This window comes from Frieseomelitta varia, unplaced genomic scaffold, assembly GCF_011392965.1.
Source record: "Frieseomelitta varia isolate USP_RPSP 00005682 unplaced genomic scaffold, Fvar_1.2 scaffold_40, whole genome shotgun sequence".
NCBI classification, from domain to species: Eukaryota; Metazoa; Arthropoda; class Insecta; order Hymenoptera; family Apidae; genus Frieseomelitta; species Frieseomelitta varia.
Genome location: NW_025110146.1, coordinates 2,016 through 74,104, shown reverse-complemented (window position 1 = coordinate 74,104; position 72,089 = coordinate 2,016). Strand labels below are relative to the sequence as shown.

General features: G+C 44.1%; 1 protein-coding gene and 1 long non-coding RNA gene across 2 annotated transcripts; both read left to right on the top strand.

Moving 5' to 3' along the window:
* The first annotated feature begins 13,465 nt into the window (after positions 1 to 13,465).
* On the top strand, positions 13,466 to 47,365 carry LOC122531440. The gene is made up of 6 exons (XM_043659363.1): positions 13,466 to 14,205; positions 26,173 to 26,381; positions 32,777 to 32,912; positions 38,490 to 38,623; positions 41,126 to 41,432; positions 45,995 to 47,365. The coding sequence occupies exons 1-6, from the start codon at positions 14,169 to 14,171 to the stop codon at positions 46,081 to 46,083; spliced, it is 912 nt and encodes a 303-aa protein (XP_043515298.1). The 5' UTR covers positions 13,466 to 14,168; the 3' UTR covers positions 46,084 to 47,365.
* Positions 47,366 to 57,172: 9,807 nt separating this feature from the next.
* On the top strand, positions 57,173 to 66,445 carry LOC122531441. The gene is made up of 2 exons (XR_006307281.1): positions 57,173 to 57,725; positions 66,238 to 66,445. It is a non-coding gene; the product is annotated as an uncharacterized LOC122531441 (long non-coding RNA).
* The last annotated feature ends 5,644 nt before the right edge of the window (positions 66,446 to 72,089 follow it).

Here is a 72,089-nt window from a genome sequence, read left to right as displayed (position 1 = left end):
TATTATTTGGCTAAAACGGATCCGTGGTTATTCATTTGACTCTCGAAGAACGTTCGAGCCATTTGTCTGGCCGAGCACCGAATCGCAACTGCTTTTTCTCACTGCTTGGTGGCTATTACTGAATTTTGTTCAAAATTCCCGGCTCGAGTTCCGTCACGATACGTCGTACACCGCCGAAAATATCTGAAAGTATTTCTTTAACTGTACTTGTTAATTTGTAATGTTTCTCTCTATTTTTATAACAGCATTGAAATGCTTCCAATCGAGATTGGTACAATTTTCAAGGATTTCCGACAACTTTCTAAAATTCTTTGTCAACGTACTTGGAGTCTGGATCGTCCCATCGAACGAATGCAGTGTTTCTACGATGGCATTGAAATGCCCTGAAAAATTCAACGAGTATGGTACAATATTCAAGGATTTCGACGACTTTCGAAAATTCGTCCATAAACATCCCTTGACCGGCGAAGCTGTACAAAAAAAAAAAAGAAAAGTTGAAAAATCCAGGGAGATTACCGTCTCTCTTCCATCGCTTAAATATTTCCACGTTCGTTCAAACTTGAAATCGTACGTATGAAAACGAAAATGTCGCGTGTGGCAGTGCTTCTTTAAAAGTCAAAGGGGGAGGGAGGGGATGTAGTGCCAAGTGTCCAACGTTTTATTCATATACGAGAGAAAGAAAAAAAAAAAAAAAAAGAAAGAGAAAGAAAGAAGAAAATCCAAGCAATTTCTACATTCGTAAGCCTGGACGTTGCCTGAGTGGCCAATTCCGCAGGTTGCCTCGACCCGGGGAAGCGTTCTTCTGGTCGTTTCGCTTCTAACGCGGTTCTGCTTTTCGCTAAAGCAGTGCGCCACCGGTAACAGATAAAACCGGATAATGGAAAAACTAGCGGCGAGGAAAAAAAGCGCGGCGAAACGACGAAAGGAGATGGAAGGGATAAGAGTAGCAACGGCAGAGTCAGGGCTGTGAAAGTTTTGCATCGAGTTGCTCCGACTTCCTGGCCAGAAAAACTCGACGGTTTTGAAAGGAGCTGAAAGTTTCGCTTAATCAAAGCAACGTTGATCCGAAATTGCAACGCGCGCCTCTGTATAACCTACGCATATATTCGCGTTTCACCTCTGCTCAGAAATACGTGGTGGACACTTGCAGTTGTAGTTTCAGCCGAACAATTTCATTGCTCGTTAATATAGATAGGGGAGAGGTTTTGTAAAACCTTACGAGCCACGAACGAAATATCGTCATTTATACGTGAACAATTAGGTACAATAAGACAGCCATCAAAGTATTGAATATTAAACAATTAAATTACAATAATTGTTGCAAATGTTTTCACGCTCCGTTGTATTCGAAAGGTAAGTAATCGTGTATTTTATGAATCGTGTCTTTGAAATTAGAATTTCTCTTAAAGGTTCTTTGGAAGCCCTGATATTGGGCTCTTTGAACAAACTTGTACTATGGAATATTTAATTACATAAATTCAGATGACTTCGAAGAGGAAACAGTAGAATCCGGACACGATGAAGGCGGCTATAAAAAAATATTAGAAATAAGAGAATGGAAACTTACAGAGCATGTTCATTTTTAATTTAATGTTTGATTCAACGTTTAAAATAATGCTACTATATTACGCGCTACCGATTTTCACATAAGAAAGAATAAAAAAAAAAACCTTTCAACATTTAAGTAAAGAAAAAAAATACATAATTATAATTAAAATTTTTTGCCATTGTAAAACATTCCACTAATTAATTTAATTTAACAATACGCGATTACCGTGGATGGAGATACATCAGAGTACATATCATCTAACGTACATCTAAAAGTAACGAAACTCCAAGTGCAAACTTTCGAGATACTAACACTTCTTTAATTTTAACTTTTCTAGTAGGTGTTGTATCATCGGAAAGATTCTACTTACACATACTCGACTGTTTCTTCGTCAACATTTGTATCGATCAGTGAAGATCGCGTATGTTTTTCGTTAATGTAAATCGACAAAGGCGTTCACGGTCTCGTGAACACGGCGTGCACAGACACGAGGAACAGCAATAATTATTATTTTTGACGCGGACGTGCGATACGTACAAAAGCAGGCCTGGGTGCCTGGTATACGTCTGTTTAAATTAAAAAATGCCTCGTCTAAGTTAATTAAATCGGACGCGCGTGCCGCTTCCTTTAAAGCATCGCTGTCTAATCCTCTCGAGGAGAGCAAGTGGAACATGTTTGCAACTTGTTGTTGCGTTTGTTAATTAACCCCGCTATTTCGGCCGTAACGAGCGAGATTTTTCGCGTGTCAGGGACTTCCGATTGTTTGCTCTACCCTGACAGAGATACCAGGTCCCACCTTTGCCGGTTAACACGAGAAAAGAACGTATTAACGATTTAAGTACGCGTACGTATTTATACACGTACGTGTGTCCATTCGTGAGGGTGCGTTGATATATGAGAAACAATTGGGCCGTGATACGTTCAAAATTCAACGCTTATGCATGAAATAAGCACAAACACGTTGTACAGATGTGTGTACGTTTTATTTACGTGGAATATTTATTCCACGTGCATAAAATTTCAGATTACCCCGCTTGGGAAAAAGCAAACTGCAAACATACAGTGCAGTTATAATATTTGGGCCGTACTTTCCCCGCGGAAAAAGTGCCAACACGAGAAACGAACGGGAAACGATCGCCGACAGGTCAGAGTATTCGCACGTTTCTAATAAACTTTTTCCGCGAAACTTTTTTGCGTCGTTGGATTTATTAAAAAGTTCGCGAAAGATTGTCGAGAGCGTTGGTACATAATCGACACTCGAGATAGTAAAAAAAAAAAAAAAGAAACAAGAAATTCGAAAGCTACGGGAGAATTACGGAAGATGATTGAACACCAGTGGCAAGGTCGTTCAGAGATCGTAGAAACGGATGAAAGGTTGCCAAGCTCCTTTTAGTTATCAAGAGCTTATTGATAGTTGAAAAGTTTCCTACGAAAACAATAGAAACTTTTACCCTGGCGCGATGCAAACGATAAACGCAATCGATCCAGCCGTGTTAAACTACGTTTCTGAAAACTGGTCCACCCGGCGGTGGTCTTTAACTAAAAATCTCGGAACTTAGCAAGTTGTTCTAAACTCTTTCTCGTCTCTAGGACCCGGGCGACGTTTCTTTTCAACTCTTGAAAATTCCAGCTCGTTTCGTACCGAGCAGCTTTAAGTGCTTTTGTCAGCTACGTACACACGCGCGCGTGCACACACACACACACACACACACACACACACACATGTATCCCCGGGATCGCTCTCTCGTTTGAAATACGCGCGCACGTTCCTCCAAAATTTCAATTTACAAGTCTATTATACTCGGCCGGAGAAATCTCACCTCCGGAGGGTGAGCCGTGGAAAATTTAACAAATGTTTCTTCAAATTTTACTCTGCCCTTTATCGCTTTATCCGTTTGTTCTACGCGGCAGGGCATACGCGCGCGCGTACGTTTGCCGTGCAGCTTCGTAATTTCATCCCATTGTCGAATTTCAAATAAGCTGCGAGCACGGAGCGTAGAAACGAGATCAAGCGCGCCGCAAGGAGATTCGAGACTGCCTAAAATGCCAGGAAGAAAGTGACGATGATGATAACAGTGCATCTGGATCTTTTGCATCGTTCTCATCGACTGTGAAAAGTTATCTGCCAAACTGTTCACTTGGTTGCAGAAAGGTCAGTTTCAGGCAAAACTTACTTTGCCTCTTCGTTTCTTTTTCTTTTTTCTTTTTATCGACTTTCATACGTTGATACTTCAAGGTATTATTAAAAATTATTATTGTGAGATGGGCAAATTCTGGGAAAGGATGTCCCATGTGATGTATCATAAACTGTAGAGGCCTGGAACTTGGGACTGTTTATGGCTAGCCCTCCAGGTCTAACGTTTAAGATATTAAGGATATGGATGCATTATCGTGGATGTGTGTACGAATGACGAATTTTTGTGGAGATGAGGAAAAAGGGTAGTGAGTGTCGAGGAGTCAGAAAGAAGACAGTGAGCTGAGAGTTGCGAGTCTAGCGAGTTTAGCAATTAAGAAAATAGTGCAAAACGTCACTTTATAATCATTATTAAACAAATTTTCTTTATTCAACTTTCAATAAACAACCATCTTTTATCCAAATTCTTACAAATTGGGATCTCAAGCCGGGATTCCTATCTTATTTTTTTATATTTTATATTTTATTTTTTTATATTCAAAACGATCCCCTTTCAGGGATCCGTTTCACATACGACTGATGGACGAATTCGTTATGGAGATACATTTCGTCTTCGTCCGAAGAAAAATACATAGTTTCATTTGAACTTGAAATCCGGGCACGTCCCAAACTTAACCCAGACAAGAAGATTTGTGACCATGAAGATACATCTTCCTCGAGGCAAAGCAAGATATTCATTCAAAATATTTGTTTCCATGACAAATAGTTGAGAAGCTGATTTTAGAAGAACACACGTTTGCTCAATGAAGATTGAATTAAGGGCCGCATTTTAAGACGAAAGAAATAAAATAAAAATGTCGTCGGATCGCTTAAAATGTCGGAATACCTCGGACCGATCGAAATCGTCGTCGGGATCCAGGCAACTCTGGCTCGGAGAACAACGGTAAACAAACGTGGCCGCCCGTATACGTGGCAATTCCACGTGAAATCTAATTCGCGCTACACTGACGCTCGTTCCGTGTTCCGCCATCAACGCGTCAGTGGTTTCGTTCCGCGTCCGAAACGAGTTTTGTTGTTGTTGCTGCTGCTGCTGCTGCTGCTCGGTGTCTCCTTAACGGGTGTTCGCAGATGTCATGGAAATCCCAGCGCAGTTCCTTGAAGGCGAAGAAAATTCCCTGGAACATCGTGCCGGGTCGAGAGCCAGCGCGGCGACAACGCAACATCTCGCAAGAAGCGAAACAACCAGAGCCGCGCGCGCGTGTTCCACCGTAAACGTCACAGTTCATTTCACGTGACAAACGAGGTTTGCACCGTTACACACCTTTGGCAAATCTCGGCGAGCCATAACGCAATTCGCCGGATAAATTGAAAACCTAAGGGGACGAAGGAAATGTTTCGAAATGGCGAACCACGAAGGAAGGCAGCTCTTTGCCGGGTTTCTTCCCTCTTCAAACGAGTTTCGTTTACCTTAAAACGCCGAGCGACATTACCATCTTTGTTTCCACGCTCTCAGACGCAGTTTTTCCATTCATTTTGCTTTCCTCGAGGGCAGAACGCGGAATAAGACGAGTTTCGAAGCTGAATTTTTGTATCTTTGCTTTATTTTATAATAATTTTTAAACGATCGTATCGCAGAAGAAGCCTCCGTTAAAATTATTTTACATTTGTTCGTTGTAAATACTTCTCTTTCACGAAACTTTATTTGTCGTTTCATTTATATTGTTATTCTTTTAACAATTTCTCAGCTCACTTCGAGAATCTATTCTTTTCTTTTCTCTTTCGTGGATGTCTTTGGAAGCTCGTTCAGACCGAGTTAATGTCACTTTAGGCTTCCTACTACGTGAAAAATTCACTCCTTGAATAACAAGATTCATACATGTGTCACAGAGTATCAGGATTTTAGAGATGCTCAGGACAAAAGAAAAAAAAGAAAAAAAAAAAAGATAGCGCTAAAGGATCCATTGCGAAATAGGAGATCAGGCATCAAACTGAAGTTGCACAAAAATATGAAGCGTCCGTGCCTTCAAATACGTAACGCGGAAAGAATTCTTCAAACAGTCGCAGACGTGGTAACATTGTTCCGCCGGATGTATCGGAAACAGTAAGAAACGTATCTTGCGTATATCCCCTGGATGGGATGGGATACTGCTTTGTTTCACGGAGACCATCGGTGGGTTCCCTTTGCATAGTAAAAGGGAGAATATTATCGTTCGCAGCTTTGACGAATCTCGGCGGCGTTATCGCGCAGAAATCGGGAAACAATTTGTCGGATATATTGAAAATATAAGGGAGGAGATGTAGTTTCGAAGCGAATCCGCGAGTTTTATTCAGAATATCGGAACTCCGTTCTTGCACAACTTCTGTAGCTGCACGGAGGATTTTATGATACCGGTGTATTACCTACTGTGATGTCGGTTTTTCTTTTTTTATTTTTTTTTATTTTTTTTTTTTTTTTTTTCAGGTTGAAGGTATTTTTTCAAACCGGTTCGTTACAAACGTTGGCATCTCTTCTTCCTTTCTGCAAGTAAATTTCATTACTTGCCTTTCCTCTGAAACGCGTCCGTCACGGAACGAGCGATAATTCCACGCTTTGATATTTAATATTCGCGCATTTAAAAAAACACCGGGGGATCGAGAAAGTTAAGGAAGCTTTAAACTGGTTTCCATTTGAAACGCGGAAACTTCCTTCGAGAAATGTTCTCGCGTTACGAGCGAACGAATATCACCGAACAGAATGTAACTTGTAAGATATAAAAATGAGATGATACAGATGATTTGTTGACCAATGTTAAAAATATTGTCGATATTTGAGGCAATTGTCGACATTCGAACAACGCTCGTCCAACGAATAGCAAACGAACGGAATGAAAGTGGATTTTCAATTAAACTGTTCTGAAATAACTTGTTTCCGCGGGACTTTGATCGCACAGATTCGAAAATATCTGTTCGCCACGAGAAACGTCATTCAAAACTGCGACACTTCTTTCTACAAAAGTTTCACAAAAATAAATATTTTCTTTTTACAGGAAATACACAAATTTCAAGCGGGATTTTTCTTGCAAAAAAAAACGAAAACGAACCTGTTAATTTCGATCCCTGATTAAATAGCTGCTCCTAGAGAAGTCTACGTTTCTCGCGAGAGAGACAAACTAAAATTTCAGCAACGGGAGAAAATTTCATATTGCGTTATAAATACCGAGAGCTATAAATTGCGCTCAACGTTTTATACAGTTTCTAGAGTTCCGCTACCGCCGTAAAAAACGAGAAAGTCAAAACAAAAAAAAAAAAAAAAAAAAAAAAAAAAAAGGAAGAAAGAGTATTTTCTAGTATTAGAAATTCACAGTAGCAAAAGTAACCATAAGCAGGCGGAACTCGCCGTGCCGCAATAACAGTCGAACTTCATTTCGCATGAGGAACGAGTTACGTTTATACTACCTTTGCCAAAGATTGCGACCTCGTCACATAAAATCCGGCTCAGTACCCGCGGAATTGTGAAAAATGTTCGACGATAAAATTATTACGATCAAAAGAAACCCGGCGTTTTAACGTGGACATCAAAAGTTCGTTTCATACCCGGGAACCGGGCGTGTCGCGGCCCATTTTTCTCAGAACAAAACGCACTTTTCCATTCTCTCTCTCTCTCTCTCTCTCTTTTTTCCCTTTCTTATCAAATTGAGAGAATGTTTCAAACTTTTGAAATTCGACAAATAAATGTCCGAGAGGTAAGTCCGGACAAGTGAAGTTCAAACGACTAACGTCAACTCGGTATATGAATTCAAGAGGATCGAAAGGGTTCGAACGGGACACGCATCGCCCACGTTGCATTCCGTTACGTAACAACGATTCTTCGAACGGTATATATCGCGATGGAAATACACCGGGCGATAATTCTTTAAAAACGATGAGAACGTGGGGGAGAAGTGAGGCGAGTCTGGCCCCGGATACATCGGCACGTTCGTTTCGCTTTGTCTAGAGGAGCAAGTCTCGCAGCCGTATATCCGCGAATACGACGCGTGTCCCGACAAAGCAGACGCAGTCTTTCGGAAATATAAAATATAGCCCGGGAGGACAACGGCGGGTGGAAAGGTGGCCTCCTGAAAAGAACTCGGATGGCGTTCGCCGGTTCGCGGCAACCGCCGGTTTTTGTCGCCGTATCTTGTCTCTCGCGCGGGGCCAGGGCTCGTTGATGTTGCGGAAAACCTGACACAGTTTCTTCGAACCGTAAAAAAAACTTGCCCGGGGACGAGAGGAAAAATCAACGACGACACGGTGCCGTGGGAAACGGAACTCTCTCGCCGCGGTACCAACCCGCGCGCCAACTTCGGCATTCTCCCGTTCGGCCCGCGTGCAATCGAGTTTCGCTGTCGCGTCATCAGCGAGGTAGACACGGCCGCGGAAAAACTCTGACGCGGCGTTTTTTCGAAATATGGTGAATTCATTGAAACGTCGTGCAAAAAGGAAAGAAAGAAAGAGGCAGAGGGTGGAAAGAAGCGGAACATTTTTTCTTCTTCTTCTCTCCGAAGATTCTCGCTAATTTTCGAAAACGAGTCTTTATTCATTTCGTCGGCTTTACGTTACGAAGATAATCGAAGCTAACGATTAACCTTCTTGCGATAAGCTGCGAAATCGAAGTAGGTCTCATTTGTTTTTTGACAACGGGGTGAGACGACGACAGTGAGAAATTAACGAGAAACGAAGTTGACAAACACACTATGCTTGCGAGACGCGTCAGAAACGAACGTATTAATTGATGTTCTGGAACTCTGTTCGTCATTGCATCTGCTCGTTCTAACAAACATTTAAATATGTAATGGATATGTATTTAGAGCTATTTTGTTCCAGGTCAACGGTCTAAGGCAAAGTCCGACGTGATTCGCACAGCGAGAATATAACGTGGATCTATAACGTTCTAATTGCGGAATCGTTCGGATTTCGCAAACAGATTTATCGGAACACGGAACGAGAAAGAAGTTGTTTCTGCTCGGCTCGACAGAAAGCGGAAAATCAAAGCTGAGCGGCAGGTACCCCACAAAGAAAGAAATCGAAAGAAATCGAAAGAAATCGACGACTATCCGCTGCATGCTTGCAGATAAGGAGTTACCTTACGTTTCGAGTTGGCGAGGAATTTAGCGAAGCGGTAACAAAGGTAAGAAGACTCGATCCAGACCTCGTTAAAACTGTACAAACGATACAAAGTGTACAAGAGAGGCCCTATAGAAATTCAAAAAACGAGGCAGACGATCGCGATTCTATTCGAGGAAAGTCCTTCTCCCTGCGGAGTGGTCGTTTTACCAAAACTCTGTGAGAGTCTGCGCGTGGAAAAGCCCTGACGCAGCCTCTCAAAAACGCGGCAGCTTCTCGGGCAAATTGGAGGAACCGACGAGACGCGGTTCCGAAGTACGTTGCCTTCGTTCTCGAAAATACCAAGAAGCCCCAAATCTGATCTGCGTGGAAAGGACCAAAGTGAAAATTCCCAGCTAGCAAAGAGCCACGATCGAATGTCGCGGATGACGACACGTGTGAATTCGATACGATTGTTAATTGGTTTGGTGACTGACAGATTCGAGAGCGTGTTTCGATCCGCGGATCAGGTTACCAAAAAATTATTTTTCTCGCAGACACGAAACGGTGAAAATTTTATTAGCTGCCGAGACGGTCTTTTCGACGACAAATCGATCGATGGATATCGATCAACTCTTTGCAACCTCCTTGGAAACATTTTTTGTACCATCTGTCAGTAATTTATTTACGAAGTAGTGAGTGAAGTGTCACTTCGAATAAAATGGCACAGCATTGGAAATAATCATCTTGTTCAAATGGCACTTGGCATGATATTTTGTCGATATTATATTTTTCTAACACAGATGTTCGTAAACGATGCATAATTTGCAATCTTTTGCAAAATTTTCTTCGTCATTTTATAAACCCTGACGAGAAGCAGCAAGAAGTGTATACGAATCTATTAAAAATTTCTTTTTTTGAAATTTTACTATCCTTCTCTCACGTCGTTATATTCCATCATATCGTATCAAAACACCATACCTACGTTCATTCTAATTATCAACGGTTATAACAAAACTTAATAATCGTAGCCGAGCTGAGAGACGGTCGAGTGCAAAGGGTTAATACACGATCGACGAAGATCTTCCTTCCCTCCCGTGAATCACGCGCCGACGTTGCTTTATCCAACAGCGGGGATCCTAACTAGAAAACGATGAACCGTTTCCACCGAGCCAGCCTTCCGACTGAGACGTCTCGATTGAAAAGGGAAATTATTTTCGCGCTCATCACCTTACACGCTCCGCCAGTGTTTCCGCGGCTCCTCTTTTTCCTCTTTTTGCCTCTTTCCTTCTCTTTCCCTTTTTTTTTTTTTTTTTTACACAGCCAACGCCAGTCAGTCGCTTCCATTACACGTGTTCATCAGCCGACAGCAGCACGAATATATTCCACGGAAACCGATGCCGCGCGGAGAGTTCGCGTGCGCACGTGGGGGGTAAAATCTGGCCTACCGATAGATTCCGAGCAACCCCTCGGCCGTGTTCCGTGGCTAACAAAACCACCCCTGCGCCGACGAAACGATAGCACCCCCGTTTTCGCGGCGTGTCACGCGAAACTTTCACGAACTCTACCCGCCCTTTCCTTCCCACCCCCTCCCCCGACCCACCCGGTCTTCCGGTTCCTTCCTCACGATATGCATTGTCGCCTGCCTCTCCCCTAGCTAGACTCGTTTGTCGCGACCGTTTCCTTCGGTTTCTAAGACACCTGAAGTTTCCCAAACAAATTTCGCGAGACCGTTTCGTCAAGGGAGGATGAAATCGCGATGAAATTTATTCATTTACAACGCCGTTTGCCACACGTGAACGCGTTGGCAACAAGTTTTCGATCAAACGTCACCGAGTAATCACTAAATTTCTGGGATGTAGATGAAGTAGAAAAGAGTATTTGTTGAAGTTTATTCTCATTCTACTGTAAGATTTGATCATTTAAAAAACAAACCTCGTCTTAGACACTAACGGTGTCTCGAAGCTAAATTTCGCCAATAATATTCCTTCGCCCACCGTTCCCTCGTATTTTACGAGACCCTTCCGCCAAGGGAGGATGAAATCGCGATGAAATTTATTCATTTACAACGCCGTTTGCCACACGTGAGCCTTGGCAACAAGTTTTCGATCAAACGTCACTAAATTTCAGGGATGTAGATAAAGTAAAAAAGGGTATTTGTTGGAGTTTATTCTCATTCTACTGTAATCTTTGATCATTTAAAAAACAAGCCTTGCCTTAAACACAAGGTGTCTCGAAGGTAAATTTCGCCAATAATATCCCTCCACCCATCGTTCCCTCGTATTTCGCGCGAATCGATCGAAACGCTCGCGTATCTGCATAATCGCGGTGTAATGGCCGGTCATGTGGCCGGCGGTTAATTAAAGTCCCGGCCGGCGAAAAAAAGAAAAAAAACTCGCCGCTAAAATCGCGGAATGCCGAAAGACGCGGGCAACAACAACTCGATAAGCGAGCAAAACAGCCAGGCCAGGTTCGTTTCCCAGTTGTTTCGCGTTGCATAGGCGCGCTCGAAGTGTCTGCTCGAACGTACTCGACAGAGCGGTTGAAAACATCGCTCGTCGCGCGAGCAACTCGAAAGCCATTGTGTATTATTTAATGACTTCGAAACCCATTATCGCGGATCGCGAGACTTGCCGATTTTCGCTCTGCCACACGAACCGACGGAAATCCAACGTCTGTGAGAGATAGAAATAGGAGAGAGAGAGAGAGAGAGAGAGAGAGAGAGAGATTGAGGTGACCACATTACGTTACTTATGCCAACCGAATCCATCATACTCTAGGGATGGCTATTGAAAAACCCTGCAATCCAACGAAAAGAAGTTAAGTGTGATGAAGTAGCGGCACACACAAACACACACACACACACACACGCACGCGCGCGCGCGCGCGCACACACGCAGGGATATAAGCGACAGAGTGTTGTATCCAGTGGCAAATTTTCCGACAGATTATTCTGAAAAATTGCCACGGGAGAAAAGCAAGATCATGGAAATCCATCTCCTATATATTTTCTGGCCACATATTAACAGGAAATTGGATGCCTCGAGTAACGGTGTTTGGACGGTGCTCCAGATTCGCTGTTTTTTCGATCTCGCCCGCGATCCGTGCATTTTTTAAAACACCCTCTCTTTCGCCAGAAGAGGCGGGAGAGGATTTACGACGGAGGACCGTCCTCTCTTTTTTTTTCCCCCCGGCTGAATGTTGAAGCAGCTTCGCGGCTAAAGGATCGAGATACATCGAAAAATCTATTTATATCCGGTCGTTGTCGAGAAGGTACTCGATTATGCGCGAAATGTATCGACAACACCGGGCTTCTTCCTCCTTACTTGCGAGGCTTCTCCGCGAGGCAATCTATCCCGCGAAATCACCGCGAGATTGAAATTTACGACGCACCGATGTCCCCATCGCGCCATTGACGAATTTTTACCGACGCAAAGCGCGCAACACGGCCTCCCAGTTGTTGCAACGACGCGTCATAAATGGCGAATTATCGGCCAAATATTTAATAACCGCACTGCGGACGTTTGCCTATTAAATGTTGCAAAAAATGTTGCTGCAATTTGAATAATTCCTGCTCGTTTCGTGTATTTTTGCACCATCGAGCGTGCGTGCAAACAACCGCAACCCGCCGTGCATTGCTGTTAAACTTCAATCTGCAATCGAATTCCGGCAGAAAGCGAGAAGAGTCTAAATTCGGCAATCAGGGCTTCCCTCTCTCTTTCCTTCCCTCCCTCCCTCCAAGGGACAACTCCAATCTCGTTGAACCTCACGGACCAATCTTTGGAACAGAAACCGCAACCACGGGCCAACGGAGGGGACAACCAAGCCAACAGGTGTTACGTAACGAAATTTCATTAAAAAAACAACGACCAGTTATCGAGCCAAGCGTCTCGGAATAACTTACTTAAATCCATCCTGATCTCTGCCGGCCGGTCCGACGGGAGTCGACTCGATCGAGCGTCCCCGTCTCTTCGAAGTCGCACGCGATCCTAAAGGATAAAAGCACCGTGGCCGCGGAGCGGGGAGAGAGAGAGAGAGAGAGGCATCCGTGCGGATGAAATCTCCAACAACCCCGCAATTTCTCGTTTTCTTTGCCTTCGGTCCTTTGCCACTCCTCTTCTTCTCCACTGCCGCGAAACAGACGACGCGTGCGACGACGACGATATCGGTAGCAAAGGAATTGCCGGTATCGCCCTCGATACCGTAGTACCTAGCTCCGGGACGAGAACAATAGAGGCATGCACAAAGGGCAAAGATGCGTTCTCTCTGTGAGCCGGGAAGAAGCGAAGCTCCGCTAGGCAGCCTATGAGTTTCGCGTTCCGCGTTCTAGTACGTATATACAAGGGGCGCCTCCAGCCTCGGTCCTCGTCCTGTCTGACGAAGCACACGCTCGCCTGGCGTACGAAGGTCGAAGGAAACGAGCCAGTCGAGTTAACACGAGGGTTGGAGGAAGAGAAGAAAGAGGGGGGGGGGCGAAGAGGGAGGGAGGGAGGGAGGAGATATGATGGAGGGAGTAGGATGGTTTCGAGTAGGGGTGGACGAGAAGAGCGTAGAAGAGGAGAGAAGAGAAGAGAAGAGAAGAGAAGAGAAGAGAAGAGAAGAGAAGAGAAGGGGTTGGCCTATCGGCTCGGGGTTGCTCGGAATCTATCGGTAGGCCAGATTTCACTGACACAGTCCCCGGCTTACCGGCACACGCAAACGATATCCTCTCGCTCGCTCTGGCGTCCTCTACTACCGCCGTTCTCTCCCCCACGGGTCGGCTGCCGCTACGGGTGGTGAAAGACGACGGCGACGAGCCAAGAGGAGAGTACAGCCAACAGAGGAGAGCAGGAGAGATCGGTTGCGGGGCGCTTGCGCGCGCACTCGCACTCGCGCCGCTCCTCGACGTCGTTTTGCAAGGAAATTGATTCTGCGCGAAACGCCAGGCTACGAGGGAGCATCGTCAGAAGAGCCGGGCTCCGCAGACCGCGCACACACCGCACAGGGGGTTGTTCGCATCGTTCGTCTCGCACGCCACACTTCTCCGATCCGCCACTTGCACACCACTCTCTCTGTCTCGACCCGTCGGGGGCACGACGATTCTTTCGTCGACACACCGTGCGGCACACGCTGCTATTATGTAAGGGGAAACGCGTCCTCCTTGTGGTCGTGGTCGTCGTCGTCGTGGTCGTCGTCGTCGTCGCCGTCGTCGTGGTTGCGATCGTTCGCTTCGGTGCTAAGCAGCCAACATAATACAGGACGTGAACACGCACTGGACACGCGAAGGGGAGAGAACACGCGCTGGAAGGGCGACATGCGAAGAGACGCGTCGCGCCGGCCGCGTTACCACCACACACAGCCGTGCCACGATTATCCTAACCATCGACGATCCGTGCAGGAGTAAGGACGTGATATTCCAAGGGCGAACGCTGGAGCGGAGCATCCATGGAACTGAAAATCCTCTTGTTCGTTCACGTTGTGGGTGAGTGTAAGACATTGTCGTCAAACACCGTGTTAAGCAGCGCGTAACGTTCATGTTCCTGTGACCTTTGATGAATCCTCGCTTCTCGTAGTTTTTTCTTTCTTTTCTTTTCTTTTCTTTCTTTTTTTTTTTTTTTTTTTCACGGTCACGGCGCGTTTTTCACAGGAAGATCCTCGTCGTGCTTCCTTCGGCCTGACTCTCGTTCCTCGGCCATCCTTGCGGGACGTTGCCCCTCGCGTTCCTCTCTGTATGGATTAGATTCTCCTTCCAGCCAAGAACAAACATCGTTCCGAAGGAGAGCACGTAAGGAGTGAAACCGACAGAGACGTTTGTTCGTTCGTCGTACGATCAACGGATCGTGGATCCTCGTCTTAGATCAGTCACGAAGATTCGTGTACATCCCGGCGTGTATCGGCACGTCGATGTCTCCGTTTAGTCGGCGGTTCTCTCTTTGATAGCGCGAGATTGAAGCAAGCCAGAGGGTGGAAGGAACACGAGCTGCCGGATGAGATCAGAGGCATGAATTTTAAGTATGATTTCATGCACCAGCGGCGGGGTTGTTTGGTGGAAAGCGTGTTTGGCGGCTCGCTCGCTTTGAAGGGATTGAAACACGACTTAATTTCACCAACCACCGAGTTTCTTCTCCCGAGTACTTGCGATACATTTACATTTTCTCTTCCCTTTTCGATTTCTTTCCTTCCCCCAGAGACGTGCGATACCAACGTCAAACAGGACGTACATACGTCACATACGTACACGCGATCGGTTGGAACCGCGATAGGGACGAATATTATTTCATTAGACAACGAAAAGATGAACAAGAGCAGACAGCGTCGAGTTAACCGTGGAAGAATGTGTGTCGAAATTTCGGATATGAAATAATCGCGATCGGATTTCTAACGGACCGGACTGGTTCAATTAAAAATGAACGCGTGAAATCAAGCCGTTTGAACGTGAACGCGCGAGGGAGAGGCGACGAGAAAGAGAGGAAGGGGGGCCGGGCGAATATCGACGCTTCCGTGAAATTTTGTAATTTCACCTCGCTTCACGTGTCGCGACCGTGTGTATCGACCGACTCTTTGTTTAGGGGGTGGAAAAAGCGAAAAAAAAGAAGGAAAAAAGAAAAAAAAAAAGAGGGAAAAAAAGGGAAACAAGCGAATAAAGAGAGAAGGAAAAAGGAAGAAGAAACGAGAAAAAGTGAGCGTACGTGCACGGGGAATATGCAACAGAGAGAACGGTGTCGAAAAGAGGGCGAGAAGGGAGGGAAAATTGCGAACGAAAGTCAGATGTCGAGATCGTTTTTCGACAATGCACGAACGGGCGAAGGGGCGGGGACTCGTCACCGCGCGGTTAAAATATTTGTCCACGCAACTATTTATTCGGCGAACGCGAATTGAACAGCTCAATTGGCGAACACGTTTGCGAACGAATATCCCATCGACAAACAACGATATCGATCGACCGGGAGAGGGGAAAAAAAAATTACTTGGCGCGGAGATTCGTGCAGGGAAATCCGGAGAGGAAAAGAGAGAGGGAGACAGAGGGGGGGGGGGAGAAAAAAAAAGAACGTACACCAAGTTAGAAGGAGGAGAAATGTGAATAGGATATGGACGGAGGAAACGGTTGGAGAAAGGGACGATATACGAACAGACGTAGACAAAGAGTCGGAGAAAGACGTAGACACAGACGTAGACAAAGACGTGGAGAGCAAGTACGTAGAGAGAGATACGAGAGAGAATGGGAATCGAGAGGATTCTTATCCATCGGAGCATTGAACTCGCAAAAGGGGCTGGCTCGCGACGACGAGACGCTGTTCCGTGGGGTCACTGCTCCGAAACGGTCGAGCGGCCGTTTCCCATGGATGGAAATTTAGTGAATTTGACGAATAATTGTGTCAATGGATAATTGCGTTAACGCTGCTCGAACGAGCAGTACCGGTTTCGGCCAGGATATATGCCCCGTCACCCTTCCTCGTTCTATCGCGTTTCATTCGACGCAACAAATCGCAACTCCTTCCCCCACCGTTTAGTTTAGCCTGCGTCCGTCCGTCCGTCGTCGGCTTATTTCATCGTCACTTTGTAGAATTCTTCGAATCCTTTTTTTTCTTTTCGTCCAGCTGACCTGGCATCCACCCGGTCGCCATCGTTCGCCAAAAACGACGATCGCGGAAAAATTCGCGTGGAAAGTCTGCGACTTATTAATCGGAACGTATCGGCACGATTTTACGAGCTGACGAAATAGAAATCGGTGGAAGCGAGGATCGCGAATCGGTTCGAAACTTGCACGTCTCGTTTGTTTCTCAGCCGCGAGAACATCCCCTTTCGTCGAATCGCCGACGTGAAATACGATCGCGCGGCGTCGAAACGTCGATTCCATTGTAGCGATTCCATCGACATCGAGCGCTCTTTCCTTCCTCTTTTTCCTCGTTTCCAGGCTGCCTTTTTTCCTTTTTCTTTTTCTTTTTTTTTTTTCTTTTCTGCCTTTTTGTTCTTTATTCGCGCGGCGCCGCTAGATTGTTTTCCTTGCCCTTTTCAGCCTGCTTCACCCTTCTCACCTCTCATCTAGTGTATTTTCTTCCAGCGCGTTTCGTTCCTACCCCTTTTATCCTATTCTTCTCTCCCTCTCCCTCTCTCTTCTTTTTAATCACATCTCGGTAAGACTCCCTCGATACACGTGCACTTACACGGTTGTATAAAAGATGCAGAGTCGATCCGTTGGACCGTGTCACAACTTGGTCGCTCGGAGCTTCTTCTTTATTCCTCGCTCCAGCTCTCCTTTCTTTTCTCTTCTCCCTCTTCACCTTCTCTCTCTCTCTCTCTCTCTCTCTCTCTCTCTCTCTTTCACTCTCTCGGGAGGAGCACGTTCCTTTCTCTGGCAGTTCTTTCTTCGTGCTCTATCCGTAGTTGTCGTTACTCTCTCCAACTGGCCTCTCTCTCTCTCTCTCTCTCTCTCTCTTCTTTCCTTACGTCTCGTAGCTGTTCTTTTCACCCTCGGCCAACAGTCACGAGAGGTTAACGAGTCACGACGATTGTCATCTTTCACGCGGCATCGCCTTGCCAGCGAGACCTCGCTGAATAGCCTCGCGTTCGCCGCTCGTGAAACGCGGATCGTCGTCATCCTGGCCCCCTTCCACCCGCGGGGGAGCAATTCTTCCGGCGAGCAAGCGACCCGATTTATTCACAGACTCGTCGTCGTCCGGTCGCCGCTTCTTATTTCCCCGGTTCTTACGCAACCGGCGTTTCTTGCCGCATACACCACCCTCCCACTGATCAGATACAGAGACCGTGGCTGGGAGGAAGCGGAAGAATTCCTGGATTCGATCGGCATTTGGCAAACGGGAGATTGACCGGGACGCGTTTAATTGTCCGACAGACGGGGGGGATTGTGTCTCACATCGCGGATTAAAATATCGAGCAGCGACAGAGCGTCCCCGATTTTTCCACCCCATTGAGATCGCTAAGTGCTTTCTCCTTTTACCTCGAGTAAATAATTTTCGGCATTCCGTGGTACGTTAAATTAAAATTCGATTCCGAAGTGTCATTCGTTTGCAAATCGAAATCGAGCAAAAGATATATTAATATTATTATTATATTGTTATTAATATATTATTTATTATATTCTTATTATTATTATAAATAGATCTGCGTAAAAAGTAGTTTTCGTATTTTCAAGTCAAATTAAAAGACGGAATTTTCGTCTTGGGAATTTTATTAAACAACGTATGCACCATTTTGTTTAATAATTTTTTCGCCGTCTGATCGTCATCAACCACCAGCGGTCTATCTGAGCGTTCAAAATCTTTACACGTCGTATTACCAGCTCGAGATTTCGCACACACACTTCTTCATGTACAGTGCGTATCTTCTCTTTTGATATGTGTTGCATTTCCTCCATTTCGGAAATAAAAAAAGTATGCTTGCTTTGCACCGTATTGGCAATATCGCCAAATAAAAATTACCGAGTATAATGTAACAAACGACAGTCGAAAATACGCAGGTAAACACTCTTAGAAGACAAATACGTAGCGAAGATATCGAGTGAAGATTGTTTCAAATACTTCCTGTTAATTTGCCCGCGAAATACTTTTTACTCAACCCGATAGCTGAAATAACACGAAACTGACGTTCAGGCAAACGTGCCGAGAAATCTCATCCCGAAACTTCCCCATCGACTTCCTTGCAGACAGCTGTTTCGATTGTTTCGCGCGATTATTGGAACAGCGCGTGTAACAAAACAGACGAAATTTACCGTGATTGTAACAGCATCGTCGTCGTCGTCGTCGTTAAGATGTTGGTGTTGGCGTTAAACGCAATCCTCGCGACGCCATCCGCGCGACCTCGCTAATTTGCATCGGTGTTTATCATCCGGACTAACGGGAGAATTGCCGTGGGTGCGTTTCGTCGCCGTTTGGGAGCGTCGAGGAAACGGGCGTGTTCCTGCTCGGAAATCAGCGAGATGTTCCCTTTAGCGAGATGAGGCGGCGCTTTAATGTCGCCCACGAAATCCAAGCAATCCAAGCGTACGGATAATAGGTTCCGCAATGTGCGGAAGGTTGTAACATCGGTCAGGCGATCGAACCTTAGACGTCTCCGTACGTTTGGACGTGCCAATTCGCCGAAATCTCTAGGCTAGGTGTATAAGGGGCACGAAGCCTCAATTTGCGTCTTGTGAGATGCACCTCAGCTTCGGTTCTCCGTTCACGATCGAAAACCGTCGAGTCCCGCTTGTCAATGCATCAATTGATACGCCGTTACTTGCCCTGCTTCGATTTCGAATCCCGCTCGTACTTGGTGCGAGTTTCGCATGCACTTCCACGAGGTCCTTGGCTAAAGTTTCCAGCCCTTATCTTCTACGGTTTCTCTTCTCAATTTTCCTCGCCGCGCCAATGCGACACTTGTCCGATTTTACGAGTTGCCGGAGATTACGATACACGCGGTCCGCGATCCGCCGCAGTTCGTAAAATATTGGCTCCTTATTTCGCCTTTCGTAATTCGTTTGTCGCCGCTCGTTATAATTAGCGTATCGGCGTTATAATTAGTGCGACGTTCCACTTTCAACCGTGCACCTTTGACTCTTTTTTTGTTTTTTCCTCGCTTGTTCTCTGTAAATATTTATTAACGGCAGACGCACGAGCGTTTCTCTTTGCAATGAATTTCGTGTTTTAAAATCACAACTTCATAATTTTAAGAATCCAGAGTCACAATTTCAACGTAGTTCAGTATCTTTTTATCGGCACAAGAAGAACGTATTGGCTATATTCGCTCCCCGAGTAATTGAGATCTCGTAACTTTATCGTCTTCGCGTCGATACGCCCAGCGACGCGTAAACCTTGTCGTCTGATCGATTTTTACGATTTCGCGGAGAGTGTCGCGCGCCGCCCCGTTGAAAAATTTAGAGAGTACGGCGTTAAAACTCTCGTGTCGACTGTTACTCTGTACTTCTATTTGGAATCTAGCGCGACTGACCCTTTCGATCTTTCCTCTCTGCTGTTAATAGGAAGCTACCAAGGAGACAGATTGATACCGAAACGAATAAACACTCGAATCTTGTTCTCCAATTTCCGTGAATCTCCGTTCTCCGTTCATGTACGAGTTTCCCTTAAATTCTAGAGTCTTTCCGACGACAAGGAAACACGAGTCGGATCAAAAACGAGGCAAACAACGCGTCGGAGTTAATTACCAAAGTTCTCCGTGCCATTAAGTTCGCGAGCGCATTCGCAGGAATTCGCGGGGACCGTTCGCGTAACGACGCAAGGAACGACACTCGGCACGCGAGAAGTTCAATTCGTCAGGTCTGAAAGTTGGTAATCGTGTAATCGATTTGTTTCGAGTAAAATCGACTGCCGCGCCTCGCGGATCGCCAGAGACGACGTTGCAGGTCGTCCCCGAAGCGGTAATTATGTCCACGACTGCTGGCTAGCGGAGTTATCGGGAACGTTATCGTTTCACGGCCGATGATTCTCGGCTGAGGACGTACGAGCTTTCACAGATCCAGGATTTAATCGCCGCCGCCGCCGCTGCCTCGTAATGAATTCGCCGGGGTTTTCTTAAACGGCTGGCACACCCGCCGCCAATTACATCGCCGATTAAATTACGACCGCCTGGCTCTGTGAAGGGTGGTGGCTCGGTGTCGCGAATGAAATTCCGGTGAACCGACTGCTCTCGTAATCTTGATACTCTCGGATATTTGATGCTCTTTAACTCGCCGACTATTTAGACAGGTGATTCTCCTGATTTTCGCAGGTCGTCGTGCAGCGCGACGAAAACCTCCGAGCAACCTATATCGGAAAGCTAATTAGGTTTCAACGAGTTGAATTTGAATTAGGTTCAACTGTTTCGCGCGCGAATTAGATTCTCCTGGTAGTTTGGTCGATTGGCAATAGACAAAAGAACGCGTGGAAACGAAACGCGAAGCGAAATATTCTCCCTCGACTCTGCGTCTCCCACAACAAAAACATTCGCTTCTTTATCGAAAAGGAAAAAGTTTCGAATTTGACGCTTACTTTCGCGCGCTGATTTTACACGATATCCAATTATTGGCGTCCCTCTGTTTGTAGTTCTAGCACAAGTTTGTTCGCGAGGAAACGGGCAAACAAGTACGTACACGTGGCAGAAAATTTGTCCGAGAGAGACGAGACGCTCCTTTTTAGAGATGAGTAATAATTTTAAGTAACTGTAACACTTTAACGACATTTTTACTCCCCTCTCGTGGCGGAAGTAATAGCCGGGGCAAGGCTAATTAAATTTCGTTTCTATTTAAGGTTCATAAAAAATACATTTTCGCGGTATAGAAACCAGCAAGGTGGAAGCTGAATTTAATTTCACTTTTAATTCTTAAAAACAAAGTTCTGTTCGACTCCGTTTCTCCGTTGCCGGCAAGGGGAAAAGAGTTTCCGCCAGTCTATATTTGAGGAAAAACCCGATGCCTGATTAATCTTCATAATAAATGGGTTCATTTTCACCGTTTTCGCGAAGTTACAATCGGAGGACAATATTATTGTTCTAAATCTGCGTTTGTTATATAACGCGAAATATAACACACATATAGATATATATGTATATCCAATATGTTGATACTATAATATATTACGTTATCCTACTTCAGAATCTTTGGCAAACTATCAGAGTTACCTAACATAAACTACATCTTACGTCACACACTTCAACCATATTCTCCATTATCCCCGCAATATTACCCGTGATTAACATGTCCCTCCATTCTTCACCTGCTCCTAAACTTCCACCTAATAAATATCCCCTATGGCATGAAAATAATTTGCCGTCGTTCCACCCAAAACGTTCCATTACGCGCGACGGAACGTTTCGTTAATCTTTGACGCGCGATCGAAATCATCGCGACACCAACGACACGTTTTACATTCTACGTCACAACGGTTTAACAATATTCCCATTATCCTGCAGCGTTACTCATTTTCCGTAGCCCGTGATCCCCTAATTACTTCCAACAACACGCCCCCCCCCCTCCCCTCCTCCATCTCCATCGCGAAAACTTCCACCTGCAAGTCTGTTCCTCTCAAACTCTCTCGCTCTGTCGCCGGATTCACTCGTGAAACACGTCGCACGTGCCCCGGGGGAGGGAGGGGAGGGCTTCAAACCGTTCATCAAGGGTCTTCTTTAAACAATCCTAGCTAAGCAATCGCGTCAACGATTAAATTACGAGGGCCGAGCCAAAGGTGAACCCCGGCCCCGTCGGAGCGAGGTAGCAAATGAAATTCCGACGAACGGAATCTGGCAGAAATCTTAACGATCCTCCGCTATCTCCCTCCCCCTCCCCCTCCCTCCCTCCACCTAGGACAGCGTGGCGCGACGCGGCACGACGAAGACGGTGCAATTTAAATCTGGCCACCCTCGCGACGCCATGCCCTGGCCCCTCTCTATCACGCGAGCCAACGGGACGCTTAAAATGCCTCGGTGTCCGATTAAATCTTAACAACCTAATTTCGCCCGAGTCCCGGCGCCTTCACCTCGATTCGATGTTCCGGTCTTCGATCGACCTATCGCGCGATCCCACATCCGACTATTTTTCATTCTGACCTCCGCGTCCTTTCTTCCTCGTCTCGTTTCTCTCTCCCTCTCACTCCTTTTCTCTCTCCTCTTCGATCTCGGTCGTTTTCTTTCGATTTTCTCGAATCGAGACCTGAATTGGAACGAACAAGTCTCGGCAGAGGGTTTGCCGGCTGCTGTTGTACTATGTTCGCCTTGGATTCGAGGATTCGACCTTCTTTGAGAGCTCCAGTTGCCCGATTGTGGACACCTGCGAGCTGCGTTTGATTGAGCCAATGGAGAGATCTTCGTCTCATCTTTCGATCCTGTGTTGGCGGAGATTCGGGGAATTGTCTCGGACAAGGGATGTGACGTCAATGCTGTACGATCTCTTTAAATTGAAACGGGCGAAACATCTGCGGTCTGTGTCGTTGCTATTTCGGGTCGTACGGAGTTTCTATACCGTTCCATTTTGACGGGATTCTTGTGGAGAAATTTGAGGGCGAGTAAATGAAACTTCTCGTAGAGCTTATGGAGCGCTAAATACATGCGTACAGGAAAGTTTGTCCGTGGCTGTCATAGATAAATTCTACGATTTGATGGAAACACATGTAAAGAAACTGCCTTGAATTTCAAGGTCAAAACAATTTTCTTTTCTTGCATTTTATTCTACTCATCGCGAAGGTAAAAAATTTTCCCAAGGAATTTAATAGTTCTCAATCGTGCAACATTGTGGACGCGTGCGTTCTAACAGCGACTTTATGATTCTCGATGCGTAGAATGTTTATATTTCGAATAATGTTAACAGTTAGTTTTATCATTTGATTGTTTAAACTCGCGCTAATGCGAAAACTATGATAAATCAAATGTTGGCGGAACTCGATAAGAAAATTACGTAAAACAGACATCCACGCGTCCAGAATCATAAAGTCGCTGTTAGAACCCACGCGTCGAACACAGCAGTGTTAAATGATTAAGAAACTTTTCAAGAAAACTCATTCAAGTTGCGACCTATGGTTCCTCCGTGATGAGTAGAATACAAAGAAAAAAAAAAACGAAATTTTGACCTTGATATTCAAAGTCAAGATCAATTTTTTGCGAAAAGTCGTCCACATGTCGAATAGAATTCATCTGTGACAGCCACGGGTAGACTTTTCTTTCCACCCTGTACATCCGTGGACAGTTGTACGTACGTTAAGTCGGTAATATTCGAACGCGAACAACGTTGGATCGCGTGTTGCCATGCTGCAGCGCGTTGCGTATCCGCAGACAATGCCCATAAATATAATAGCACGGTCTTTTTACAACGATATAAATGAAACGAGGAGAAATCGTTCGTTGCGAAACGGTAACTTCGCCGTTGCTATCAATTTCTCCTAACGGGCGCGCGATACTAAAAATTGCGCGCGGCGAGTAGTGTACCTCGGAATAATCGTGGAACGGAATTGGAATCCGACTTAAATAGTTGAGCAATCAAGACGAATCTTCGTTTATCGAAACTTCGATATCAGACATTCTCCGTAAATAATGCATATTCATCCGAATGCATGTGGATACGTACAGGTCTGCTCTAGATTTCGCCCGGGTTTCGATCTAGATTCTACGTACTGGACGAAATTTAGTTGAAATCGATGGTCTCTCCGGCTACGCTGTAACCGGTTTCCTTGATACCGGATTTAGCGCAACTGCTCTCTCTCTCTCTCTCTCTCTTTCTCTTGCTTTGGTGCTAGAGCCGCCGAGTTATATACGAGGTAAACTTATCAAACTAATTCCCCAAGAATGTGAAAATTTTCGATATAATTGAGCGCTGTTTCGGGGGAGGAGGAAATTAGTTCAAGTGCGAGAACACCGGATTCGAGAAAATTACGACGGAAAGTTCAACTTTAATGGAAGATTTTATGAAGCCCGAAACATTGAATTACGCGACGGAGTTCCTAGCAAAATTTCCCAAACAGATACAAGTCTCATCGATGTCTTTATCGCGGAGGAAAGACACGCGAACACTTTCCTAACTACGAAATTTCCGTTCTTTCTCTCTCTCTCTCTCTCTCTCTCTCTCTCTCTCTCTCTCTTTTCGTATTACTTACAGCAAAATGCACTTGTGTTTCCAAATGAGCGTATTGTTTCTACGTAGAATGAAATTCCGGATCAACGTGCCCCGCTTCTCTACAGGAAGTGAACTCCGTGCAAACACTTTCCTTTGACCGAAATCGTATTATTCATTTACGATTAACACGATTAATCGCAAATTTCAGATTGAAGAAACGAAGAACGAATCGATAAATTGCTGCTTTACCCCCGCTCCCCTTCGCCCGTGCGAACGAAACTCGAATCGCAGAGAGCGAAACTTTATATTTTCGTATCGTAATATGATTATAGGATTTTCAACGTGTAAGCAACGGTGCACGCGTTAAATAATTACGAACACGTTTGGACACAATACATGTATACGCGGGAGTGGAACAAATTAGCAAGGAAAAAACGCACGATTACGTAATAAAACAGAGCGTAATAAAACAGAGCGCATCGTTCTCTCCCACTCCGACTGCTGCTTAAAATATCCGCAGAAGGTTGGCCGTCTAACTAGCCCGTAGGATATTAAATTCTGTTGGCCGTAATCAGCGAAATTCATTTCGCTCGGTTCATGCGGTATTTGTCCGTTGTGCTTTAAACTGTGCGCGCATTCAAAGTGGCGAATCTGTCCCGGACAGGTCGATTGAAGTGCCTCAAACCCTTTCACAATTTCCACTGATGACAAACATCGATCTTCCTTCAGCCGTTGCTGAACCGTTGTTGTGAAACGCTGTTCTTGCGTTCGTCCGCGAGCCCTCTATGGACCACGATTATCGTTACGTCAGCTTTTATTGCTTTGGGGGAGATTATCTTTGAGATAATGGCCAAAAAATAGGAACGGAGCGTTACACCACCAGATTATTCCCTCCGTTTCCTTTCCTTTTGAAGAAAGAAAGTTCGCGTCGTCTGTCTGTTTGCTTGCTTCTGCCTTTCACGTCTATTTATCCGTCTTGCGCATTTATATATTTAACGCCGAGTGAAAAATTTATCGAAAAGGATCAGACCCGGAATTGCCGGGAGTACCGTTTCCGATAAACTCTCAACTACGAGAGACTCGGCGGTCTCTGACCGGCATACGAAAATCCAAGAGCTTGAGTTGAGAAATACACGCGCCCCGAACGGGTTGACGTGCATTTTTCCAAATGAAATATTCACGCCGGGAATTTTCATTATTCAGCGGGATCGCGGCGGAGGTTGCAATTATCCTCGGAGAAACAGAGAGAGAGAGAGAGAGAGAGAAAGAGAGAAACGCGAGTATCTTGACCGCGTTTACTTGATACATCAAGTGCATTTACAGAATTACGAACACGCGAGCCTCCCCTCTCCCCGAGACGGGGAAATTTCAACCGTGTAACTCAATGAAACATACAATTCGTACAAAATGCACACACGGTCTGAAATTGAGCTTGCACTTCAGTCTGACCTGCTGTCCGACGAAAAACAAAAAGTAAAAGAGAGAGAGAGAAAGAGAGAGGGATATTCCGAAAGATCCCTGGCTGCACGCTGCAAACAAAACCCAACGATAAAACCCCTCGAATGTTCGCAGCAGGAGCTGCCTGTCGTTAAACGCATTGCCGCAATACGTACAACCACCTTCTTGCTCCTTCGTCTTTATTCTCTCTTTCTCTCTCTCTCGCTCTCTCTTCTCACCTCCTTTTTCTACCCGCCGAAGAAAGTTCGAGAATACTATTCCAACTCGAACTCAGTCTCGAGCTCATTAATTCTCGCTCAAGAGGGTCGACACCTTCTGGAATCGATCCTCCTGTTCGCCAAGAGAGAGAGAGAGAGAGAGAGAGAGAGAGTGAGAAGGGAGTCACCCCTGTGCACGTACGACGTCAAAATACAAAACGACAGACTATATAACACGCGTACGTACGAACGTCTGTTGCAGGAATTTGCTCCGGTTTGCGAGAGGTGCGCATCCAGATACCGACGGCCGTGAAGAAAGGTGACCCGGCGATACTGAACTGCTGGTATGACACCGAGGGGGATCTTTTATACGCCGTCAAGTGGTACAAAGGGGGTCAAGAGTTTTATCGCTACGCCCCGAACGAGATCCCGGTCGTCAAGACTTTCCCCATCGGGAACCTGACGGTGAAGGTGAGCATCGTGTCTGTTCTGTCTCATACCCTCTCGCCGCACGACTTTGCACGCTCGACCTCGTCTCCACGCCAGCCTACCACCTCTTCGGTGGTTGCCGGTGCTCCCCTTCCAGTAATTTATTTATGCAACGAACCCTGTCGATTCACTCGGTCGCGCAGACGTTAAGCTCGCCGATGCGAATTGAAAGCGAAACGTTTCGTGAATCCAACTTTGTTGCCTCGCGAATCTTTCGGTTAAATAAAGACGATAACTTTGGCCCAAAGTTTGTCCCCGGTGGAAGAAAGGAAGTGAAAAAAAGAGAGGGAGAGAGAGATAAAAGAAAGGGAATAGATCGGTTATTCGAGGATTTATCGCGACGTGGGATGGTCGGATGGAACAATAACCGATCGTTGTAAAATACGACGGAGAGATATCGCCCTCTTTCGCGAAACTTTGAGCCGTTGGTTTCGTTTAATGAACAGAGGGAGGCCACATCGTCAATTTCGTTCAAGAATTATTCCGAATGTTCCGTTTTACGAGCGTGTTTCGAGCGAAGACTTTTGCGATCATACCCAGCACGATCTCGTAAACGCGGCTCGTTTTCTCGTTGGATGGCCTGGAGTGCGTAACTCGTCAAGGATCGATGCGTCGAAATAATATCGCGAAAGTTGCGGTAACTCGACTCTCTCGATTCTGCTGAAATATCACTCAATTTTTGGAAGCGATAGAACTCTCTTTGCTACGAGAAACGGCAGCTTCGTACGAGGCGAGACGAGAAGTTACAGTAATTTTTTATGAAATTAAGCCGGTAAATAGGGAATTAAGGAACGTCTCGTTGGTGGGTGGGTGGGTTGGAGCTTCGACAGCTTAGAATATTCGGGCGATAAAAGGGGTGTTTTTATGCGGTAGCGCGTAAAACAGCGACGAGCTGGAAAAGCTCGTTTCGAGGGGGAGTAGTGGCTTAACGGCAGCCAGTCGTGGTCTTGTAATCGTCCGACCCGAATTTTAATCCCACCGGGGCACATCTTTTTTCCACCCCCTCTCGCTTTTCGACGGTGCTCCTCTCATCCTTTCTTCGAAACCAGTGCTCGCCTGCAAAAGACTGATTAGATCTCCCGTTTATTCCAAGGAGCCGCGGGAAATTCGTTTTCGAAAGCAAAACGTAAAAGCGTAATAGCAGTTTCCTCCTTTTTTCCGTTTCTCTTTTTCTTCCAAACCGCGCTTTCGAAAAATGAAGCTCGAAAATTCTCCCTCGCTGATATCATACGCTTCAAAGCGTACGTTTCACCAACTTTGATACACCGAGTTCTAATTAGTCTTCGAGAAGTCGTGGAAGAAGGTAAAGTTGGAAAAGAAACAGACCAGGGCTGCAGTCGGAGGCTTGTACATCACGCAGTCCGGGATTGGCTGGTAAAAGAGTGTTATTTAAAGCGCCGGAAGACAGTTTCGATTCAGCTTGATTCGTATAGCTTTGCACTTTCTCGGCGACTTTCACAGTACATTCCCCCGCGATAATGTTATTAGATGTTATATGTACAATTCTGGTACAAGGACAACAATTATTCGAATTAAAATCACGAGACGAATTGAACTTGACACGATAGCAATGCTCGTAGAAGTAAATATTTCCAAGCGTCCTTCTCGTCGAAAATGAAGCATCGTCGAAAATTTTTAACTGGAGCGATGGAAAGAAACAAGTTACTAAAAATCGCATGTCGATGGAATTAGTATTGATCTTAATAATCACAAAAATCTGATGAAATTAATATACATTTAATATAAAATGTGGTTCCGTCTTGTAAGATCTTATAGAAAGCGGCGTTGATATTAACAAATATCAACTATACTCAAATAAAGTATTTAAAATCTGTCATTTTGCCAGACTTTGGCCGGATTTGGTAGCTCTGACAGCGCTGAATATGGAACGAGTCGTCAAATATTTGTATAAATAGACAAACGTGGAGATCTAATATCCGGACCCGATCCTCTGTTTGTCCAGTTCCGATTGAAAAATCACCTCGCCGGGGCGATCGAACCAGAGGAGGATCTTCCGGTTTCTTGGCCGATGAAACAATACGGCAAATGGTAGACGCGATCCTACCCTATCGACGGAGCGGCACAGTTAATCCGATTGCTGGCGTTAAATGGCCGTCGCGTTTTTCGCCAAACGCGAAAATGAATGTTTGTTCAACACGCGCGGTGAATTCGATTCACCGAGACCGAGACAATCGAGTTACACTCTTGAAACTAGAAACGCGTTCTGGAAAATGCGAATGCGCGCGCGACACTTCGTTAAAGTGAAATTCGCGAAACGCGAACGTTCGTTGGTGATTTCAGGGCTAACCAATCAACCCTTCCCTCGCCACCGTTGCGTTGACACGCGTCCATTAGACGATCGAATCAATCGTCTGTGTAATCTGTGTATTTTCGCGAAAGCTGATGATGAAAATCAATGTAATTTTTTTTTTTTTTTCGAAAAGGGGGATAAAACCACCGGCGAAATACAATTTGTCTCCAAGCTGTCAGTCTTTCGCAAACAAGGGGAGGTGGCAGAGGGCGGCACTCGCCATCCCGAAACGGAAAAACGAATATTACTTCCCCTCAGTGCCGTTTCAAACTTCCGAACAAACTATACGCGAAGCTTACAACGGTTCCACTAACTGAACAAATACATTTTAATCCTCTGCAACGCGCACACCGGTGTACAACGTAACCGGTGTGGCAGAAGCTACAACCCTCACGCGTGTCTCTATTTTTTTTTTTTTTTTTTTTTTTTTTTCAAATCTTCTTTCATTTATTTCAACACCGCGCCGCTGTACATTTTGTCACCGTTGCACTGCTGCACCGTTGGCCGGCTGGCAATCTGTTAAGTGATTCCATAAGTAATTTCGCGTTCGTACGTAACGTGTTTGACAATAGAGTAGAAACGCGCGGTTTATTCGTTCCTTTTTTTTCTTTCTTTCTTTCTCTCTTTCTTCTTTTTAACGAACAACGAAAATCTGTTGCTTTTTTTTTTTTTTTAGAACCGCGTTTGATCTTCCTGGCTGGCAGTTTTTCGATTTTCCCTGGCGAAGATCTCGATCGGTAGTTGCTCTACCCATTGTGCCAATACCCCGCCGTTCATCCTTTGTATCAATTTGCAGGTTTCGCGCGTCACTTTCGTATCTGCCAACGAAGCGACAGAAAGAAGAAAAAAAAAAAAAAAAGAAGGAATAAAAATAATTCGCGACAATTTCTCGCCGTTCGTGTCCCCGATTGAAATTCAAAGCGGCAATCGAGCGCCTTCGGATTAGAAGCGGCGCAAACAATTAGAGCGCGCGCGAACGGAAATTTCCTGCCATAAAGTGGATAATCGTTTCGCTCCCCCTCCAAACTCCTTTCGAAAGCCACGAACGAATGGCGGCCGCTGAAATTTCGCATTCTAACCAACGCCATAAACACACGGCTAGCTAGCTAGCTGGCTGGTTGGCTGGCTGGCGTCGGTTTGCTACTGTCGCCTTTTTTGCTTTTTTTTTTTATTTTATCAGCCCCAGTAAATCCGGCGGAAACCGCGTCCCGCCGTCATTTACCCCCCCGAGCGAATTCTCGCCGCGGGGACAAGTCTACGCGCGAATAAATCGCGAGGTGTCACGAAATTCAGCGTAACCGGCCGTCGGAGCGTCGTTATCCAGCGTAATGTTGCTCGTAAACTGCGCGGAAAGCCAACGTGCGGTTCGCGACGGTGACATCGAGTGGCTCTCTCTCGCAATCGATTCCGCAAGGAGACAAGCAAGAGTTTGCCCGGTCCACCGGGTACGACTCGTCTTTCTCGTCCCCTCGTTTGCCCTCGCGGCTCGATCAGCGACGAAACAATGCGACGAGTTGACCGCCACCCCTTGTGTTTCCGATCGATTGATCGATGCTCTCTCGCGGTTATGCCTGCCGGTCGTTCGGTTTTTCCCTCTTCTTTGTCTCTCTTTTCTTTCTTCCTTTTTTTTTTTCTTTTTTTCGTTTTGTGTTTGCTCTTTTTTTCTTTTCATACGGCGGTACGCACAGGTTGCTCGCGCACGGACAGGCAGTGTCATAAATCCACGACTGTCAGAGCCGATTCACAGGCATCAAAGATGCAGAATCGGTTGCGACAAAAGACTAGTCGCAGAGTGGAAACTTGGCTGCGATTGAACGACGATTGGTTGGGGAACGCGACGTGGTTTTAGGCGATAATTAAGCCTGACAAGTTTCGCTAACGAGTATCTAATCAGAAAGATTTGAAAATAATGAATTTTTTATCACGCAAAGATCAAGATTCCAAGATTTTATGGGCAATTTGTGTTTCGTAAACAAATGTTCAAAGAAATTTACTAATATTTACTCGGAGGAACTTATAAAAACTATGGTTCGTTTTTAATATCACCAAAGGTTTTCTGCATTCGTTGCTTAAAAAACACCAATTTCATGAATTTATACAAAAACGTTGTCTTCAATAATTTCCGAGATATTTGACAAAATATGTTCCGCATCCCCAAATTTGAAGTTTTCACCTTTTCGACATCGACGATTGCCGATAAAAAAAAATACGGGTCAAATATTTTTTCGAAAACTAAATTTATGCCAAATTTCATCAAAATCGGTGAGTTCTCTTGAAAGAGAGGGAAGCTCCCCCACGTGCGATATAAATATTAGAATAATATTAATATAGTAAGAGATAATATTAATAATATTAATATGGTAATCTCAATATAGTAAAAGAACCACAGACAGAACACAAGAGACCAAGTCAAGGATCAGTACTGATCACTCCATGAATTACTCACTCTTGCATTCTCTCGAAAGATTGCCAACTTGCCGATGTGACGTATGCAACGTCACAACCTCTGTAGAATCTCTCTATTTAATCTCACTTAATTGCACCAAGTACAACTGGAATCATCGCTTGAAAACAGAATCTGAATGAACAGAAAAATTCGTGAGCCACTTGATCGCCGTCAGGTCGCGATCCAAATTAATTTATCACCTACTATGACTCGTACTAGTAACTCCTTTGTGGCTACACATTTGCAGCCGATGCGCGCAATTGCGTTAAACGCAAATTTGAAAAAGAAAGGGGACGAGAAGCTGCAAATGGAAAGTCAATTCACGAAAGACAAGAGAGATACGATCGAATGATACGACACGATAGTGTGATTGAATGGCGGCGTGATCGTCCTTCGTCGATGTAATTACACGCACAATTGGCGTCAGTGTCTTCGCGTAGGGAGAGACAGAAGAAAGAAAGCCGGATTGTTGTGGAAATACTGTGCGGTAAATAGGGGTAGACTGTAGGCCTTGTAGGTGACAATGGGAGACAAAAGACACTCGTCGTCATTGTTCACGTCTGTTGCGCACCTGCGCCATCAGACTCGTCCAAACTTGGCCAGGATCCGAATGAATGGGAATCAAACGCGTATGGATTTCAATTCTTCAGGCTGTACGCGTCCCTCACTGGACACGTTTGTTTAACGATCAACTTTGTTAACCGCGACTCGCGCGCACGACAAAATTAATCTCCCCTCCCCCTCCCTCCTGGTAAAACGTCGAGTATTTTTCATTTATCTTCTGCGTTCTACGTGGAACGTTCCCACGGATTAATTATACCGCTCGCACGTCTTTTGTTTTCAACTACTAATGGAACCGAAATTGCGCTAAACAAATGGAATAATTACAGCGCCGTGTCAAAAGCCTTAGACCATTCCGCGGAACGGAAATGTTTTGTTTTTGTGAATGAGCGTGAGGATTATCTCAACGTTGCAGCTGGCAACGTGGCAGTTCAGAAATGAACAGTTTCGGGTGCGAGGGGGATGAAATTTTCGGGAATTTACAACTTGGGAGTGTAATCGTGTATTATAAAAAGAAATGAAAAATATATATATTCTATTTTCTGGCTGGCTATAAAAGAAGCGTACACCGACTCGCAAAAGTCTCCGCGTGCTATAAAAACGGTCGTTTCCATCAAAATAAGACGCTATAAAGTTTCAGCGGAAAACAGAGTGCGTGCAAACAAAGAGCTGCTTTATTGTTGCCTTGTGTACGTGTTGAAAAAGAAACGCGCGACGTAATATACGGCTCGCGTAAACGGAAATGGCTCTTTTGCACAAAGCGTGCCAAAATTTTCACAGACCGCCGCGGGAATTCAAAATCGCGATTCTCCAGCGTAGAAAAAGAAAAAAAAAATCTCTCCCGTCCCATTCCCTCTCTTCTTCCTGTTTTTCCAAGAGGAACCTCTTCCTTCAGCCCGATGAAAGTCGTGCATCGACGAGCTCCAAGAAAGACCCTTTGAAAAGAGCGAGAAAAGTGAGCGTAGCAAGCCTGGCCCCAAGGGCCAGGACTGTTACGAGAGAAAAGAGACTACGATACACGATTGACTACATACATATATACGATTCTCTCTGTTGCAGAAGAGCGAGAGCAACGCGACCCGGGTCGTGCTGACGAATCTGGAACTGGACGCGGCGGGTGTCTACAGTTGCGAGGTGTCTGCGGACGCACCTTCCTTCCAGACGGCCTGCGTTCAAGGCACCATGAACGTCGTCGGTAAGGAAACGTGTTTACTAATCCTACGGCGCGAGATTTCAGCCACTTCATCGCCCGCTATAACGTACAAGATGGAAAGAAATGGTCTGTCCGTGGCTACGAATTCTACACCTTTTACCTACCTTGAATTTCAAGGTCAAAAAAGATCTTTTCCTACATTGTATTCTATTCATCACGAAGGTAAAACTTTTCCGAGAAGCCATAGGTCGCAACCTAATAGTTCTCAATCGTTTAACATCGTGGACGCGTGGGTTCTAACAGCGACTTTATGATTCTGAACGCGTGGAATGTTTATATCGAAGAATGTCGACAGTTAGTTTTATCATTTGATTATTTAGACTCACACTGACGCTACAACTATGATAAATCAAATGAAACTTAATATGAAAATTACGTAAAACAGACATCCACGCGTTCAGAATCATAAAGTCGCTGTTAGAACGCACGCGTTTGCAGTGTTTCATCATTTCTCGAGAGAACTATTAGGTTGCGACCTACGGTTCCTTGGAGATGTTTCACCTTCGTGATAAGTAGAAGACAACCCAAAAAGAAATTCAAGGTCGAGATCAGGTTCTTTCCATGTATCTTCACCAAATCGAAGGTGTAGAATTCACTTGCGATAGTCGATGACAAACCTTCCTTTCCAGCCAGTACAAGGCACATGGAATGAGATACGTATATCATCGATATACGTACGTATGTAGAAGCACGCGCGCGCGTACATAGCCGAGGCTGTGTTAGGTCGCGAGCGCACTTTCGAACTACGAATTAATGCCAGCCACCGGGCTCGGCGGACTTAAAGGCTTACGCGAATCGCTGTGGACCGAGCCGAAGATAATACTGCGGGTACACGCGGCGGAATGAACGGGAATTAGGTGTCTTAGGCGCCCAGGGGAGCGAAGCTACCCCGCGGTTAAGTTTTCTTGCTCTTCTTTCTCAACCCCTCGCCGCTCACCCTTTTCGCTCGTCCAGCTTTTCGAACCGGCTGCACGATGAATTTCACACCGCCTGACAGACGATGCCAAGACGCGACCAAGCTGACTGCTCGAATTTGTAGTTCGACGAATATTGCCAAACTATTTTCTTTCTAAAACTGATACTCGATGTCGTGACAAATATCCAGGAGAAACGAAAGACGTCAATATTCAGCGAATTCAGAAATCAACTTTCTCGATCGTTGACAGAGAATCGATGCCACAAACACCGGGGAATTATCATTCTGACGCGTCGATTTATACGCGATTGCCGTTCGTTCGAGTAGAATTATGGTTTCAACGAGCACTTTACGACGTCGTTACGCGTCCCGCGTCCGCGTTAACAGGAAAATTGTAGGCCACGGAGAGAGACACAGGCATTTCCAAATTGCGCGCGGAAGAAAATACGATTAAAGCAGCAATCGTTGGTAAAAGTAAGACAGAATAGACCGGCTGCGAACGCGGACCAAAGGCGGCGGTGTCGGTTAAAGCGAAATAAGGCTAATGAACTGCAACGTTCCCTCCACTCCTCTGAAGCCTGAGAGTGGGGTACCGGAACGGTTCTCGAACTTTACGGGAAGTTCCGCGCGTACACGCGCGCAAATTATTGAATTTTCATAAACCAATCTGTTTTTGATTCATTAACGGCCGGGAACGACGAACAACGGTGGTGGTGGGCGGGGAATATATACACGATCGTCGGCATACATTACCGCCCGCAAGTATTCGCCAGACACTTTGCTCGATTTCTGGTAACGGTATTTGAATTTCAACCGAGAATTGCCATCATCCTTTTACAGAACCGAACGACCATCGATTTAAATCGCGTGTTAAAAAGTGTGTTTCCCTGTTTCACACATAAAGACGACTCGTTTTAAATATATACAGTAGTCCCCGGTTCAGGATCGAACGTGGAGAGTTAAGAGGGGTGGTATAAAATAATGGAGATGTTATATGATATCAGGCGGCAAATTCCAGTATCGTTTACTACGTTATTAGTTGTTCGATTGTAAAGAAATTTAACATTTTAACATTTCTTTTTTTTTTAATTAAGTACAGTTAAATTATTTTATAAATCCCCTTTTGCTAGTGGACGGATTTAAATCGCCAGGCGAAGTTCAAATTTACATGTTTTCATATAAATTATTGTAGTTCCTATATTTTCGAAGTTAATCAAATCAAATAAAGACTCAAAATGAAAAGAGAGAAACCGTCGATATATCGGACATTCGGCTTTCTCAGATATTATATATAGGTGTCGATATATCGGACGTTAGTACTTAGAAGGTTAAACTTAATACGTACATAAACTAAATAAAACAATAAATTATAATAATTATAACTTTGATTCGAAACAATCACAATGCGCCGAAATATCAATATATCACTTGTTTTGTATTGCGTGAGTGGTATGTTCCACGCGGCCATAGAGTGGGAAGAGAGTCCCAATTTCAAGAATTGATGGGGATAGCGGCGGACACTTAACCGGGGACCACCGTATACATCTCTTTTGCGCTATCTTTTCGTTTCTCGTTAAAAACGCGAATTCAGCCTACGTAACGCATATCGATTTCAATCATCTGTGCCGTGCAATAATTGAATTTGTTCCTGAATTACCGGAATTACGATTTCGTTGCTGATACATACGTAATACTGACGTGTAATACTCAAACAAACGAATACACGCTCCCCGTATAATGACGACGAAATAGTAGATTAAAATTCAGAGACAAATAACATTATTATTGCGGTATCAGATAATTGGAACGTGATTCGCGTTGCTGCGTCATTAAACTCTTTCTTTCGCCAACTTCGAAATATAAAAGAGACCCGATACTCTCATTTTCTTTTTTTTTTTTTTTTTTTCCAATTTGAATCGAACAAAAGGATCTGATAGCGAAAAGCTTCCACCGCTAGCTGAAATCAATTCCGCTGCACGCACACGTATATGGACAAGGGTCTGGATGGACATTTTTGAACAGCAACAACGACAACGTACCTCGACATGTACATCTAAATAGATCCCTGTCGCGATTCCCTCTTTACATAAATATTCACTTTCGGCACTCGGCGCCGATTTATTTTATTCATTTCTGCGTTAACGCGGGGCGAGCGCAAGAGCTCGATCGAATTAACCGGTGTTTTTCCAGAAAACGACACCGCGCCGTTCGAATTACAAATGGACGAACACTGCAAGAACACCGATTGTATCGAATTCTCTCTCTCTCTCTCTCTCTCTCTCTCTCTCTCTCTCTCTGTCGCTGTTTGCACTTGGCGTTTTCCCGTTCGTGAATCGAAATCGTCGTTGCGAAACTTTTGTCACGATCCTTTATTTCCGGCCGGTAGAAAAATTCCCTTCGCCGATACCGCACCGCGGCGGCAAGTTCTCGCGCGGAGGAATTTATCGTATGAAACCCTCGTCGCGCCGATATTTATACTCGGGATATTTTTATTACAGAGAAGCATCGAAGGATTCGAAATATCCGTGAAACGGAGCTTCCTCGTTCCTTCCCCGGTTGTCCTCGTTTAGTTTCCCCGCAGGCGCGGAATCGCGCGAGACGATATTTCGCGCGGAGGAACGCGGAGTGAAAGAAAGAGAGGGACAGAAGAAACTATGAAATTCTGTTTTCGGGAGGAAAGAGCGCTCCTCGCGCCTCGATGGAACATCCTCGCGTCTCGCACGCAACGAAACGCTTACAACGTCCTCTTGCCGGATTTTTTCAACTTTTAATAAGTCTCAAATTTCGGGGGTCTCGCAGGACTTTCTTCTTTTCTCTCTCTCTCTCTCTCTCTCTCTCTCCGCTCTCCTCCTTTTCGTTTCTCGACGAACGCGCGCGCGAGCGGGGCTGCTAGTCACTTGAATTCTCTGTCTGGCAGAATAATAAAAAAAAAAAAAAAGAAAAAAAAAATAGAGAGAGAAAAAAAGAAAAGAAAAGGAAAAAACAACAAACAGTCGGCAAAACAGGGAAAAAAAAGAATTGGAGAGGCTGTCGCAAATCACGAAAACGGTAGGAAACAAAGGAGGGTAGGATAAGAGGGGTGAAAAAGAAGAGAAACGCGGAATCCGTGTGCTTAAACGGTCCCGTTGTATCCACAGACGGAAAAACAAAACTCGCGATGCTCGCGCGCGTATCTTTTTCCTCTGTGTCCGTACGCACACACGTATGTACAGGGTGTTCCAAGATTTATTAACAACCAAACTTTACGCGTTCCGAGAAGTTATTTTTCGCTGCTTTCTTGTCATTTCATTGCGCATGTGCGCGACTAACGTTCAGTTTTTAAAATCGAATGACTCACGACGACTCTCGTTAATATTCGGACACTGTTATAATTTTGTAAAAAGAAAACAAACAATTGGTAGACCTGGACTCAAGTTCCAAAGTGTGTTGTTCTGACAATTTTATTCTGACAATGAGACGTTGTTACATTATGTAGCAGACGAGAAAGTGGAGACACATTTCTTCTGGAAAATGCTAGAAATTTGTCACGTCGTTGAAAAATCTGTTCCACGACTGAATCTGCAACAGATTTCAAGATCGAAGTCCCGCTTCAAGTTTTTGGACGTCGTTGCAGCAGAAGGGAGGCTTCAATCTTCAAATCCATTGCAGTTTCAGTCACGAAGAAAATGTTTTCAACGTTTTCACAATACTCTGGCGATTCGTAGCATTTCCGAGAGGAAATGTGTCTTCGTTTGTTTTATCGGTAGACTGCGCATTTTTATGCAATTATAAGAAATGTTGAGATACGAAAATTACGAACAGTGCCGTAATAATATGAGAGAATATATATAAAATATCCAAAGTAAACAATAAAACATAATACAACTTGCTATGTGAAAGATCAATCTTCTTCGAAATATTCTTAAAAATACGAATTTGCAGGAAAATCCGCGATCGGTTTAAACAAGTTAGCGTAAACGAGGTCTCGTTTGAATTATTTCTCCTCTGTCGAACTAGCATCGAGCATCGGTGGAGACAACCACGCGAACCATCCTGTACAACGCGAGGCACACGCCTATCGTCGGCAACGAGGCGAAAAAATATCAAACGCAGCCCAGTTCGAAAACACTTCCCGTGGAAATATTTGGCAGTACGTGTGTATGCTCTGAAAGGGGTATCGGGACAATGCTGTCTCTCTTACGAATGCATTATTCCGATATCGAAACGCGAACGCGAATTGCCAGGCATGAAAGAAGAATTTTTCATCAGGCAGCGCGGGGCCGGCTTGTGTGTCGTGTGTCGGGTGCGTTTGGTGAGGAACAGACACAGAGAGAGAGAGAGAGAGAGAGAGAGAGAAGGAAAGAGAGAGAGAGCCGGCTAGGAACTATCGGCTCGTTCCATGCAACACACTCGTTGGTTGCCTGCATCCGGGAATCTTGAAAAGTTTTCCCTTGCATCCAGCCATCCGCGATGCGCTCATATATATATATGCGTGTGTGTATATATATCTATATATGTTATATGCATGTACACACACGTGTGTACGTACGCGTGTGGCGCGCGCACACAGACACGTAGGAAACGGCCGAACGTCAAAGAGGCGTTTCGAACATGCTTCGCATACTTCCGGGACCCGTGTGTACCTGACGTCTCTTGTTCCGCAGAATTACCCTCTCAAGGGCCGTCGATACATGGGTTAAGGAGGAAATACCGGATCGACGATATGCTACGTTTGAACTGCACATCCGGACGGAGTAAACCCGCGGCCAATCTCACCTGGTACATCAACAGCCGACAAGTACGGTTTGGTATCACGAAATCGTGAATAGCGGACTGCGAAATTCCTAAACCCTGACCAACCGATGTCTTCCCTTCTACCGCTAGCTACCGATTCTCCATTCTCTGGCTCCTGTAAGACGTAACCAAAGCCCACAGCCCATTTTGCTCGCTGGTAGAGCGCGCTTTTCCCCATTTAATCCGACCTGGCTCTCATCCTCCCAGGCTGCACGTTACGCGGCCGACGCATTGGCCAGGGGAACGCAGTTGGCAGAATAGCGAGTCTGAGATTTTGGAGTTAATTGTTATACGAGGCCAGTGTATGCGGTGTAGGTGAGCAATTGTGAGCTACAGCTGCGCAGTTTGACGTGGCTCGTGCCACGATCGCTCATCGAGGGGTCAAAGTTGCGTCAATGCGACGCGACGGTTCCGCTTCAATCGGTCTCTGCCTCGCGGGTCCATCTCCAGCGTCGAGTTTTACGCTGCGAAAAGGCAGATTCTCTTATTAAACGTATTAAACACCTCACTTTTCTCGCGAGAGAGTTCTTTCTTTTCTCTTTTTTTTTTTCGCGGTGATTCCGCAATTTCGCGAAATTCAATGAAATTACGCGCCGTCTTTCTTTTTCTTTTTTTAAAGTCTTCCGTAATTAAATTCACTTCATGAATTTAAAGAAAAAAAAAAAGATCTTTCGAGCATAAACCTATCTTATTTTCTATTTCCCCGAAAGTATTTTCGAACGGAATATTCCCTTGACGCGTAGCCAGGACGAGCCATTGATCGCGTCAAATTCTCCCGGCTTTTATCCTCCGTCGAAACGGAACGGAATTGAATTAAGAAACTGAAATAAACGTACGTCGCGGTGAGAGGAGGCACAATCGGAATTACGGTCGTTTCACCGCGTCTTTCGCGGCGCTCATCGACGCGCGAAAGATGTCGATCGCGTCGAACACGCGTTTTCATGTCCAATTTGCTTCGTTCTAACCTTAACGCACGGTGAAATTGAACGATACAGAACGGATCGGAATTGAAGAATTTCGAGCCCGACGCCGCGCAAATATTACCGTGGAACAAGCTGCAGACGTAAAATACGCGAACAGACGGGACTATCGTCCCATCGTCGATATCGAATTTGGAACAATTCATTTCCCACCCTTCGTAATTTATTCAGCTGCACCCTCGTGTCACTTTAACCTTTGCCCTTCTCCTTTTTCTAACTCGAGTTCCGAATAGCCGAGCATTCAGCTGATCAAATTCCAGCCTCTATTTAGGTACGCGTATAATCTCGAGGAAAGATTCGTTGTTTGAACTAGAACGGCCGAGTGTCGTCGACCCTACCCCATTTTTAAACGTTAATACGCTATCCGATACTAAATCGAGAGAATCATCTGTCAAAATGTCATCGTGGCCCTGTTATTAATCGATCCTTCAATTGCTCCCAGTCTGGACACGGGCTTGGAAACGGGCCTGGGAATAAAATATTCAGATCATATCGTCGCGAAATTTTTTAATGGAACGACGTTTCCTGTTTCGCGACGCGGTGAAAAAAAAAAAAAAACATTTTATTTCGGCACCGCCGCTGCCCGAGATGAAAGCGCGCTTCATGTCCCGATCAGAGGGAGGCGCGGAAATTTAATTCTCCAATGAAACCCCCGTGTCGCCCGTGTTTTTCGCCCGTTTCCGTTCCTTCGGCGAATAACGTATCGCAAAACGAGCAACGTTGTGACAAAAAATTAAGGAAAAGATACAACGAGGAGAGAAAAAAAGAAAAAAAAGAAGAAAGATGAGAGAACGAAAAAAACGATCGGAGTTCCTTTGACGTTGTAACGACGGCGTTATCAAAACACCGGCGTCCTGTGGAATCGCGCTTGTCTATCAATTCGGTGCTACGTGCGTTCCCGCCGATAAAATCGCATTGTTGCTCGGAAACACCGATACTTTTGACGTGCACGCCCCTCTTTATCAGCATTTTAGAGTGACAGAAGCTGGGCTCACTTTGTCTTCTGGCTTTCACGCCGCGGCGTCGACTCTTTCAAAATCCTTTATTAAAAGGAATTATTAGAAAATTGATGGCTCAAAAAGAAATATCTGGAGCGAGACTATCAAAGTTGTCGAGTCGAGTATTTTTTTGTAGATGCATTTTTCTTTTCAAAAAAAAAAAAGAAAAAAAAATTACCCCCAACTTTTCGTCAAAATGCTTTCTTTTAAATTCAATCGATTGGCCTCTTCTGCTCGGAACGTTCAGAAAAAACTCATTAACCGTTCCCAGACGAAAGATATCCCACAAAGATACCCCTAAACGTCGTAGAAACCTCGTTTACTGAAAACGCTCGGGGCGCGATTAGCGAATTCCTGGGTTCGCGGGGGCCAATTAATCGGCCCGAAATTGGCCCCTTAAATCGATATACATTCGGCGACATACGGATTAATTATCGGCGAGCAGAATGCCCCCACGGGAGCCAGAGAATTTTCACGGACGTCGACAGGCCACCTGTTTAACCTGTTCACACCAATTGTCACACGCAGCCGCTGAAGTCGCACGTCCGCACGTACAGTCCCTTGGACACCAACGAGTCCGAGTGGCAGATTTCCCAGATCGGCCTTCAGTTTCTCGTTACGCACGAGCATTTCGCCGAGGGCAAGCTGAAAATACGGTGTAGCGCCTCGATATATGACATTTACTGGCAGAGCACCGAGGTTAGCACCGAGGAGGACAGGCCGAGGGTGATACACTACGAGCCAGCGGCGACCATAGTCGGCATCAACTACTTGCAACCACCACCCAATTTCCAAACCGGTCAGAAGAAACCCGACGGCCAGGTCGGAGTCAAAGGTAAAACAAGTTTCTTCCAATTGCTTGCCATCCTCTTTTTTTCTTTCTTTCTTTCTTTTTGTCACTTTTTTCTGCGAATCTTTTTTTATTTCTCCATTGCTCTCCAAGTATAGATTCTCGAATGTATTGAAAGTTTAACAAGTTCTGGGTTTTAAGTTCAGTATTTTCTTCCGTCAATTGGTGACGAAATTCAGATCGAGATGACGAACTTTTCGCGACGTGATTTTTTTTTTTTTTTTTGCAAAAGTATCAGCACGATCTTTGTGAAAACGAATCTAGGTTTTACGTTTTACTATCAACCCTCGAGAAGTATTTCTTTTCTTTTTTTTTTTCATTTCGATTCGACGAAACTGAAATTGAGATGGACAATTTTCGGAGATCGCAACGTGATTTTTGCAAAGATATTAGAAGCTAGAAACCTATTCTTTCGTGAAGGTTTCAGACATTATCAATCTTCGAGAAGTGTTTGTTTTCTCACTGATTTCACGAAACTCAGATCGAAATGAAAAATTTTTGAAGATCACTGCACAAGTTTGTAAAGGTATTAGAAGCTAACAAATGTGGGTTCTAGGTTCATTATTAAATATCATCAACCCACGAAAAGTATTATTTTCTCATCGATTCGACGAAATCGAAACTAAGATCGAAATTAAAAATATTTGTAGATCGCTACACGATATTTGTGAAGGTATTGGAAGCTAATATATCTAGATTTTAATTCATTTTATTATCAACTCTCGAGAAGATTTTTTTTTTTCTCATCGATTCGACGAAATCGAGATCGAGATGGAAAATTTTCGGCGATCTCGTGCAACTCGATCTTTGCGAAGAAAAAAAACAAACGTTATCGAGTTCTTCGAGGTTTCCTGATGTTTCTAACTCTTGCGGTGTTTACAAGAAGGGAGGGCTTCAATGGGAAACATTTCTGTCACTGATTGGACTTTACGTAGTTATACTGTTGGGGGTTGGTTTACAGACGCTGGGGTTCATGCCTTTCCTTTTCATTGGTTATTTAGAGAAGATTTATTGGACCGAGATAATCATGTTTGATAAGCGTTAAGGACTTGGTACTTTGGAAAACGTAGAATTACTACGGATTAAAGTGTGACGATAAGTTTTGGGAATGTTAAAGTATGAAAGATTTCGAACAAAGATCTCGAATACTGGGATTAAACTCATGTATATATGGGATACAAAACTCATGTATATATAATGTACACGAAATTATACTATTAAATTGAAGAAACCGAGACGATTTGTTCTTCAAAAAGTTACCATTTCACCTGTAGTAATATATCAATTAACTTTGTCAGAAAAATCTTGAAAAATATTTATTCTAGATTTTTGAGAAACTGTGCGGAAGCTACAAACACTTTAAATTGGATATGTTTCTGCGCTTGTCTTTGAATTAATACTCGAAAAGATACGATCTTTCTTCGAAAACTTTGCCGTTACTACGTTTACGATAGCGCGCTGTTATTTCCATCGGAAACATCGTCGCGTTTTACCCGACGGGGCTCCCGTGTATACACTCCCAATCCTCAATTAGCGCAAGCAATTACTTAAGCCCCCCGAAATCCACGGCGTAAGCTCGGTCGTGTAACGAATTCAAACCGTGTCATTTCTACGGGAAGATTGAAAGCACCGGCAGGTTTCAGACCTCGGGCAACATCTTAAACGTAGTTGAAACAAAAAAGAAAANAACAAAAAAGAAAAAAAAAAAAAAAAACAAAAAAGAAAAAAGGGAAAAAGAAAAAGAAAGAGAGGAAAAAGGAAAAAAAATCTATACGAAGCTCGGTTGAAAAAGCTGGTCGCTGATCGCGCGCAAGAATGCGCGTTATCGGGGTGATTTCAAATTCCCTGCTCGAATAGCGGTGGCATTTCAAGCCACGGCAACACCTCGAGACTTCCGGCCGCGTTTCACAGATTAATAAAAGTCTGCTAACCAACTTCCGAGCAGTTGTCTGTCATTCTTGTTTTTCTCTCCCTTCTTTTCTTCGCTCTTGTAAACGAGTCGACCGTGCAATGACAATCGAGCATCCGCCCGTTTGTTGTCCATCTCCGCGAATGATCCGGCCGGTCGAATTATCCTGGTTAACGTCAAATAGCTCGGCACGCCATCAAATAATTCGTTTCACGCCGGGCTAATCCGGCGGGCTGCGGCAAAGATAATTCCCAGCGTATTCCCAGGATTATTTGCTGCGGCTTTGGATTATTTGGCGTCAAGTGAGCCGCCACACTTCGCTTCGCTCCCTCTCGACGAAAACGAGACGACGCGACGCGACGCGACGCGACGCCGACGAATCGCCGACAACAATAACCGCTCGCAACGAAACGAAAGCCACCAGACGCGGTAACATAGACAAATGAACAAGGGGCAGTCTCTCGGTTCGCGCGGAGGGGATTTTATACTTTATACTGATGACCCCGGCGGTGCCGGTCGCGATTCAATCGAAGTCATATCCGTCATCCAGTCACAGAAAAAGAAAAAAAAAAAAAAAAAAACAGAAGAAGAAGGAAAAAGACAAAGACACGAATTCGTTGTTCGCGCGGCTGGCAAAAACTTCGTTTCGTTGTTTGAGTTAGCTGTTTGCCTCGTTATAGAAACGGTCTCCTGCCAGTTTCCATCGGTAATTCCTCCCCCCCTCGTCGCCTGTTTCATCCATTCTTTCACCAGGCGTCCGCCTGCCGGTTCCTTTGCTCCCGGATCCCCGGGGCAAAACAACTTCTATCTAATAAGCGAAATATTCGCTCGTTAGACACAGGTACGTATACGTATCGATGGTTTCGCCAAAGCGAAATTCACGGACAGATTTGCGGGCGAATTAACCGCGCCGCCATTGCGAGTAATTGCCACGGCAAATAACGTTAATATATAATACATAATCCAGCGGCCGCCGAGTGTGTTTGCAACAAAGTGTAACACTATAATATAATATAATATAATATAATATAATATAATATAATATAATAGTAAACGCGGCGATTATTAACGATAATTAATGGCAGGCGTGTAGGATCCCCTCCCCGACGACCACCGGCACTACTTTATTTACCCTGCGGTCGTAGTTTGCGCGATTTACGTTGTTTCGAAACGCGTGCCGCTTTAAATTTGCTAAATTAAGCATCGTGAACAAACGATGCAACGTAAAAGGTGCTGGTAATGCTGCCGATTAACCGGTGTCATAATTAGGCGTCATTTATGCCGACAGATAGATAGATTGATAGGAAATGAAGGAGTGAGGAGAGACGAAAGAGGGAGAGAGGGAGAGAGACAGAGAGTTTCCCGTTACGGTCACGGTTCGCTCGCGGTTCGTTCAAATGTTATTCGAGGCCTCGGAGCGTGACTGGAGTAAGCCAGGTTGGTTAATTCACTCGCAGAGCATTGAATAATATTTGATCGAAGCCCGTGACTGGATCGAGACTGTAAATCAAGTCACGAGGGCCAACGAGGGGGTTAATTAGTGGGTCGAGCAACTCCAGCCCGTCGAAAGGCCAAAAATCACTTCTCTTTCCTCGTGTTATTTATCGTTTTGCCTCCGTGTCCAAGCGTACTGACTGACAGAGGAAAGAGAGAGAGAGAGAGAAAGAGAGAGAGAAATTTTTGTTCACTCGCAATAGCGCGTAGGAAATCCGTCATCCATCATCGTTCGAAAGCCGCGATCGAAATTCTATGACCTACATCCGGAGGCGGCTATTAAAGCATACCCTCAATTTGAATTTTTTCTCCCTCCCTCTCCCTCCCTCCCTCTCTCTCTCTCTCTTTCTCTCTATCTCTCTTTCTTTCTAGAGGCGTTATTATGCTCGGGAAGCGCGGTTTTATTACTTTCAATTCCCGGTGCTCAGCACCTACATCGCGCTGACTACACGGCGATGTATTAGCATGTAGAATGGCGCGAATTAATTCGGAAAGTTTCGCGCCTCTACGCAAAGGGGATGCCTGGTAACGACTCCCCGTTTTCCTCATTTCATTCTCCCATGAAAGGGAGAGCTGGCTGCCCCGATAAAAGAAAAGAAAGATGTCGATTGGTAATTTAATCTACGCGGCACTGATTCGAACGTGTATGCGCATGTATCGCGAACTCGTCGACAGACACTTCCCCCCGCTTGACGATCTGAGAAATCCAGAGTTTCGCTCGCGATCGACGATTCTCACTTTCTCTTCGATTATCTTCACCGCGTTTGTGATTATCGTGTCGCGTGTTGTCCCTCGGTGTTATCGTTAATTCCGGAGATTCGTTTGTGTCGGACGAAGCCCTATTTCGCGTTATTTTGTCGCGCAAATACGGGCAGAACGTGCGCAATTTAACTCCCCCTCCCGTTGCCAAGCTGGTTACCGCTCCGAGGCAAAAATTCATAATATTATCTGTTCAAACACCGTCGTAAAACGTAGTTTCGACCGTCCGCGATCGAAAGTTTCACTTCCAACCCGTTTCGTGCGTTGAGAAGTCAAAAGAAAGTAGTAGGCGAGTGTAAATTCATTTATTCGTCTATACGCGAGCGCGAAGCAACGATGATGATAGAACTTTGAGTGCAGCAGCCTGTGTGTTCTCTGTTTTCAGTTCTCGGCTCGTCCAGGTCGGAGATGCGGCTGCCGTCGGCGCGTCTGGTCCTGGGACTGTTCGCGTTCCTTTTGATCGCCATTCGTTAACCGTACCGCCATTCAACTATCGCGCGCTTTGGAGCTGTTTGTGTAAATCGACGTGTGCTTGTAAGGATGTCCAGGCCGCTTTTCGTCACTCTGTGTGTGACGATCATCCTCCAGCGACGCGCCCTGACCCCCCTCCCGCCCCCTTTTCTGGACCACAGCGCGAGAGGAAGGAAGAAGAGGAGGAACAGAGGCGAATTACACAAAATTTCACCGAAACCTGGATCAAAAGTCGATTGTTAACCGAGTTTTCGAGATCCCGGATCGAGATCGAGGCTGAAGGCGAGGGAGACGCGAAGGAGGAAGCAGAGGAGAGAAGCAATCGACAGGGGAAATTTGCTGGTGAATCGCGAGGAACCGGAAATGGCCGTTGCATCACGTTCATTTTGTCCATGATGATGATGATGATGATGATTATTATGATGATGATGATGATGATGATGATGATGATGATGATGATCAACGAACGAACGGGTGAAAAAAGGTATATTCGTGGATCGGCCAAGTGTAAAAAAAAATTCGAGAAGAATATCCGAAGAATATTTTATTATTAGACACTATGTATGTACTTGCTTCCTTTTCGGCAGAGATCGTCTGTGTTTGCAATGTGTAGATCATAAACGCGTAGTACCGTTTCACGCGGGCGCCATCGTTTCCAACGAGAAGAAAATGACATAGATACAAGTAGTTAGTTTTCTTTTTTCGTACTTTTATAAAACTCGACTCGAAGTACTAAACGCGCGCGCAACGTGTGCCGATATACATATATACATGTATATTCTATATAATATATATGTGTGTGTGTGTATATATAAATGTATAATCTGTCTCTCTATCGTTCTCACTGCCGTTAGATATTCTCACTGCCTTTGCGCTCTCTGTTTCTTTGACTCTGTCTCTCCTTTATCCGCGTGTCGATTTTCATTTCATTTGTTAAAAAAAGAAAAAAAAAGAAAAAAAGAAAAAAAAGGGAGAAGACGGTTCGACGACGATTTACACGATTCGCCTAAACGAAGAGAGAGAAAGAAAGAGAGAGAGAGAGAAACGAAGTAGAAACTGAGAAACTGTGTGTGAGCAAAGTGATGTACCTGATGAATCGGATATTCGACGAGTCATTTTCCGTTTGCCGTTGTTACGTTTGAATGTTCTTGCAAGCGAGGACGATGAACAAAGTCGTAGAACGAGATCCCTTCCCCGTACGAGAGTCGTTTGTCGTTGCAGGAAACCCTCGTGCGGAGAAGGTAGGCGGGAACGGAGAAAACAAAAGGGGAGAATAAAGAGAAAAGAGAAGAAATCCAAATAAAGGAAGGGGAAGAAATATTTCATTATTACTCCGCTTGGGGAAAACAAAAAAAAAAAAAAAACAAGAAAAGAAAAGAAAAATCCGATCGTTTGTTGTCCTTTCATTTTTCCGTTCTCTATCCACCACGTATACACCTACGGATCCCGTAATTTCATCCACAAGAGCTTATTACGCGTTCGGTTTATTAAATTAATACCCATTTACCGTTCGATTTAATACGTTTCCCACCGATACATTTGTCAACCGCGTTTGACACACCTCCGTACGTAACGAATAATAAAAGCGATTTACACAGTCACGTTCTGTTTACAATGAATATCGAGCTTACTGTTCTCCCCCGGCCTGCTTCCGGTTGGAACGTTGTTTCCTGTTGCTCATGCATCGGTGATATCGTTCGCCTCGGATCGGTACGCGCACAAATATCTATATCTTGCGACTTGCGTCGCTCGGACGTTCATTCGTTTATTTTTTTATTTGTCGTTTCGCAATAACGAGCGAGGCCATGAACAATTGAACGAAAAAAAAGATTGCGAGGTAAAAGACAAAAGAGAGAGAGAAAAAAAAAGAAAGAAGAGTTCGAAAGAAAAGATACGAAGAAAATCGTATATATATATGTATATGTATATGTATATTATGTATTAACGAGCGATGTGTGCTAGCATTAGTTACGAATTATCGATTAAGGATCGCAACGACTGAATAATACTCTATATATATGATTTTCTAATTGTAATAAGTATTTTTGAAACCGTCATCGTTTCTACGTAGTTAAACACGAGCCAGCGTTCGGTAGGGAACGTGTTTTCATTCAGAGAATTAGCCAAAGAGAGTAATAAAAAGAGCGAATAGATAAAGACGAGAAAAAGGAAAAAAAAAAAAAAGAAAGGGTGAGAACGCACGAAAGCGGTGTGAATTGATATTTTCGAACGAGATTGTAATATGCGTCTGACGAGAACAAAAAAAGAAAAAAGAAAAAAAAAGAAGAGTATAAAATAAATGTAAAGTGTCAGAGATATCTCGCGTGTCCACAGCATAGTTTCACGATTCTTTGTGTAATAGAGATGATGCTAGTCAAATTTTTGCCAATTTTTTGGTATCGATGCTCATTATGTTCCTCAGCTTGTCACGATACGAAAGGATATTTATGATAATAATAACGATATGACCACAACCACTCGCTTTTCATTTCATTCGAACGTCGTTTTGTTTCTTTTTTTTTTAATGATTTTTTAATCATTTGGAAAATACGCAAAGAAGGAGACCAAGTCCCTTGGAAAATCGCAGCGAAGGGACACTCCGTAAGACGGAGAAGGAAAGTAGCAATACCACTTAACCTCGTTTTTTAAATTCCTGCTTTATTCAGTACGATAATAACATTATTCTCAATGACCGTTCACGAAAATTCCGCATAAAACGAAGCAAATATCCCAGCGCGCAAATTAACCGCTACTTCACACAAATCAGTAAGGATCAATTTCGAGAAAGAATTCCATGCTGTAAAAATCATTCCTCGATTGCAAATTGGCGGTCAAAAGCGATATTCGCCGGTTAGTATAAACATTTTCTTTCTTTTTTTTTTTTATTAAAACGCCGGCCGATCGGATCGTGTGTTGTTGGCATTATTACTCCATTTGTTTCCGCATCGCAGGCAATAATGCTGATGAAATAATTCAATTATCCGTTTCGCATGCGATACGATCATCATGGCGGCGTGTGCGTGCAACACGGCCTCACTCTCTACTCCTAACTTTCGCCCCCTATTAATCCTCGAAGATGCGCTATTCACAACCGACTAATCCATTTATTCTTTTAAATCCGAAATCCGATATCACGATTCGAAAGGGCACGCTCTGCCGCGTCGCGCTTTTACTTACACAAGAGGTTTAAACGCTTGTTGTGCTCTGTACTTGTGCTTTATCCCTCTCCATTGTCTGTCGTACCTAACATCAGCCTACGAATCACATTCGCTTACGATTCGTGTTTCATTTGAAAAAAAAAAAAAAAAAAAATAGAAGAAAATGAATAAAAAGATTACCGTATTATAATTGTTGATTTTTAATTTTTCAGCTTTACGAGAAAGAGAATACGTGAAAGTTGAACAGAAATTTGAGAATACATCCCCGCCTGTTTACACCTCGCGCGTGTTTAACGATCATTGTTAAAAGTTTTGCGGCAATCCGGTGGAAACGAGACGAGGTGTCGATCCTTTTCAACGAGACGATGTTCCTCGTTCCCGAATAATACGAAACACTCCCCATTGAAATTTTCACAGTGTTTTTTCTTGGTTGGTTTTTAATCGAGTTCCAGCCGAGTACGAACTTCACATTGATTCCCGGATGTTTACAGTTTCGAGAGAAATTCTGCCAGCATTGAAGTAAATATCAGGGCAGTATTTAGTTTGACGAAACTAAAGATACTTCAGCTCTTGTTTTTAGTGTCGAATCGCGTCGTAGGAGTTACGTAAGATGTACATTGTCCTACTCTCTCTCTCTGTGGAACTTTGTCAATGGCAAACAAACTTTTCAGCGATGGAAATTCATATGGATAATATGAAGAAACGAACTGAATGAAATCATGCAGTTCAAAAGGTTATTTGTTCTCATCTTGGTGACATCCAGACACGTGCACAGAAACTCGAGTCGGTTAGTTCTGTCTTGATACTGATTAGTACTTTCGGGAATGATTGTCGTTACACCGTTCCATTCGCAGTGTAATATCGCGGCACGCGTTTCAAACTAGCAGCAAATGGACGAGCAAACAGTATTCAAAGTTACTCAATAATCGCAAACGCAACCAGAACAATTCGATAATCGCCATCGGGATGTGTTGTAATACGCCCGATACGATATGTGCCTCCATGAGATTTTCTTCCCCGATTCGATTTATATTTCTGTTCTATACTTCTATACAACGCTACTGAATCTCGCAATTTCGTTGATGGTTAAAAAGAATCAAACTGGTTACTACGAAAACATTCGAAAAGCGAGAGGAAAAGAGCGCACGAAAACACTCGAGTCGAAAGATACTCGACATGTTTTTCGTTGAAACTCTCCGGCTTCAAACTGTTGTGTCCGTACGTGTCCGCAGCCAGGAAGAGAGGAAGGATCCTAATCCTCGGCCAAGCGTTGCACGCAACTAATCGAACGTTTTTTTTAGTTTTGTTCCGTCGAGTCGATTCCGATTTTACGATCGAATCAATATATGTTAATGGAACGTATCATCGAGCGTGCACGAGCCGGTCGTGGATTGGCGAGCAGATAATACAGGGTCCATGCGCTCGCTGCCTAAAGGGCAATCGATGCTGTTTCTCTGTATACGTGACGGCGCCGCGTCCGCCTATATATGCCAACCAACCCCCCACGATCCGGAATGCGTCTGTGTGTGTGTGTAGAGAGAGAGGAGCGCGCACATGTGCACACGGATAGCCGCGAATCGCGAACCTCGGTTGCCTGGAGACGGGAAACACGGAGGAGCACACGACCAAGGGTAGAAATTGGGCTACAGTCATGGTTCCATTTGGTCGGCACGCGGATTACGTGGAGAAACTTTTCATCGTGCCTCGATGATCAACAACGCGATATTTATCCAGATTTTGTACGTTGTTTCTCTCGTTCTCTCTCTATCTCTCGTTTTCCCTCTGTCTCGTTCTTTTATTTCACGTTGACGAGATGATGTAAAACTCTTTCTTCCGATTGAATCGTGCAGTGCGTCATAACCTCTGCGAATTTTCGCGTCGAAACGAGACGTAAACTGCGCGTTCGATTGGCAGCGTACCACGCGTTTTGTGAGTTGAATTTCCTCCATCGTGGCAGGTTTTTTCCTCGATCGACCAAGGTCTAATTAAGCGGTGGTTTAATTCAGATTCGCGAGGCAAAGGTATTGTTCGTAGATTCTTTGTTTCCCTATTTTGTTTTATTGTTATCATCATTTTTTTTTTTTTTTTTTTTGGAAAATTGGTGGCGATTTTTGTCACGGAGTACGACGTGGATGGCCGTAACTATCCGTATCGGACATGATCCCTTTTTTATTTGCACGCGTCACATGGACAGTTTCGGCCGAGGTGTGCTTCATACACGCAGCAGCTGTACACAGTCATCGACGAAACTCGCGCGTCACTCTTTCGTTTCTTGTTCGCTCTATTTTTATTCCTAGTTTTTCCCCCTTCTTCGCGGATATCTGTACAGCGTTCGAACACTTGCGTTTCACGTGCAGCAGCTGCACGGTCATTTGACGAAAACGCGCGTCATTATTTCGTTTTCTCGTTCGCTCTAATTTTATTTCTAGTTTGTCCTTTCTTCGCTGCCGTATCTCCACGATTGGTGCTCGAACACTTGCGAGGCTGTATTTAAACGCGCCGTGTTATTCATTTCCCCGTCACAGTGTGTTACATAACATTTGAAAACGCGGTTTACGTAACCGCGCACCATATGAATGCAATTTTTGTCCAATAAACGGAGAAATACTTTCGCAAGCCACGTGTTTTTCCGCACATTGGTTGGCACAATTTTGCAGCTGGTTGCAGCGATGCGCGAAGGTCCGTTGTCAATTTTCCACGCAACGCGGACAACTCCTTTCGTAATTACGACTGTAACATTTATTATTGATATTAACACAATGCGAGGCTGCATATTGCAATCGTGTGTCTCTCTCGCCTGTCCACGACGCAGGATTATCCTCGATAATTATTCAACTCGCATCATTTTTCGCGTACCGCCCGCGCCGATGTCCGCGAGTGGCGTGTAAAAAGTAATTTTTATCGTTGCGAAATAATCACACACGCGACAAAAATATTTCCCACGTGTCTTCGTCATTTATTCAACGGTTTAATTTTGCCTTGGTGCAACGTTGAAATTCGTAACCTCTTCGAATAATAACGCTGCATTATAAATGAAATAGTTAAGCGGTCTCGTTAATTCATGAATTTTCGCCTGATCATTATTTGATATTATCGATTGCGTTACACGTTATCCCTGCAACGTGCATTTCAACGTTGTGGCGATCTTTCACGTACAAGAAAAATCCCGGATGCATGATTAGGTGGCAGTGAAAAACCCACCCTGCCGAAGTAGATGCGCATAAACGAGCACACAAAACAATTTTGGCCGCGGTCCAGTCAAATCGGTGACACGCCGTATATTATTGGTGGTCGCGTGGATTTGAAAATTTGGCCAAGGCAGGATTTTTGGACCACTGCCTGACAACTATGGAGATGGTATCGACGGAAAGTAAGTTCCGGCAAGATGTTTGACTTTATTTCTACCGGTGTGTCAATTTTTAGAAATGACGCTGCGCACGCAATTACGTACATATACGCAATGTCGCTTTGAGTGTTTTGTGCACGATTAACGAGCATGAGATAGATACAAGTAGAAAAAGAACGAAAAGGAAAGAAAAACGGAGAATTTTACATTTACGTTGCACGATCCTGCGACATTTTTCTCGCGACTGAAGTACGCATTTAAACGTGGAAATCTGCTCCGATATACAATATACGTGGAACTTGGAAGACGCGTCGGTTGCCGCGGCTGGTAACGCAAACTCCAGCAAACTATCCAAGCAGAAATACGTAATGAGACTACATGTCAATGGATGGCACCACCGATGTATAAACTTGAGTAGCAGTCTCGAGGCGTGTGACGCTCTTGTCAACGTTGCGCACAGCCGTTGGCTGTGCTTGCTGCCTGCCTGCTTTTCCTATCAGCCTGTCTGCCTGCTTTGCTTAAAAACATTATCGTGCCTGGATGTCGCGGGCCGTATCGAGCAATTCGTCAGGAGTACGTTTCAGAAATAATCTGTCGCTTGCTATCGTGAAATATTGACCGGGCTTCATTATTGATTCAACCCCGGTCAAACGTACTCTGCACCGGGTTTTCTGCTCGGTTTTCATGGTTTGTTGTTCCCCCGCACGTACATACGTTGCACGTACGTATCGTAACGGAGCCGTGTTGCCGCGCCGTTTCCGTGTGGTCGATAACTTTTCTGATGTATCGATAATCCTCCTCTCGTCGAAACAGGCAATTCGCGTAGTCGTGCGAGAGCGCGAGATATACACACGCGAGCATATCGCGGATGTAGATAGACCAGGTAGCAGCAGATAGAAAGGCGAATCGATAAATGCGTCTGGCTGGTTCGTGTTCAATTTTTCAAACCGTCCCGCGGCCGTTTCCGCGAAGAATTCGAGCATTGTTGTTCCACGAGAATGAATCCTCCTCGTAAACCCGATCGGTTTCGCCGGGCGAATTTTAATTCTCGTCCGTGTTGCCTTTTTTCCCTTCGCCGATATTTAGAACGCCTGTCGAACTCCAGCTTATATCGCCGTTTTCTTTCGATTATTGGACTCCTGTCCATCGGGCACATGCACGAGCCGATACCAGACAGGCTCTTGCAACTTGCGTCGCATTATGTATTCCGTATCGTTGCTCCGACGTGTCACGGACTGTCGATGTAACGATAAACTATCGGTGTTCCTGCTTCGTACACCGGAGGTCGCTAATTCACCGCGACGATTCCTACGTGCGTCTGTCGAAACGCGCATCTCCCCGCGACGATGAAAATTCATCGTTTTACACCCTTTTTTCTTTTTTCGCGAGCGCACACTCGCTCGGTGCTCGTGTAAGCTCGTGTTGTTTAAAAGCTTTCGACTTTTCGGCGTGATCGTGTTACGCCGACGCTCGACGTCGTAATTAATTTCGAGATGGCGCGACACGAGATCGGTACGTTAACATGTTGCCTAAAAAAAAAACAACCGTGTGACGTCGAGGATCGACAGCCGAATTTCTCTCAGCGAAATGATATTTTTCCTCGCCGCGGGAGATCTCTCGGTATTTGTTCGACGTGATTTTCACGGATTCTGGTCTGGCCGGTGGCCAGGAATCGCGGCCGAATCGAAAATTCACGTTTAGCCGGAAAATTAGATTAAAAACGTTTGTTTCGTCTCGGCGGTTCGAGAGTTGATTCACTCCACGCGACGTTGCATATTTCGCGGCGGGAAACACATACGTTCCTGCGAGAACACATTTGTTCGATCGAGACTCGCGATCGTCGACGAAAAATTCGTAAAATCGACGATGAGTATCAACAAGTAGCAGACGTACACACGTAAGGCTTCCACCGTCGTAAAATCGATGTGGATAATTTTATACACACACACACACACACACACACACACACAAACACACACATACACACACGGCGAACACGTGCACGCAATAAGCTCGCTATTTCGAGGAAATGTCCACGCTTCGACGGAATCTTCTTATCGGTTGCATAATTTTACACGACACGTCACGCACCGCGAAAACACGGATCGAACGGCACGGTTTAATCGACAGCTATTCCTTCCGACGTCGGTTGTTCGTGTTTTCTGCACGTGCTTGCAGTCCGTCAATGTCGCGTCGACATCGCGTTCCGTGCTCGTGTCTGCCTTGCCCATGAATAAAGAATCAACGCGTAACGATCGCTCGGTGGTTAATTGATCTGTACAAATAAGACACTCGTCTCGGTGAGGTCAATGAACCTTCTGGTAACGTACGATCTCGTTGTGAAAATAATGACGAAATACGAAAGAAAGAAAGCGAAGCCTCGAGAATGTTCTTCAGTAAGTATTTGGACATTTTAGTCGAAACTGCCGAAATGGTCAAAACGACTAATTTATAATTTTCTATGGAAATTTTATATCTTATCATATTAATTGTTATATAATTATATTGTTACTACATTAAATATTATATTAATTTTCTAACAGTGTGTTTTTTGGGTACTCGAGTGATTTTTAATGCAATGTATTAGTAGAAGCTTGCGTTATTAACTTTTTCTTGTACAACCTTGCGCTTGTTTCCAATTTCTCTGCTACAAATATTATACTGTTTCGTCAGTGGTTTTAGTATTAACAGTATGTGACGTATAATTAATTTATTAATCGAACGGGCCGCTTTATCGTTATCGGATTACGAAACTAACACGATAAATCCTAACATTATTCCTATTCCCGCGAATTAGTCGCTTCAAACGTTAAATAAAATACTACATATCTTTACGTTAAAATTTGGAAACAACGTACAATGCGGAGAAAAGTCGTCGTCTCCAGGAAATGTATCTTTTCGAAAAATTTTCAAGACAGACGTGCATTTCACGCCGATGTGTTTCGCGGGATCTGCCTTCGCTCGAATCTCGCCTCAATGTTCTTAATTACGAAAGCGCGCACGCGCGTGTATGCGTGCGCGATGAACAAAAGCGTGGTTGTGTCCAGCAGATACTCGATCGGAATAGGGAAAAATTCGAGGCTGAATAATCTCCGTCCGAAGAATAACAAGAGGAAGTCTCGTTGAAAAGCAGCTGATGCATAATAGGCGAGCGCGTTCGCCGAATCGACAAAATTTCTCAGGTGGAGTTCGCAACGACAAACACAATGGCAGCGGGGGACAACAGTGTCTGCTGGCGGTGAGGATTGCTCTAGAATTAATTCAATGCGAGCCGAGTCAAAGGACGAAATGAAAACGAAGAAAACCTCGAGGGCCATGGAAGATATCATTAATTTCTTCGGTAGCAAGAAATGCAGAGGAGTCTCTCTCTCTCTCGTCGAGTGAAGCACCTTTTTTTTTCAATTTGAAACGCTGAGCTTGTTCCATCGCCTCTCGAGGATGAAGCAGTTCCGAATTATATAGGCTAGACATTATTCGCGTTCCCCCCTCCCCCCTTTCATCTTCGTGGTTATAAGTTTTCCTCGACAGCGTGTCTCTGTTTCACCGAGGCTCTCCGCTCTCGTCGTTCGTGCGATTTTTTTTTCTTTTTTTTTTTTTTTTTTTTTCTTTTTGAAAAGTTCCTCCCCGTCCAGCGGTTGTGTAATTAAAATAGACCGTGTCTCGAACAAAGCGAAATTTTTAACGAGTTATTTTTACCAGATAACTCCCATTCCCGCTGCTTTCAACCAGAGTGGCCAACTTCTTTTTAACGCGTTGTTCTACAGTTTTTCGACGCACGGATGCAACGTGCGAAAGTGAGCTCGACGATGATACTTTCTTAATCAACAGGGCGCGAAGAGAAGATCGTAAGATTAGGCCGAGCACCAACTGAATAAAAATTCAAGTTGTTTTGGTAACAACCGGTGCTCCTTTTCTTCTTTTTTTTTTTTTTTCTTTACGCAGAGCAACAAGATAGAAAGACAAATTTATATTAATTTGCGTCAAATGTGTTTCTCCTCTTCTACGTATACACAATCACGTACATACGTAGTACGCGGCGCGCGCCACGCCGCCTGCAGCTATGCAATCCCCGTTACACGATACACTAACACCAGTGAAAGTATCACGCGCGCCGGCGATTATTTCTACCCATGTTTATTTCCAGTGGAATTTCTATTTAATTCCGTGTTTATTAACACACCGTACTATTAATACACCTAAACACCGAGTTCCCTTGCAACTGCCTCGGGAAAAAAAAAATTCGCCAGAGTATTTTCGCTAATCGGCCGACGTTCCACGAACTTCGTACGATAATCGTCACTGCAGATACCTTTATCGGAAGGAGTTACAAACGCGTATCTAATTAGCCGCTCGTGATTATCGGGTAATTCCACGCAACGATTGCGCAACTACCGATACCGCTCTCTTATCAACTATCCACCGTCCGGTTTTTCGAAGACTCGCCGAGATAAATAATTGTCGTCCAACTCGAGTCAAACATTTTCAATTTCTCGAAAACTTCGAGTTGCGATCTCTTGCGAGAGCGAGAGCGAGAGAGAGAGAGAGACCGACTGCAGTAATTACGTGTACGCGTATAGGCGTACCAGCAGACTCGAGACAAAAGAGGCACGAGCAAACGAAGAGAAACGAGAAGAGAGAAGAGCGAGTTCGCGTACGTGGGAGAAAAGGAGGGATGACCGCACAGAGTATCGTTAACCGGTATACACAAGAGCACGTTCTCCAGCGTGCACAAGTGGCGAGGCACCACGAGTTAGTATCGCGAGTGAACTCGGCCGACACGCAAGTAACCGCGTCCACACGCGTTTGCGAACCAGCGACTCTATGAATCGTTTGCCGTCGTCGATCGTTTCCTCGAGCGGGAAAACCTTCATGGAACCACGACGTTCGAAGAATCACAACGTCGACGCTGACATCGGATACCGTCGTCGCATTCTATTTCCGTGCTCGCCGCGGCTGGTCTAGCGTAGCGGCGCGGCCAAGAGAGAGAAGTCTCGGAGGCGGCCACACCACGCAGTGTTGTTTGGAACGAAAAGCACGGAGGAGACCGAAGGAGTGTTGTGTGCTGCACCGTGCTGTGTCGCGAGACAGAAGGAGAAAGAGGGACTCGCGGTGAATCGGCCCGTTAGTCGGCAGGAATCTAGGTGTGCAGCGAAGAGAAAGAGAAAGAGAGAGAGAGAGAGAGAGAGAGGAAAAGGTACGTAGTACTCGGCAGGAGTAGAGTTTCTCGACGCAAGTTTCCTGCATCGACTCGACAAAATTTCGAAGTCTCTGAGCAAAGTTGGCCAAAAGTTTCGCGCTGCAACGATGCTAATCGCGACGATACGAAGTACATAACACGCGTGACCCGAACGCCAACAACGGTGGTCTCCAAGAGGTGTTTGCACATTCGTTTCGAGCTGTTTGCCCGGCGCTCGGTCGTCAGAGCGAGGAGGAAGAAGCGGTATCTCTCGTTCGGTGATCTCGTTGCGCACGGTTATCTGGATCGAGTTCAACGAGAGACGTCAATTTTCTTTTATTGCAGGCTCGAGGTACCGCTTCATCCTGACTGCTGCTATTCTCTTTCGGTAATTTTCTCCGACAGAAGTTCCTCTCCCAGTGTGTACGAATTTATTGACGTTTCCCCGTACCGTTTCTTTTTTCTCCCTTTCCTCCTTTGTATTTTTCCTCCCCTTCTCTCTCTCTCTCCCTCTCTCTTTTTTTCCTACGAGATCCAGGTGTTGTCTTCAAATTGAACTTCGCGATCTTCGTAGACGATAAACCACTTTGCGGAGAAATATCGACAGGCATGCTCGATTTCCCCGCTCCATTGTTTGCGCCGGATACAGCTTGCTATCTCGATTGACGTTGTTTATCGGTGGGAAAAGTTTGCACGTGCTTTTCGCACGTGCGATCCTCCGGCGTTTAAATTCGACCGACCGATCGATCGATCGATCGATCGGGGAATATCTGCTGCTGCTGCTGTTGAATTTAGCCTCTTTGGTCCAGCTTGCTTGCTCTCCGTGTAAAACGCGGAGAGTATCATTCGAATACGCGCATCACACAGAGAATGTGCTCGTCGGTATTACACAGACGCTCTCACCTTGAACGCAGGAAGCTACGAATTATTATCACGATCAGGATTTACGATCGCGCCGAGGCTTGGTTCAATGGTACTGGGTTCGAATTATCAACAGGCACCAATAGTAGGGTCGAGAGAGTTGCTGCAAGAACGTTGACACGTCGTCGTGCCCGATGACTCACGACGCCTGTTTTTATTGTGTCTGCTGCCCTCTTTGTGGTTTCATTCGTGAACGCTGACTTGGATCAACTACGTGATAACTGCTGCGCGATCCCGTGGATGGATCAAGAAGCCTCGCTTTGACGGAAATTTACAACGATGAAAAGACAAAAGATCCTCCAGCTGCTAAATTTAATCCGTCTTATTGTTAGTTGAAACTGTGGTTCTTATCTCCGATTTGCATCTTTGTTCCTATGTGATTCCCTAGATAATGATGAAAATTCTACGAAGAATGAACGATTTCTCGGTTCGAGGTCACCATTTTTTTCACTTTTATACTCATCATTGTATCAATTTGGCACGATAGATGCGAAAATAATGTGTAACGCGTGCAATTTTATTTCTGAACATGTATATATACATGTATATATATATATATATATATATATATATATATATATACACACAGGGTGTTTCCTGTAACGCACGATTTTTCTCCTACTTACAGCCATCTGACAAAAAAAAAAAAAATTTAGAACAAAATTTGAACGGTACAGGGTGTACAGTAGGTATCAATAGAAAAAATTTCGAAAACTGTTTGTTTTCATAGCTAAATCAAGGTCACTTTGGATGACTTCTCGTCATATTTGATTCTAAGTCAGTGTAAACATAGTTATCCTCTGATTAGAAGCTAAATGTTTCACATTTCCACTACTGCAAAAAGAGTAACTTGTTAATAAAAATATCATATAATGTGTTTTGAATTCGTCTCGATGTTCTCTACAATACGGTGGAAAAAAAATTATGTGTTCCTATTTGTTTCATCCAAAATGACCTTGATTTAGCTATGAAAACAAACAGTTTTCGAAATTTTTTTTATTCATACCTACTGTACATCTTGTACCGTACAACTTTTTTTTGTCAGATGGCTATAAGTAGGAGAAAAATTGTGCGTCGCGTTACAGAAAACACCCTGTATGTATGTATGTATGTATATATATATATATATAGAGAGAGAGAGAGAGAGAGAGAAATTTCATCTCTAACAGAGGAAACTCGTTTGATTTCGAAGCGCGAACATGACACACCGAGGAATAATAAAATCGAGTCGCAATAGCATCAAAAAGTAGGAAAACTCTGGAATGGAGGGAAATATCATAAACGCAAAGTCTGTGGAATTTGTCACTTTGTTCAGAGAGAGTAGACGGAACATACGCGAGTAGTCGTTCGATCGAAATTACCGCGAGCGCGCGGGAGCCGCGTCGTCGCCTCCGCGTCCAGTTTCATCGATATTGCCTACGAAATGGGAAGAAAGAGGGCTGCGCGCGAGAAGGGCGCGCTGTTTTCTGGTGCGTCGACGACTTTTGCTAGCCAATTGAGCCAACATGAAAGCCAAGACGAGGAATTGCAGCGGGTCAACGAATCGTCCACTTGCACGAACACAAAGGAACAATCTGAACAAGAACTATACATCTCTCTCTCTCTCTCTCTCTCTCTCTCTCTCTCTCTCTTTCTCTCACTTCCCACCCGCTGTCTGTCTGTCGGTCTATCTATGTATCTGTATGTCGTTCTTCATTCTCCTTTCTTTCAGGCCCACTTCAACATTCTTCCAACGCGTTATTCCCTGCTTTTCGCAAAGTCAATTCCCTGTTTCTGTTTCTGTTGTTTCGTTCTCGCAGACAGAGACACGCCGACGACTTCGTTCCGGCGTAGCTCCGTTTACGATCGATTGCGTGCAATCGAATGGCCTCGTAAACAATATTACCTGGGCACGACGACCGATGCTTCAATTTGACGAAACGATGTTTAACGACGGGAAAGGTATTGTTTTACCTGATTACGTTGTTCTTCTTCGTCGTCTTTTCTTGTTCTTTTTTTTTCCTTTTTCGTTCTGGACCTACACGATCGCGTGATGGATCGAGTTGTTTCCAATAAACACGGTCGTATCGACGACGCGGAATTTAGTTGACACTTCAGCTGAATAGAGCGAAGAAGCCGTTAGATCGTAAAGTGTCAGGCCGGTGGTGATCGAAAGCCACGAAAGACGCTACGTTCGCGCGCAATTAGAATATCCTTCCATCGAGATGGAAGAGTTTCTCGCGTTCGAAGAAGAAAATACGAAGGGAAGAGTGTGCGGAACGTTTCTCGTTTCAATTTTCATCCGGAGGATTTTTTTCGAGCGTCAAAAGGAAGACTTCGAGCATCGTAACAGAATCGGGCGAGCATTATTACGAAAGATAAAGAGAGAGAGAGAGAGAGAGATCGTTTGTTTGTTTGTTTAGTCTGTCACTCGACGATTTAATTTGCTGCTCCCCGCTTTAATTTTTTTTCGGTATCGGTGCTGCTACAGTTTCAAGCTTTTCTCCGTCCTCGGGAAAGCCTGTGAAAGTTGCTAGGTTGCAAATTTTATTATCTCTAACTGGCGTTTCAACGCCTGAGACGCACTTTGTTGCGAGACAAGTTCTCAACAGCGGATAATTTCTTCGCTGTTTTCCGAAGTTTCTATCACTTGCGCGCAAGCGGCGAAATTTTGACGACAGAATTTCCCGGTTGATCTAACATATTAAAAATCGCATGAAAATTTCGGGAAAAAATACGAGCTTCAATCTCGTCGTGTTTTGATAATAGTTTCACAGTGGAAAATTGGTTTGTGGAATTAAAAGTGTTATGNCTTTATATTGGATCGGTTTCGATTAAAAAAAAAAAAAAAAAAAAAAAAAAAAAAAGGGAAAATTTAAATTCCAATGATACTTCGGAAGAAAAACAAAAAAAGAAAAAAACGATTTTACGGTGGAAAATGTTCGAATTTCCTGTATTCATTCGTTTCTCGTTCGTCGTTTTATTTTTTTTTTTTTTCTCCTTCCCCCGATCTTTGAAAATGCAGTATAATGTTTCTCTTGGAAATATCGGAGTACCAGACGTCCTTCCGTTTGAATTTTCATCTGTGTAATGATTAAATATCACAGAATCGAAGATAAAATCGTTGGGACCACGTATCGAGAGGAAATTATTACACGGGATATGGATTTCATCTTGTATTTCCAGTGGGTGTGATTTTTGAAACAGAAACTTTATGAATTGACATAAAGCGTCAGCTGTCGCATTAGATATAATTCTGGTGGTGTCCACGTCAAACGCAAATATTGTATTTCGGTGTATATTCCGATACGCGAACGCGGTCCCGAATTACTATTTTGTCAAATGGTACCGATATGACAACGCAGTGTTAAAGTCTACAAGAAACAGCCTCAATTTCGAGCCAAAAATCTGTCTGATATTACACTTTCGAGTGTTTAGAACATCGACGTATGCATATCGTACGTGCATAATTGCCAAGTTTAAAACGATAAATTTTTCAGCGTAAAAAATTGGAGCAATTCGTTTCGCACGATGTCAACGTTGCATTCTTCCAACTCCGCGCGATGTTTTGAGAAATTAGTTGAGAAATAAAAGGCACGAGTACGTGGAAGTAAAATGTTGCTAGTTACGTTTCATTCTCTGTTCCGCTGTGCGTCTCTACCAAAAATTACAACGTCGCGACTAAAACAATTTTAATCGCTCGAAATTGTTTCGGACATCAACGAGTCGCTCGTCGAGTTAAAATAATTCCAAGTAGTAAGCAATCTAACAGCGATCGGCCGCGATCGATCCTTACTTTGCCCGTGCAAACAACTCCCGTTAAAAAACGTCGAGAAACGCACACTGCGATACACTCTCGAACATATCGAGCACAAAAGGTTAAAGAAACGCGATCACGAACTTACCGGCGAGTAATTCGCGTAGGATTACGCGAAACTGCTCGTGTTACGCGTTCCTGTGCAACGTATGTACATACGTACGTATGTGAAAGTAGTAGTTGGTCGAGATTCGTGCGACACGATCGCGGCCGAACGAAAGAATGGCTGGAAAGCCTCGGCGGGTAAACAACCATCGAAAATCCAGTCTCGGCGTAGGCTTCGTGAATAAACGGTGCACGTTCTTCGAGCCATACGCCGCGATAGATACGGCGTTATTGTAACCCGTTAATATTATTGCGAAATCTTTGACGGGCTCCACCAGCCACGACCTAGATTCTATCCTCCATCGGTCTGGTGTGTTTATGCGGACTACCGTTTCTTTTTCCTTTTTTTTTTTTTTTTTTCGCGATTTTTCTGCCACAACACTCTCGGGATATTCGGGACAGTGCGAGAGTCTCTCGCCGCGGTAGAATTTCGCCGTTAAGTACCGTTGGCCTTCTAAACTAGAAACAGAAACGGGTTTTTTTTTTTTTTTCTTTTTTTTTTGTTTTCGATCCAGCTCGGGATTTTCGACAATTTTTTCTTTTTTTTTTTCTCTCTTTTTTTTTCATTCTATCCACGCGAAAGATCAAATTTTCGCAAGCCATACGCTCGCTCGTTATATCGTTCGTCGCACGAACGCGCGAATTTTGATAAAAATACGATAAATACACGGCGGGATAAATTTCTCTCCGCAATGCAATTGTTCCCGCACCGCGTGTGTGTGTGTGTGTTTTTTTTCATTTATTCATACATATCTCAATTTTTTCCCCCCCCACGAGATTCTCCCAATTTCTCGGTAATTTTATTCCGTTGCGAAGAGAGGCGATGTTCGTTCTTTCCAATTATCCTCTCTCTCTCTCTCTCTCTCTTAGACGTATTTTTCGTCGATAACTTGAGTGATATAGATAACTTCTGCTTGCCCGCGTTCTTATTGCAGCTGAAATCGCTTGGGAATTTTACAAATGTGGAATGTTAATTTCCTTTGACAGAGCAAGAGCAATTTTCACAAAGAGCCGGTTGTACAGTTGATCAAACGGCGCGTGCTTGTTCCGCGGAGGCGGGCAATTTTTCATTACGATTACACGGCGATTCGTAATCGCCCTCTTTTTCCGGCGCGCCGTCGTTGTAAACAGCGAACTTTTTAGACAAACTTTCATCCGCAATTAACGAGCGTTCGATAATTTGCTACGATTAAAGAATTTCCCGATTTAAAAGAAATGGTCTGTTAAATTGAGATATTCCAACGAGACAAATCGCCATCTTCTTAAAAAAAAAAAAAGATATCTCGTTCAAATACTCGGCTCGATCGAACTACGCAATTCAGTCAGTTATCGGAGGGAAACAGAGATTGGCGGAGATTATTTCGCGGTTAGCGTTAATTTCGCGTCGGCGAGCGAGGTCGCGGCTCAATAGCGTCGTTGCACCTACGCGCGAAACATGGGCGGAGATTAGAAGAAATAGAAGACGAGACGTCGTTTTCATTCACGGAATTCTAATCAATTCACCTCGGAATTCCAATAAATTCGTGTCTCCAAGAAGTCTCAAAGAAAGGAACAAGAAAGTGCAATAAAAGACGATTATTGCGTACTGTTCTGGCGTAGAACAGAACCCTTCGAGGCGGTCAGCCAGCTCAATTCCTAAGAAACCTCGTCTCTGCCGAGAATTGCCAGATGTCCTGTCATACTCTCATCTAAGGACACTTTCTCTGGTCTTGGAGGGAGAGACAGGATGTGGAAAGGCTCGGTAGGGCAGAAACAAAGCCCAGCGTAGGAAAAGGGATACTTGGCCGTGGCCATAAAATCGTAGACCACTCTAGAAATTCGTAGAGTCACATTCAGCGGTCAGTCAATCACAAGCAGTCAGTCACAATCGGTCATTCCGCCTCAGTCACGAGGAGAGCTAGCGTGCCCTCTCCCGACTTATAACACATCCACATTTGTATATTATAGTGAAATATAAGTATTTATTTTACATCTCGCTTTCATTCATAAAACATCTCTCCGGCGGCTGTAAACGGCAAGACGAGAGAACGACCAGCGAAGCGGGTAGCAACTAACGTTCACCGTCGCGCAACGCCGTAACACGTACAGTTGAATCGACACGACGCTCTTTGACCTCGAATTTGTAATCGAACGCGTATTTCAAATCGTCGCCGATCGCGGGAAATTAAGTCATTCCCGATAACGAGCGCCACTCGAAATAATTCGCGTCGTTTCATTTGATTAGCAATCGAACACCGAGACCTCCCCCTTTCCCCGCGGTCGACAGACAAAAAGACTGGTCTTTTTTTTATCGCTCGGGCGATAAGCTGCAGTCATCGATATCGAACTGTGTGTAACTTTGACAGACGGCGGTAGCCAGTTACTCTCGAGAGCGTAATATAATTTCAAAAATTCCTTCGCAGGAATTAGGTTCCGAGTAAACGAACGACACTCGTCACATTTCACGAAGGTTCATTCCTCGTAGCAACAACGTTACAATGTCTTTAGTTTGATGAAAAAGAGCGCTGCTTCTTCTTCTCGGCACGTCTTTTTATCTTTTATCGTTTCTTGGCAAATCAAAAAATTAACTGGTAATGTCACCAATTAACGCGCAATGTGAAATTTTTAATTGTACGAAAAAGATAAGCTTATATAAATCAACACAGTTTAGAGTACATAAAATAGAGTAATAATTTGTGCTATGAGAACTGAACGGACAAGTAGCTGTAGACGGATAACGCAAAGTCGGTAAATACCAGGCTGCAAAAAACCACGTCCAAGGTGTTTCTACCTCGTGACCAACTTCGTAGGCTGACGCGGATCATACGTGACGAGGATGTTGTTACGAAACGTTTGTTTCGTACGTGCGAACGTCCTCGTTTTTCTTTCGCTTCCACGCGGATGGTAAAACAAAAAAAAAAAAAAAAAAATTTAAAGAAAAAAGAAACGGACGGCGACTTGAACTTTTAACGGTGTGTGTGTTTGGCCAAATTTACCACGTTTCATTGAAAGTTTCGCGCGTAGAATGATAGCGATTTAGCAATTTAGCGCGGCGGCTTTGCGCCAACATAAGCGAAATTCAAGCTCCAATTTGTTTAGAAAGTCGTTTAGAAACGTATCAAAGAGGCTGCCCTTTCGTTTTGCCAGAATTTCATATTACGTTATTCGTTAGAGGCCTTTACGCGCCCCGTTTCTGATCTTTGCGTCCTTTCTATCGCTATCGAGCCTATGTCGATTTTATTCAGACATTTACCCACTATTTCGGTAGCACTTGCCATCTAAAATAAAATATTAATTATGACAAATACCACTCGACCGTTGCACATCTTAAGGAATATTCTGGTGGTTTGGAGCGAAGTTGCAGTTAGAATCGACTGGACACGAAGCTTTGAATTTTACTTCTTTGTCCAATTTTATCCGCGATTTCCGATCCTGACGTCACAAATTTCATTTCGCTCGTCTGTCAAGAGAAGGAGGTACACACTTTCGGGTATTTATCGTGGTTCTTCCCGTGAATTATCACTCCTGTCGCCGATAATGAAGCGAAAGTGATCTACACCCTCGTTCGGGGAACTCTCTCTCTTTCTCTCTCTCTCTCGGTACACCCGCTGCTTTTAATAAAACTTCACTCTGCCTGGGTGTAGATTACGAAGTTTCAACCATATTTACTCTTTAGTAAGCCCGCCGTTAATATATCAACCACAGCAGCTCCCTTATCGCGTCCGTCGCGATCAAATGAAATAATATTTCTTCCTATCTTTCAATAACGCCGTGCAAACGTTCCCCAACTTTCCGTACAAAGATCCCTCGTTCGTCGTTGAAAACAAAAAAAGAGTTGTCCTTATACCGACAGGACACTGACCCTCCCTTCTGCGACAAAAATCTGTCACAGCTCGACACATTTCGTACAAATGCACAAACTTTGAGCGGCAGAGAGAAGATTCCATAGAGATTAATCGCATCGACTCTCGAAAATTATCTGAAGTTGTCTGTTCTTAACACTAAGAACTACCTAAAGTGGCCAAAATGACTAATTTATAATTTTCTATGGAAATTTCACATATTTACATTAGCAGCGTGTTTCATACTCGAGTGACTTTTACTAAAATATATTGATAGAAACTTGTATCCTTTATATTGAATTGTTAACTTTTTCTTGTACCTTGCGCTTGAATTTCTTTGCTAATAAATATTATATTTTTTCGTCGGTAGTTCTAGTGTTAATGGACAGAAATTTATACTACAAAATATAAGTACTACGTAAGTAGTTATATGTGACTTTAAACCTACACACACACATATACCAATACACACAAAAAGGAAAAGAGTCGTTCAGAAGTCTTTTCACAGGCCAAAATCTGGACACACCGATGGTCGAGCCAACGTCTTTCCAACGAGAAAAAAGAATCGTCGTGGATTTGGACGCGGGAGGCACGTGAATCGCTCAGAAACGATCGTGGTACGGTGGTGGTACGATCCGAAAGGGCCTCCGAAAGGGCCTACGAAAGGTTCCTAGGCCCTTTATCCGGCTTACCCGAGTGTTGAAAGAGATCGGAGAGGGGAGAGGTTTCGTTCGACCTGAAGAGAGCAAGCAGGTGCGTTCGTTCAACCCGTAACTAGCGTGCAGTTTACCTGCGGGAGCGTCTGCCAGAGCACACCATCGCGTCGCATCGCGCGGAACGTTCGTGCCTCGGTCTCTCGTTTCCTCGTGCTCGCGCCTCGTTCCACTCCACGGGATTCCATCGAAATTATTGTTTCACGGCGATACAACAGTCTGCGCCTCATCGCGGGGGAATCTCGATACTCTTCTATCGCTGTCAGGTACGTCAGGATCGATTCCTCCTCCTCGCCCCATCGTTTCTACAATTTTCGTAGTTTGCAGTTTTTTTTTCTTACTTTTTTGTTTTTCTAACACGTTCAACACGTTCGTCGCTATACCACTTGCCTGGAATTGCCACTGCTTCTCATTCGGAAAATATTTTTTTTTTTTTCTTTCTTTGTTTCAAGTAGTTGTTTTATATTTCGCATAGTTGATGCTTATCAAAATAATGCGGAACGCGTTCTTGAGCGATGTTTTGTCAAGTTTTGTCATTCTGAGAGTCTGATAATAACATCGAGGAAGAATGTTAATGTTTCCAAGAGTATCTTTTTCACATTAAGAAAAAAAAAATATATATATATATATATTACGTCCACGAAGGCACGACGTGCCATTATCAACGCGATAATACGACTTATCTTTATTGGATTGATATTATAATCTGTATCACGAGTGTGACTCTACGAGGTAATTGGTTAATCGACGAAACTGCTTGCTACCCTAAAGGGTACTTCTAAATTAATCTTGAGGGGACAAGCTTTGTTATCTGTTGTGATATCCCTCCACCAAATACACAGCAGTTAATCGCCAATTATACGATATATCTGGGACTAAATTGAAATGTCCTTCTCCGAAATTCTCCGACCTAACGCCGCTAATATTTCGAGATTGTTTTTTTCTTTTTTTTCTTTTTTTTTTGGAAGCAAGGTAAAAATTCTCTTTCGAATTTTTCCTAGAATGGACAAGGATCTCAATTTCTTGATTTTTGATTATTTATCATTGTTCGAAAACGAAGGATAATCGTCTATAGAGAGAAAAAACGCGTTAGTAGACGCGTTCAAATCGATAAAATCCTCCCACAAATAACTAATGACTAATATTTGCCAGCTACAGCACGAGATATTTGTAATTCAACCCAATTTCGAGTCCGCGTTTAATCTCCGAGCTACGTAACTATTTTTGACTCTTTGAGGAATCACGTATCTCGCGCGCGATTGGAACATCGATGTATCCTCGAGTAATCAGTTCAACGTTGATGCTACGAGGTGCAACCGAATGTAATCGAAAGGTCATCGTTTCGCCGTTTACGAGCAAAGTGAGCCGTACTTGGAATATTTTTGCACAAATCGACGGGAACGTGCACAGTGAAAGTGCAACCGCTTCGTTGTTCTCCGGGGTCGTTGTTGAATACGAGACGACGCTGCTGTCGCGAAAGCGTGAGTGCTCGTTTTTAATAGTGCCAGTCCGATGAATATTTCAAATGGAACTTTAATCACGCGCGGAGGTCCGCGCGACAAAAGATAACGTTGGTTGTTTCCTTTCTCGCTTTACCGGTTGGCGCGACGTTGTCATACCGCGTACCTTTTGAAAACGACCGAGCATTGAAATTCCCCGCGAAACAACGTTACACTAAACCCAGTTCCTCTCTCTCTTTTTCTCTCCCTGTCTCTCTCGTATCTTTCGGAAGATATACCGACCTTTATACCATTTTTCTTTTTTTTCTTTTAAACTGTGCATATTGAAATATCTGAAGACGATTCTACCTCCATTTTTTTCATTTTTTTTTTTTTTTAGATTAGTTGATTAATTAATTAGGACGAAAAATAATCTCGATATCGCCTCGAATGGAAGATCTCGCGAACGCAATTAGAGAAATGAAATTCAGGTTAGCGTAGAGAACTTTGCATATTTTCTTGACAATTGTTTCGGAGATTTGAAATCGAAAGAAGCATAAGAGAGAAAACGCATAAACTGACAACTACCGAACTGCCTGGTCGTTTCATTGTACAATAGAAAGAGAAAATGGATTGAACGGAATTGAATTTTTGCGTTCGATTCTACCGGATTCCTGAGGCTTTAATTTAATCGATGAATCTTTCATTAATCGAGACTTCAACGTGCGACACTATCTTTTTGTTTTTGTTCCTTTTTTTTTTTTTTTTTTAATTAATTCGATAAAATTCCGAGAATGTGTCGAAAAATCCTAAAGCTATATAAAAGATAGATGAAAGATAATTATTCTTCGATAATGCAATACATATAGTAAAGTATCAATCTATGATGGCTATCAATTATATGGCTCCCTTTGGTATTGCAAAAGAAAAAAAAAAAGAATTCTTTGTGCCATTCAACATGTATTTTCTACTCGCTTCTCGTGTTCCTTTTCAGTTTCGCTGATTGAATTTTCTTTTAATCCTTAAATAAAAAAAAAAAAAAAAAAGAAAGAAAAAAGACGAAAAAGGAATGAACTCCACCTTTTGTATAAAATCGCGCAGAGATACGACCTCATCGCTTTCATGAGATCTACAAAATTTTCTATCAGCGCATCGAGCTTTAAAAAACTTAAGAACCAGCGTTACAAGTCTTTTGATTCTTCGCACGACACGATGAAAGAGAAGATTTTAAGATCTCTCTCGCTTAATTCTACTACTATCTTCATATTTTTCTATCCTAATTTAGATCCTTCGTTGTCTGTCGACAAAGGAAAAGCACTTTTAGATTTAGAACATTTTTGTATTTATTTATTTTTTTTTTTTTGTTTTTTTTTTTTTTTTCTTATGAGAAAAACATTTGGAATTTTTGCTATGAACTGCTATGAACATTGTGACAAATAATAATGCGATTATAATATTTGAATACGGAAGAAGATTCGTCCGTGTTGTAAAATATCACTCACTCATTTTCTCATGATGAGATGAGATAAGTGGAGATTATTTTGCCGAAATTCGACGTTGGTTAGCGAGCAACACACAGAGGCAAATATCCGGCTTATTTATCCACTCTAACGAGCCATCTGTATACAAAACCCATTGACACTACAATACAGAAACATTCGTGAAAATAAGCAACAACAGATTTTCCACTACTTTCAACCTATAAAATTGATCAGTAGCTGACTTTACGCTAGTTCTATTTTGATTGTAGAGAGCGTAAACAACGAATACTCGTCATCTGCAGAAAAAATCCAGGTCGCGTATCGTTCGCGGGGGTCAATGGCTTCTAATCACCCCGTTCCTCGGTAAATCACTAATTTCCATACTAATCGCCGCTAATAACCGTTCTCTCGTGACGATCGATGCGACACGGATGAACATAAAAAAAAGAGAAAAAGAAAAAAAGGAAAAAAAATGAGGGAAAAAAGCCGTGAAAAAGGCGGAGCACCGTGAAAAAGAGATGAATTTATTATTAATTCCGTGTGTATCGATCGGACCCTGGCGAATACATACCGAAGGTCTTGGAAACAAGGCTCAGGCCAGGACATACGGGAGGGGGTGCGGGCGATAGAGGTGGTAAAAACTCGTCGAACCGATTAGAACACGGTGACGTACGACGGTAAACGTAGGCGTTCGACGTTTTTCACGGTATTAAACGTTGCGTAAATCCCGGCTTCTTGTATAGTCACGCCTAGCCATTGTTACAACGGGCAGCTGAGGGTGGAAACCAGGAGGTGGAAAGGGTGAGGGTGAGAGGCTCCAGGATCGTTCGAGAAAATCGCTCGACATCGACATCCACTTCGCTCCACCTTTCAATTACGCGTGGCCTGTTTACTCGCCGGGGTTGGAGGGATGGTAAACAGAGTCATACGTTTCTTTTTAACGTTCCGTTGCTCCGGACGATTCCCCCCTCCCCCCCTCCCCCCACGGCCCCTCGTTAATTAGCAGTTTAATTAAATGAAGTTTGCGTTCTTCTGGTCCCTTGCGAGACGAGAGATCGCGGCTTTCGATATACCAATTCCGTGCCGGCGAATCCAGCTGGGAAATGAAGAAGGCAAACTCGCACGCATGCAGATGATGCTTGTGGCCGCGTTGCTTTTGTCGTTTCGTAGTACGAGAATGCAGAATTACGCTTCGTTACATTAATCAGGCCGCGGGCTCGTAATCGTTTACGAATGCGATTATATAATAATTTATGTAATAGCTTTAATAACGTTGCTGCGTTTCGTTACAGATATAGAGGATTGTTGCTGTTATTCCTTGCAAATCCTAGCCTTTGTCGAGCCTGCCTCTGCCAGATTGAGATTTTATCCAGCTCAGCTTTCGAAGAAGGCATATTTCTGCCAATTATTTTACTTTGTTTACTTTAATTAATTGTTGGCGACGACAGAGTTTCACGTTTGCATAAAAATAGCATAATCCGACTCGCAAGAAGTGGACGATGGGCGACTTTTTTGGACAACTGCTTAGATTGAAAGATGTTTCTTGCTTGAAGATCGGGCCAGCGAAAAAATTCCGTTTTTGCGATGCTTGGGTCGGCAGAGCTGACAAATAAGAAACTCGTTGGCTTGCAAATTGTCACAGCCGAGCTACCCGGGGCCACGAGATTCCGCAGGTTTGCGACGCGCCTATCGCTACTGAGAGGGAGCTCTGAATTTTCTGAAAATCCCAGGAAAACTAGAACTTCCTGACTGTAAATACTCGAAACGAAATATGCAGAAAATAGCAGAGAGTCACCCGGTATAAATTAAGTATTCTCCTGCTAGTCTAGAAATTGCCGTGTAAAAAACCAGAAACAAAGCGCGCGAAGATTGAAAATTAAATTTCAGATTCATTTCGCGTGATACAGAAAAATCCGTGATATTTTCTTCTTCGTTCGAAGTAACGTCATTAACGATCCTGCCCCCCCCCCCCACTCCCCGTTTTCCCGGTTTTGATTTCTTAAGAGCCACTTTAAATTCCCAATTATTTGTCCATGCAGGCTCTAATGAGATT

Excerpts from the sequence above, each read along its gene's own strand:
- LOC122531440 (XM_043659363.1), top strand. The coding sequence starts at position 14,169 with ATGGAACTGAAAATCCTCTTGTTCGTTCACGTTGTGG. Across the intron at positions 14,206-26,172 it reads CTTGTTCGTTCACGTTGTGG|GAATTTGCTCCGGTTTGCGA; the intron begins GTGAGTGTAAGA and ends CGTCTGTTGCAG. Across the intron at positions 41,433-45,994 it reads CGGCCAGGTCGGAGTCAAAG|TTCTCGGCTCGTCCAGGTCG; the intron begins GTAAAACAAGTT and ends CTCTGTTTTCAG.